Source organism: Bidens hawaiensis, unplaced genomic scaffold, assembly GCF_021521415.1.
Source record: "Bidens hawaiensis isolate Kalapana, Puna unplaced genomic scaffold, B.hawaiensis_p1.1 tig00041348_1, whole genome shotgun sequence".
In the NCBI taxonomy this organism is placed as follows: domain Eukaryota; kingdom Viridiplantae; phylum Streptophyta; class Magnoliopsida; order Asterales; family Asteraceae; genus Bidens; species Bidens hawaiensis.
The window spans coordinates 84,631-156,719 of NW_027497327.1; the positions used below are offsets into that span (position 1 = coordinate 84,631).

At 37.6% G+C, this 72,089-nt stretch overlaps 1 long non-coding RNA gene across 1 annotated transcript; it reads right to left on the reverse strand.

Annotated features, from left to right (window-relative positions):
• Positions 1-51,004: 51,004 nt before the first annotated feature.
• LOC143592891 (uncharacterized) lies at positions 51,005-53,686 on the reverse strand. Its single transcript, XR_013146005.1, has 5 exons — positions 53,610-53,686; positions 53,485-53,527; positions 53,193-53,342; positions 51,479-51,621; positions 51,005-51,167 (listed from the first exon to the last, which is right to left on the reverse strand). It is a non-coding gene; the product is annotated as an uncharacterized LOC143592891 (long non-coding RNA).
• Between the last annotated feature and the right edge of the window lie 18,403 nt (positions 53,687-72,089).

A 72,089-nucleotide genomic window follows, 5' to 3' on the forward strand; every position in this document is an offset into this window, starting at 1 on the left:
TTCATGCTCTGTCTGCTCAGATGCCCTCTTTCTTCTCATGTAGGTCTTGGCAAACCTATTGAAAGTGGGTTTTAAATGCTTTTTGAAAGTGGGTTTTAAATCCCTCTTATATACCTTTTGAAAGTGGGTTTTAAATGCTTTTTGTCATTTTATGAATTATTAGCTGTCAAACAATAACATTATCCACTTGATATATTAAAAACAATATTTATCTTTTAAGTTAATAAAACCTTACTCTGAAAGTTTAATATATCCAAAGTCTACTCGTATACTTCCACTTACACAAAGCTTACCCGAATATAAACATCAAACCTTGCTTGGTCAAGCTAAGTATTTTTAAAGTCAAGACAGTTTGAAGAAAGCTTACCCGAAATATTAGATTTCTTGAGAAATTAATCACAAGGCAAATAATCAAGTATAAAATATCAAATAATCATTCTTACTAGGAATCAATGAAGATCCCCGTATAAATTTCTTGAATTCAAATTAAATGACTTAGTCTAGCATAAACCCTAATGGAATAAGGATCATAATCAATCAATCATACTAAAAACATATACGATCAAGCATATTAAAAACATATTCAATCAAGTATACTTGGAAGCATAGTGTGCCCGGGCAACCTTCACAGTGTTTTATCGTGCCCGAACAACCTTCTTATGCAAAGTATACCCGAATAACCTTCCTATAGTACACAGTGTGCCCGGAAAAGGATTTCTAGCAGACAGTGTACTCGGAAAGTCAAGTTTTGAAATTACTTAGTATATTGAGGGAACAAAAGTGTACCCCGAATATAAAGTGTGCCCGGAAAACAAAGTTTTCCCGAAAACACTTGTAATTTCAAAGAAATAATAAGCACAAATATCACAGAGCATGCTAGGATTGAAATTAAAAACACATAAACATTTAAGTGTGCTATAGTCTAAAATTTCAAAAAGCTTGCCCGAATAACCTATGTTAGCATTAGCTTACTAGGATACTCACATAATCAATCATCAGGTATGCCTGAGAACTAAACTAAACAGATTTTAGTTTACTCTAGAAACTATAACATGTCAGACTATACCCGAAAACGACAAACTTAAACAATTATATCTAAGTGTGCCCGGAAAGGTTATCAAACCTTTCCTAACAACATATTCACACAAATCACAAAGCTTACTCGGTGTACTTACTCAAGTTCACAAAGTTTACTTGGAATAACAATCAGCATATAAAATGCAAAGCTTGCCCTAAACAAGAATTTCTTGTTAAAAGCTAGCTATATCACATAATCATCTCAAGACTTCAAGCTTACTCGGGAAATGAGTACACCAGTGTACTCTACCCAGAAAGTGTAAACACTTCAAAGCATGCCCGAAAATCATAAACTTAGCCAAAAATGACTACGCTTGCCCGGAAAGGTCATAAAACATCAAACCTTACCCGAAAATACATATTCAACTGTTTTGTGCTCGTAAAGGTTATAAAGCATCAAACCTTACCCGAACTAACATATTCAGCCTATTAAAGGCAAAATGCAACACTTTTTGACTTAAACCACTTGTCAAATTACATTTTTCATTAAAGATCATAGTTTAAGAGCAAATGGTGCATTTAGAGATCAAATTTCAGTTGTATTTCACTTCAAAACAGTTTGTTCCATTTTCTGAAAAGATCTCAGGAATGGGATCATATTGACTAAATAGCTTTTTTAATACTTCATTCTCAGCATTATTATGACAACATAGATAGGTTAACAGTAGGTATAAACTTAGTATGAATTTCATATCTTTGGTGATATGATAAAAGTTCATTTAGAAGCATAATGCATTAATGGTCAACACTGTGCTATGATGCCTCATATCTCTTCTCAAAGCTTATTTGGCTTTCCCCAGATCACCCCAATTTGACTCCAACCTCCTGTATTTGGTCAAAAATTGTTTTTTTTTGTATGACAGAACTTATTGGATCTTTTTGTATTTTTGATATTCAAACATATATAGAGGTTGAACGTTGGACTTACTGTTAAATAACAGGACTTTCATTCAAGATGAGACAGATTTTGCCAACATCTTTTTAGTTCTTAGTTGTAACCCTCTTGTTTGATAAAATATTTGAAACACTTATCAACTTTTAGTTGATTTATTCATTCTTCCCCTTGTTTTTGATATTTTCTCAAATTTTCTAACACATGTTCTTTGTCATATTTAAAGATGTTTCATTTTTTGGTTGACCAAATAACAAAATGCTTGTGTATGACTGGGTAATCACTTTTCTGCCTATCGTTTGGAGAGATTTATCTTGAGACATGCAAAGACAACTATGTATCTCCACATAAAGATTAACATATTCATTATGTTTATATCACCTTAGATTTTACATCATCATGGGAAAACAACCATACATGTTAATGACTATACTATTGTCCTTTTAGCCTATTAATTCCATATGATTGGTTGAGTAGTCAATGTACTATCATTTCCCAAATTAAATACAGTTTAATATTCAATCACCCCAATTTCTCTTCATTGACAGGTAAATGGCTATCCTGTTTGACTAAAATTTGGTCAGCAGGACCAAACATACATGTGAATATATGTCCTTTCAAAGTCAGAGCTATTGACATAGATTTAAGTGAAGGAATAAGAAACAAGTCATAATTGCCCCAAGTGCTTTCAGCCTTTGGATTAATGGCTATCCTTTAAATCTACAAGTAGATGATAGGACCAAACATATACTCGTACATGTTCCTTAGACTTGTGCAAATGACATAATTTTCAGCAAAAACAACTACTTGAGACTTTTCTTTAAAAAAAATCCTTCTTTTAAGCTTCTTCAAAGCTTGAACTGAATAATCTTATCATATATCTACACCATTAATCAACTTGTTCATGTTTTGACCAAAATAGAGTATTTCTGCAAAATACATTATAAAATTCATTTTACCACTTAATTTTGACATAAAACACATTTTGACATAAACAGTTGTAACACATAATCAAATCTTAATCAAACTTGATATCATCAAGAAAGTAGACAGTACTAACATTCAAAGTCTAACCTATCTTAATAACATCAGAAGATCAGATAAATCACATATTCAAGCAATTAAGCACTGATATCAGATAAGCATACTAACAAGCAGTTCAACACAAAGGAACTTATCTTAACATCACATTCACACATCAACTGATAAACATGCACACATTTTAACCAAATCAATCATGTTAAACTTTGCACACAAAATCAGTTAAAGCACATAACAGTTAACATATCAAGCAACATAATCAAGCATATTCAATAAACACTCATTTTGTGGGACCTCTAACAAAATAATTAGTTAGCACATAGAGGTACACAACTAGGCACACATCCTTAATCAGATTTCATCAGAGTTGATCATTCCCAGGGCTTTCAGAAGAAAGTTGAACCTGGTTCTATCAAGTGGTTTGGTGAATAGGTCAGCCAAATTATCACTTGTATCAACTCTTTGCATTTCAATCAGACCTTTTTCACTGCAATCTCTAATGAAATGATGTCTGATTACAATGTGCTTAGTTTTAGAATGTTGAACTGGATTCTTAACAGTAAAATAAGCAGCAGTATTATCAATAAGAATAGGGGTGTTCAGAAAATTCAAACCATAGTCTAGCATCTGATTTTGAATCCATAGAACTTGTGCACAGCAGGCAGATGCAGCAACATATTCATCTTCTGCAGTAGAGATTGAGACAGTATTTTGTTTTTTGCATTGCCATGACACTAGCCTTTCACCCAAAAATTGACATCCTCCTAAGGTTGACTTTCTGCTTATGTTACAGCCATCATAATCACTGTCTGTATATACAATCAGATCAAAGGATTGGTTCTTTGGGTACCAAATTCCTAAGTCTGGTCTTCCCTTCAAATATCTGAATATTCTTTTAACAGCATTCATGTGGGAGACTTTTGGGCTTGATTGAAATCTTGCACATACACATACAGCAAACATGATATCTGGTCTTGTTGCAGTCAGATACATCAGAGATCCAATTTTGGCTCTATATTCATGTTCATCCACAAGCTCCCCCTTTTCATCTGCAATCATCTTTTCTTTGGTGTCCATTGGAGTAGAAGCAGTTTTGTACTCATGACAGTTGAACTTGTTCAAGATGTCTTGCACATATTTATTTTGGTGAATGAAGATCCCTTCAGCTTTCTGTTGAACTTGTAATCCAAGAAAGAAGTTCATTTCTCCCATAGAGCTCATGCTGTATTTGGACTTCATTACCCCTTCAAACTCCATGCACATTTGTTCATTTGTAGTTCCAAAGATGATGTCATCAACATACACTTGTAACAGAAGCAAATCTAATTCCTTTCTTTTTTAGAAAAGTGTCTTGTCAATGGCTCCTCTTTTAAAACCATTTTCAAGAAGATGATTTGATAGCTCATCATACCATGCTCTGGGAGCCTGATGCAATCCATAAAGGGCTTTATTTAGCTTATACACCCTGTTTGGATACATTGGATCTTCAAAACCTGGAGGTTGAGCTACATACACCTCTTCATCAATCTTTTCATTTAGAAATGCAGACTTAACATCAAGCTGGAACACTTTAATGTCCTTTGAGGCAGCATATGCAAGAAAGATCCTGATAGCTTCAAGTCTTGCAACAGGTGCAAAGACTTCCTCAAAGTCTATTCCTTCTTCTTGAAGACATCCCAGTGCTACAAGTCTAGCTTTATTCTTAATCACCAAACCCCTCTCATCCCTTTTTTTTCTAAAAACCCATTTGGTTCCTATTGCATATCTGTCTCTTGGCCTATCAACAAGATCCCACACTTGTAGATCTCTTAATTGTGCCAGTTCCTCTTGCATTGATTCCACCCAACTATTGACTTTAGTGCTTGAGCAATGTTCTTTGGCTCTATTTAGGATAGAAAGCAGGAGTAAAGACAGATGTTTGCAATTTCAGAATGACTTCTTGTAACTCTTTCATGAAAATCTCCAATGATGTTTTTAAAAGGATGATTCTTTTCCGCATAAGGAGTTTGTACAATCATATCTGTAGACAAATTTGTGTCAAGATTTGTTTCATTGAGATCTGGTTCCTCAATGATCAAATCAGTTTCTGCTTCATGAAATTCTGGTGCTTTATCATTATGTTGTCCTGAAGTAGATGCGCCATTGTTTTCTAAATTCAATCTTTGAAACAAGTCTTGAAACCTTGCAGTGGATGCAGCTGCTTCTTCACTTGTTTGGTTGCTTGTGTCTCCCTCATTTTGAACTTGATCATTCTGTACATCTTGATTGTCTTGATTGTTCTCAGTATGATCATGTTCAGGATTGTGATTGTTTTCCTGATTATTCTCTTGATCTTGTTCAACAATATCACTTGAGGAATTCTTCACAAAGGTATATTCCTTTATTTTATAGCAACCTTCTTCCATAATTCTTCCAAGTCCAATGTTTTCTTCTTTTTCTCTTCAGTTACACTGGTCTTGTTGAAAGAGTCATCAAAGTCTTCAGGATAGAGCTTGAAGGATCTTATCAACTTTTCATGATCAAACAGCCATGTTGCACCATCAACTGTATTGAATTGATTCTCATTAAAGATTAGGGATGGAAATGGGTCGGGTCTGGGACGTGTCTAGGTATTCCCAGACCCGAACCCGATTATAAAAACCCGTCCCAGACCCGCCGGGTTTTTATCGGGTAATTACCCATCGGGTATCGGGTAAACCCGCGGGTTTCGAGCATACCCGTCGGGCACACCCAAATTAAACCCATCGGGTTTCTATCGGGTTTTGACAATAATATATACACTAATTGATTACTAATATTAAACTTTTCAATATTACGATGACTTTAAGTATATATATGATGTTAGATATATGTACGTCAGTACGTGTCGCATTCGATATATATAAACATATGTATAAAAAATATATAAAAGCATATATAACAAAAGAAAATAAATATCTAAACATTCGATGACTTATCGGAACTAACAAAAGAAAACAAATATATTATTTTTAATATTATTATTTACTAAACATATATATATATAACAAATATATAAAAAATTATGTCGGGTATATCGGGTATATAATCGGGTAAATGGGTCAATGTTATCGGGTAATCGGGTCGGGTAATCGGGTATTTTATAAATCCCAAACCCGTCGCAAACCCGTGAAAAATTTCGAAACTAATCCAAAACCCGTCCAAAACCCTAATGGGACGGGTAATACCCGTCCCAATTATGTCGGGTTTAGGGTATTCCCATCGGGTCCGGGTTTAACTGCCATCCCTATTAAAGATGATGTCAGATGATTCAATAACACTCAAATGGTTTTTCACATATACTCTGTATCCAACAAAGAAACAATCTAGGGATTTTGTTTGAAACTTGTTCAAATAGTCCCTTGTGTTCAGAAGATAACATTTGCATCCAAAGGGCTTGAAAACTTAATATAAGGCTTTCTATTATGAAATATTTCATATGGAGTTTTGTTATGCCTTTTGTTGACAAGCACCCTGTTCTGAACATAGCAGGCTTTATTTATGGCTTCTGCCCAAAAAGTGACAGGTAAATTGGCATCAGCTAACATGGTTCTTGCAGCTTCAATCAAAGTTCTATTTCTTCTTTCTGCAACACCATTTTGTTCAGGAGTTCTAGGGGCTGAGAATTGTTGTAGTATTCCCTTTTCTGCACAAAATTCTTGCATAACTCCATTCTTGAACTCAGTACCATTGTCACTTCTCATCATTTTAACTTTCTTATTCAGCTTGTTCTCAATCATTATTACACAACCTTTAATCAACTCTGCAGTCTCATCCTTAGTACTTAGAAAATAAACCCAAGTATATCTTGAATAGTCATCAATGATTACAAGACAATATCTTTTCTTCCCTATACTTGGCACACTCACAGGACCAAAGAGATCCATGTGAAGTAATTCAAGTACTTGATCAATTGAGTTAATGAGTTTTGGCTTATGAGTAGATTTGTGTTGTTTTCCTTTTTGGTATGAATCACAATGATCTTCCAATTTGAACTCTCTTGTAGGTAAGCCTATGACATGCTCACCTTTGACAAGTCTATTCATGTTCTTTAGGTTCACATGACACAGTTTCCTATGCCACAATTTTGATTCATTTTCAGTGGCTTTGGAAACAAAGCATGCACCTCCTCTTGAAACAGCTTCTTTCATATTCAATTCATACAAGTTACCATTTCTTGGTGCCATCATCATAATCATTTCAGGTGGAATCACAAACTCAGGTTTTAAGATGAAACAGTGGGAATCATCAAAACTGACTTTGTATCTCTTATCACACATTTGTGATATACTCAGTAGATTGTACTGAAGACCTTCAACATGAAATACATTATCAAATGAAACTTTTCCATTTGTTAAGATTCCTTTTCCAACAATCTTTCCACCATTTTCATCACTACCAAAAGCTACAGGACCTTCAAACTTTTCTTCATAATTGACAAGAGAACTCTTGTCACAAGTCATGTGCCTAGAACAACCACTATCTATGTACCATATGTCATTAAGAGGAGTTGACTGTTCCTGCACATAAAAAAAAATTGATTAGTTGAGTGATGAAGTGCAAGCAAGATCAACTTGCAACTCATCAGATTCAGTTTCAGAGGTAGCTTGGGAAGTGAGTGTTGTTGGTTCAGGATCTTCATGAGTGAGTTCTATATTGTCTGAATTGTCTGTTTCATAACCACACTCTCTTGGGGTTTTAACAAATGAGGTTGAACCTAGACAGTCTACTGATGTAGTGTCACACTCCTTTACTACATAGTCTTTCTTTTCAAAGTAGTCTCTCACATGAGGAATTGTCTCAACTTTGGTTTCAACCTTAGGTTTCCAAAGGAATCCTTCAGTTTCAAATCCATGTTTCATCAGAAACTTTTCATCACCAGTGAGTTATGTTGGTTTCTTTCTAGGAAATGCATCTTTCTTTCTTGTCTTCTCACTGCTTGATGATGCTTGAGAACTATCAGATTTGACAGATTGAGTATCTTTTTTAGGGGTTATTCTCAAGGGTTGAGAGCTCCTTTTAACATGCTTCACAGGAGATTTACCCCTTTTAACAGGTTTATCCACATGTTTCTTGACTTTCATTGAATGCTTTTGGCTCTCATTCTTCAGAACTTCTTCTCCACAAACCTTTCCCATACCCAAGTATTTTTCATACTTCATTTTGTAGGCTACAAAGTCTTGTCCATACCTTGTTTCATCTGGGACATGAAAAGGCTTGAACTTAAGTCTTTCAATGCAAGAATCTGAGTGATGACCATATTCATCACATTTTTTGCACCAAACCTTTCCTTTATATTTTTCATGATCAACCCCTTTCTTGAATCTTTCACTTGGTCTTGGTGGATCAACTCCAATTGTCTTTTTAGTTTTTAAACTATCAAAATCAATTGAGAAGGGAAAAAATTCAGCTATCCTTATGTCACTTCTTTCCACTTTTCCCTTAACAAAGACAATTTTTCTTAAGTTCAAAGGTTCCTCCTCTATGCTTTCCCTTTGTCTTGATTTCCTCTTTTCATATTCCTCCATGTTTTCTACTTCTCCAATGTCAAAGTCTTCAATGCTTGAAAAAATAGGACAAACAGGGATAAAGTTTTCAACATTCACAATTTCTTTTATCTTATTTTTGTTGTTCTTCTTTATCCTTTCCAATACTTCTTTTCTTGGAGGCTTTACAGCATTGTAACTTACATTCTTCTTTTCACATATTTCAAATGACACATGTTCTCTCTTTGTTCTTTCATTATGTTTCTTCATTCTTGATGTAACAGGTGGATACTTTGGAAGTTTGTCAATGGATTCTGGCTTCTTGAATTTTCTTCCTCTTTCAGCAGCTTTAATTTCCTCTTCAGTAATTTGATCACTCAAATCAATCAAGTCATCTTGATTTAAATCAATTGACTCAGGGACATCTTCAGAGACTTGAACTCCAATTGACTTTTCTTCTTTCAACTCTTTCTTCACAACAAACTCTCCTTCATCATTCACCTCAACATTCTTGTACAAATCCACAAGTTCTTCTTTGTCTTGAAAGACATCTTTGAATTATTGTAGATATGCATTTCATTTCTCTTTATCAACTCTTGGCATAAAGTTGATGTTGAAAGGTAGTGGTACTGCTTTGTACTTGTCTTATTCTTTAACTTGGTTTAAAATTCCACAGATGTTTCCAGTGGAGACCAAGTTTTTCAAGAATTCATTGTCAGCTTGCAGTTTTGTGTTCAGCACCTTCTCTTCTATAATCATTTTCTTCAACCCATCAATTTCAGTGGTGAATCTTTTCTAAGCTCTGTAACTGTTTACATAGTCTTCTTCCAAACTTTTCATTCTTTCTTTACTCACCAATTCACTTGCGTCATATGCATTGATGATACTTTGTTTCTTAAAACACTCACTTTCCAGCTTGCCTACTTTCATTTTCAGTTCATTGATAACTTCAGTTAAATCAATATTATGAGCATAATGTACCTGAGATGATGATCCAGTTTTTTTCTTAATTATGACCATGAATGCCACATTTGCTTTCTTGATATCATCTGCAATATCTTCTTCATGATTGCTCCAATCAAAGTTACCTTCATGCTGAGTTGTTACAGCAACATTTCCTTGATTTCTGATCTGGTTTTGGTTGGCTGGAACAGTGTTGTTTGGAACATTTTGAAGGTTTTGATTGTTGTTTCTCTGAAAACCTTGATTTTGAGGCACTCCTTGATCTTGATTGTTCATTTGAGGTTGGAAGTTGTTGAAGTTAGGATTATAGTTGTTGTTGGGATTGTTGTTGAAGTTGTTGGTGTTGGGTCTCTGCTGATATTGAGGCTGCTGATTTCTTGGTTGATTTTGAAGTTGGTTCACTTGGAAATTTCTTGGCATGTTACATTCTCTTGCAAAGTGACCAGGTTGTTGACAATTATAGCAAATGGCCTTTGACTTGTCAAAACCAATTCTTTCATTTGGTCCTAATAGGAGTGACCTACCAGTCCTGTTGTAAAGCCCCTTGCTTCTAAGAGCCAACATAGCTGCTTGCCACTTCTAATCCATATCCTCCAAGTCATCAGCATCTATCTGCTCAAGATCATCTTGAACTACACTTGTGTGAATTAAATTCTTTGCAACAAATGAATTATATGACTCAGTGAACATTGAAAGCAATGCCTGTGTATAACTGCTTTGACCATTTCCACCACTAGTGTGAGGAACATTCTCACTTGCCATAGAGGCAGAATCAGTGTCATCAATCAGCTGCACATTAAATCTTTGCTGGTTTCCATGATTACTTGTGCTACCACCAACAAATGATTTTGGAGTATCAGAATTAGGTTCAACAGGTTCTTCAATGATAGGAATCTGTTGTTGGTTCTTGGTAGTCAAATTACCCATAGGTGCAATCAATGCATTTGAAACATTGAACAGGGTCTTTCCTCCTTAATCATTTCATTCTCTATCATTTCTATCTCTGCAACTTGAAGAAAGCACACTACATCATCCAATTTCAAGTCATTGAAGTTGTACTTCTGAAGGATAAACTTGCAAGCAGTGTACCATTCCTTTGGCATAGAGTTGAGCAGCTTGGTATTAAGGTCAAAGTCAGTCATGACATAGTCTGTGGTTCTGAGATCATTCACTATTGATAAGAACCTCTCCAGAATAGACTTCAGCCTTCCTCCTTCTTTATACTTGAATCTTTCTAGCAGCTACTTCAATCTCTACTTCTTGATTTTTTTGAGCTCAACATTTCCTTCAAACATTTCAAGTATTGCATCATACATTGCCTTGGCATTGGGATGATGTTCAACCTTGGTAAGTATTTCCCAAGATAGACCTAGCTTCAACATAGCTAAGGCCTTATCATCGACTTTTCTCATCCTTTCTCTGACAGCAGCAGTTGCTGCTGGATTTGCACCTTCTTCAACTTCCCCTTGTGGACAATTCTTGATGGAGTTCCACATATCAACATAATTATAGCAAACGGCTGCTTCAAACAAGGCCTTCCATTTAGTGAAATTTTTCTGTCCATACAGTCTAGGAATCTTGTAGAGACTTCTTGTTCCTCGTAACCAAACATTTTGAGTAATCAAAAGTAATTTCTTTGTAAAAAAAAAGAGTTCAAAAATAATCAGATCTGAAAACCGATTGTTCAGATCTGAGTTGTCTGATGCGATTAGAACAAGATTTATATATAAAGATTAAAACTTTAAATAGATTAAGGAAAAGAAAACACCAAGTGATTGTAGATCTGGAAGAAAAATGACGAACATAGTTGTTGACGTCACTTTTCAATGTAATAGTGGTCTGCTTACGTCATTCTTCTTCAAATCTTCAATCAGCAACGATCTTTCCAAAATAGCATCAACAAGCTCTGATACCACTTGTCAGGTCCCCGATTTCAGCTGGATCTTACTTAATCATGTCATAACTCACACAAATAGATGTTTCGACATGGGAGTTAATGACGGGTTGCTATATTTAGAAAGATTACCGTTTGTTAAAGGCGGAATCAATAACAAATATATGGTTGCTTAATCAATATTCAAAGGTAACCAACACAAACAAGATTCACTCAAAAGATTTCCATTTATATAATATCAATCATACAAAGTGGATAATCGATTTAGGGTTTCTTGAAGGAAGGTTTTTCCATACTAAGACAGCCGTCACACACACAATATTCTTTCTTAATTAATGTGTCTGTCTGCCTTGGGCGGCGTGCCCTAAAACATTCTATTTATAGGCCTGCCACCCTATGACAGCTGTCATTCCTTCTAGAAACCCCAAACTAAATACATATTCAAATTACATAATTAGAAATATTCTAAGTGTAAAACAAGTATTCCGGGTAGGCTTTGCATCAATCTTCATTCTCCGAGAAGGCTATGTACTCTGTCATCCTTCACAACTTGGTAAACATAGAAGTGTGCCCGGGATCAGTTTCCGGGTAGACTTTACTTGAAGAGTATTTTACCAAGTAAAATACTCACCGGGTAGACTTCAGTCTTCTTGTCTTTGCCAGACTTTCCCGACAAACCCTTACGAGCAACCTCGTTCTTCAATGGTCCATTTCAACTCTTTGCTATAAAATAACTTATTAGCAAGGTGTACTCGGAAGTAAGGTTCCTTGCTTGAGTTGAACCTTTCCCGATATTACTTAAAGATATTCATCTAAATCATCAAGCTTGTTTGGACCACTATTATTAATTAATACCTTGTCCGGTCTTCCAATCACTTGGCTTCATGGACTTGGTTATCCAAAAGCCTACTCGGGAGTGAGCTTTACTTGGCTATGAAGAACAGACTTGCTTGATAAAGTGAACCTTGCCCGGATTTACATAAACTAGTGAACCTTGCCCGGCAATGCACTAATTTGCAAACCCTGCTCGGATATCCACTAAAGAAAACTTCTTGAAGATAATCTTGCCCGATAGACAAAATATCGTACCCGGCTAAGTAAAAGCTTGCTCGGAGGTCTAAGGTGTGCCCGGATCCATACTTAGCGAATTCTGAGGAGGTTGAGAAGATTCCAATCTTCCATATACTTCATTTTGGTCAAATCTTTGACTCAACACGAAATAATATTATGTATCTAATTTCTTCGAAGGTTTTTATGAAATTTGTATTTGAGTTTGGTTATTTATTGATTGTTGACATATTTTCATTCATGTTTTCTCTCAAGCACGAAACACACAAGTACATGCATCATTTATAATACATATAGTCGCTTTGTCGAATTGGTATACTTTTGTTACCTCAATCTTGCGGTCTATGATCGATTTCCCATGAACGTAATCGTTTAGTGGAAGTTGGGAATATGAACATGGTTGTGTACATATGTCACACCCGGCCCTGAGCGGCGGAAACAGCCGGGCGCGCGCGAGTGGGGATTGATAATTAAGCACAGGCCATTGCAAACATTCAAAGTAAGATTTTCATTGCGCATGAAATGTTTAATACAAATACATTACATTGTTTAAAAATTACATAAAAACATCCAAGTATAAAAACTGTTGAAGATTTCCACGCCATATCCCCTTGCGCGGCGGGAACAACCACGCGAATCGAAAGGGATAGAACTAAAATCTTCCAAAAAGCTAGTTTTAGATGTTCAGCGTGAGGTGCTCTAAGTGTGACTCCATGCGCTACCTAGTTATCTCCTGAAAGACACGTAAAAACATTTGAATCAGTATAAACTGAGTGAGTTCACAAGTTTTAGTAACTTGATAAATCGTATCGCGTCATAGTCTTGATAAAAATCATTCTATGACATAATTCTGATAGCATCATTGAAACACATGCTTAGTAAAACATAGTTCTGATAACATAATCTGATAAAATCGTTCCGCGGGTTACGCGCGAACATTTCTGGGAACTGTGCTCGTCTGTGTAAGTGGCGCTGCCACTACGAGCGAAACAAGTAATACCGTCCCGCGGGTTACGCGCGGACACATCTGAAAAACCGTGCTCGTCTGTGTAAGTGGCGCTGCCACTACGAGCGAATAATACCGTCCCGCGGGTTACGCGCAGACGTTGTGCCGGAAAACAAGGCGCTCGTCTGCGTAAGAGGAGCGACCTCTACGAGCGGGCTCAATCCCATAGTACTGCCCCGTGACACGCTAGGCACTCGTCTGTGTAAGAGGTGCGACCCCTACGAGTGGGTGGATCAAACCAGCAGTCCCTACCCTTAGAGTTCCAATGGCAAAGTGATCACTTACTTGAATTCTAGCGCACATACATAGTAAACCATAGATAACCGTTTGCATTGCTCGTAAATACACCATAATGAAACATTATTTAAACACATAATTGCTTGTATTGCTTGTAAGAGTATCATGATAAAACATAGTTTAAGTACGTGTCCCTCGCCCCGAAAACAGTTTAAAAATAGTGAAAACAGTGAAAATAGGGGCTGTGAGACTCACCTGTGGTTCTTGTTAAGGGATTAATCGAGATTCGGGTTTTCTTGGTGTTGGCCTCGGAATTGAAGGTCTAGAATACGATTAAATAACAAGAAGTATATATATTAAGATCAAGAAATAGGAGAATATAAGGGTTGGAAAGTAGATCTCAAGGTTATATTCTCGGCTTACCTAGTAACAGGATCGGAAATGAAAACAACGGATGCTTGGGAGATGATTAGTGCAAGTTTGCAGTTCTTAAGAGAGAAGTTTGAAGTGTGTTTTGGTGATAATTTAGGTTACATATTTATAGGCAAACTCAAGGGAACACAATCCCTTGCTTTAGGGGATTGTAATCTTTTCATATCTAGGTGTAATGATGATAAAGTATGGAAATTATTATTATTTATTTAAAAGTGGAGTAGTGGATAAAAGATTTTGATTTGATTTGGACAGGACATGCAGGTCTGTGGTTGGTGGGAGTAGGGTGGCTGACAGTTGACTTTTCATGTTACAGTGTGCTTTTTCAGGTACTTTTGTCAGTGTACAGTAAAAAGTAGAAATCTCTGAAACACGCTACTGTTTCCTTTTGGGCGGGAATAATCTCCTTACATCTGGAGAATAAACCAAGTGTTCTGCGCGTATAACTTTGTGCGCATAGCTTTCTGCGTGAAGGACATTTCTTTGCTGCGGGTAGGTGCGTAACCTTCTCGCAGTCAGGGACATTGAGTTTCATTTGTAGATTCTCCAGGTGGTCTTGGTATTTCAACATAGTGATCAGTTATGTTGAAGTCAATTCCATCTTGGAGCTTCAGACAAACTAGCTCTCAATGTTCCCGCCATGCGGGGAGGTTAGTTCCCTTTCCGCACGCGCATAAACGATTTGGGATGCACCCGCCTTAGCATCATGCGGGACGGTCAACCCATCATAAAGTTAAGTTACATGAAAACATAAAGCCAAAACACTCGCGCATGGCGCATATAACATGCCCACGCTGGTTCTTATCATGGCGCGCTCGCGCAGGGTGCACATAACAAATACCCGCGTTGATTCTAACATAGCGCGCTCGCGCAGGGCGCACATAACATGCCCGCGCTGACTAACATAGCGCGCTTAATATTTACAATCACCTAATTATTAGGCTGATTACTTAGTTTATAGGATTGGGAAATTACCGGGTGTCACATTCTCCCCCCGTTAAGAGAATTTCGTCCCGAAATTTAGGAGACGTCGCTGGCAGAAGCCATGTTCTGAAAGAGGTGTGGGTATTTCTGGCGCATTTGATCTTCTCTTTCCCAAGTAAATTCAGGCCCACGCCTTGAGTTCCATTGAACCTTTACTAACTTGATTCGACTTCTGCGCAACTTTTGTTCTTTCCAATCGGTTACGGCCATAGGCTCTTCTACGAAGTGCAGTTGTTTGTCGATGTGAATCTCTTCCAACGGTAAAATCAACGTTTCGTCAGATAAACACTTTTTGAGGTTGGACACATGAAACGTATCATGAACTCCACTGAGTTCGGCGGGTAAACGGAGTTTATAAGCAACCGGACCGATCCTTTCCAGGATCTCAAATGGCCCAATATAGCGCGGATTCAACTTTCCTCGCTTGCCGAAACGGGGGACTCCTTTCCATGGAGAGACTTTCAAAAGTACTCTATCCCCTACTTGAAACTCCAATGGTTTCCTTCGCACATCTGCGTAGCTCTTCTGTCTGTCGCGCGCTGTCTTACGGCGATCCCTTATCTGAAAAATCTTGTCTGTTGTTTCTTGGATCAATTCTGGACCAGTCATTTGCTTGTCACCCACTTCAGCCCAGCACAGTGGGGATCTACACTTGCGCCCATACAAAGCTTCAAACGGCGCAGCCTTGATGCTTGTGTGATAACTGTTGTTATAAGAAAATTCAACCAATGGGAGATGAGTATCCCAGCTACCACCGAAATCGATTGCGCACGCGCGCAGCATATCTTTCAATGTCTGGATTGTTCGCTCGCTTTGCCCATCCGTTTGGGGATGATATGCCGTACTCATGTCAAGACGAGTACCTAAAGCCCCTTGTAACGATCTCCAAAACCTTGATGTGAACCGACTATCTCTATCAGAAATGATGGACACTGGGACTCCATGTTTTGAAACTACTTCTCGAATATACAATCGGGCTAACTTTTCCATCTTATCGGTTTCCTTGATCGGCAGGAAGTGCGCTGACTTAGTTAGCCGATCTACAATAACCAAGATCGTGTCGTAACCCCTAGGTGTCCTTGGCAGTTTGGTGATGAAGTCCATAGAGATTTGTTCCCACTTCCACATGGGAATTTCTGGCTGCTGAAGCAACCCCGACGGTTTCTGGTATTCAGCCTTTACCTTCGAACACGTCAGGCACTTACTGACATACGTCGCGATGGCGCCTTTAAGATTGGGCCACCAATACAGCGCTTTAACATCTTGGTACATCTTGTCTGCGCCAGGATGTACGGAATACCGCGTCTTGTGAGCCTCGTTTAATACTTGCTCGCGCAATCCTCCCTTGAGAGGGACCCATATGCGGTTAGCGAAATATAGATTGCCGTTCTCTTTAAGTTCCAAACTCTTAATCATACCCCCAAGGGATTCGTTTTTTGCAAACTCTGGTTTCAAGGCTTCTTGCTGAGCGTCTCGGATGCGGGTAGAGAGATCTGCGCGAATGGTCAACCTTAGAGCCTTGACTCGTAGCGTTTTTATTCGCTCCTTCCTACTTAGCGCGTCTGCTACCACATTCGCCTTTCCAGGGTGATACTTTATTTCACAATCATAATCATTCAACAATTCAACCCATCTTCGTTGCCTCATGTTTAAATCCTTTTGATCAAATATATGTTGAAGGCTCTTGTGATCCGTAAAGATTATACACTTTGTACCATAGAGGTAATGGCGCCAAATCTTTAGCGCGAAGACAACCGCTCCAAGTTCCAGATCATGCGTTGTGTAGTTCTTTTCATTGGTCTTGAGTTGGCGCGAGGCATACGCTATGACTTTGTCTCGCTGCATAAGGACACATCCGAGTCCCTGATGTGAAGCGTCGCAGTAAACGACGATGTCATCCGTCCCCTCGGGCAGAGACAAAATTGGCGCACTACATAACTTCTGTTTCAACATTTGAAACGCTGCTTCCTGATTTTCGCCCCAAACAAACTTCTTGTCTTTCTGAGTTAGCGCGGTCAGAGGTAGAGCTATCTTGGAGAAGTTCTCAATGAAGCGTCGATAGTAGCCAGCTAGTCCTAGGAATTGCCTCACCTCAGTTGGGGTTTTTGGCGCTTCCCAGTTTTCGATGGCCTTAACTTTGGAAGGATCAACGTGTATTCCTTTCTCGTTTACAACGTGACCGAGAAAGTGAACTTCTCTAAGCCAAAACTCGCACTTGGAAAACTTCGCATACAACTTTTCTTTCCTCAACAATTCCAAAATCAATCTCAGGTGTTGCTCATGCTCGGCCTTGGTCCGAGAGTAAATCAGAATATCATCTATAAATACAACCACAAACTTATCCAAGTATGGTTTGCACACGCGGTTCATCAGATCCATGAATACAACCGGAGCATTAGTTAACCCGAAAGGCATCACTAAGAACTCATAATGGCCGTATCTAGTTCGGAAGGCTGTTTTCGGCACATCTTCCTCATGGACCCTAAGTTGGTGGTATCCTGACCGTAGATCTATCTTTGAATAATAACTGGATCCCTGCAACTGGTCAAATAAGTCGTCAATCCTCGGTAAGGGGTACCGATTCTTGACTGTCAGCTTGTTCAGTTCCCTGTAGTCAATACACATTCTGAACGAACCATCCTTCTTCTTAACAAACAGTACTGGAGCTCCCCAAGGTGAAAAGCTTGGGCGTATGAAACCCTTATCCAATAGTTCCTGTAACTGATTGGATAGCTCTTGCATCTCAGATGGAGCTAGTCGATAAGGCGCTCGAGCTACTGGCGCAGCTCCTGGGACTAAATCAATACGAAACTCGACTTGTCGCGGCGGCGGTAATCCGGGCAAATCTTCAGGAAAAACTTCTGGAAATTCGCGCACTACTGGTAAGTCTTCAATTCTTCGCTCATCTCCTTTCTCAACTACATGCGCCAGGAAGGCGTAGCACCCTTTCCTTAGGCACTTGCGCGCCTTTAGGCACGAAATCAGTTTTGTCGCAACTCCCCTTCTTTCCCCTTGAATTACCAAGGTCTCTCCGTTCAACAGTGGGATCCGAACCTGCTTCTCATGGCAAATAACTTCCGCGTGGTTCTCGACTAACCAATCCATACCTACCACAATGTCAAAACTTCCCAAGTCTATTGGCAACAAGTTAATATTGAACCCGTGACCTCCCATGACTATTACATAATGTTCAGTTCTTTCGTTCGCGCATAACTGCCTACCATTGGCTAGTTCTATAGTATAAGGTGTGTCTAGCCAACTGGTCGCTAAGCCTAAGGAGTCTTTAAACTCAGTGGATATAAAACTTAGGTCAGCTCCAGTATCAAATAAGACAGATGCAAAATGGCCGTTAAGCAAAAACGTACCAGTTACCACATTCGGCTCTTCTTTAGCTTCGCCCGCGCCGATCACAAAAGCTCTCCCGCGAGCTTGGTTTCCCTTTTGCGGGCAATCCCGACTAAAATGCCCTGGCTTCCCGCATGCGTAGCAGTTGTCACTGGCTCCAGCTTCCTTAGCACGGCAATTCACCGTCTTGTGCCCTGGCCTGTTACATTTGGCGCACATGACGCTCGCGCATTCACCCTCGTGGTGAAACTTGCATTTGTTGCACCATGGGTAAGGCCCACTGTATCCTTTCCTTGTTGGCTCCGCGGCTTGGATCGCATAAACCCTTGCGCTCTCCTGCTTCTTGAACGGTGGCTGCTTGGAGTCGGACCCTCGGTGGTGAGAGTTCCATTTCCTCTTGGAGTCAGACGTTCGCTGTTCGTTTCCGCGCGTAGTCAACATACCCGCACGGACCGTATCCCTTGTAAGGGTGATGGCCCGCGCTACCGCCTCATCAAAGGTTGGAGGCGCTGCGGCGTTGAGCGGAACCCTAACAACAGAAGGTAACCCAAAGATATACCTCTCGATCTTCTTTTCCTCCGTGTTTGCCATGTCTGGCACCAACTGGCAAAGCTCGTTGAACCGGTTGTTGTAGGCGTCGATATCCGTTCCTACCATGGTGTGGTTCCAGAATTCCTGTTGCAGGCTCTGAATTTCTGCGCGAGAGCAGAACTTTTTCATCATCATCTCTTTCAGCTCCTCCCAGGTCCTGTGGAGAGCAACTTCTCGCCCCAATGTCTTCACTTGAAGCTTCCACCAAGACGAAGCTGCTTCTTGGAACATGCAGGTCGCGTAAAGGACCTTCTGGTTCTCACTACATCCGCTAATGGAGAGAACTGTCTCCATCTTGTCAATCCAGTTGTAGAGCCCAATGGCCCCTTCGGTACCCTTGAATGGCCAAGGCTTACAGGCCATAAATGTCTTGTAGGAGCATCCTTTGTCCAAGGCTCCTGATTCGGGTTCTGGGGTCTCATTCTGACGACCCTGACTTGATTCGGCCTTGCTGGCCTCGTGTGTTGCGATCGCTTGCGCGATTATTTCCGCGAGTTCCTCGGGTGTCATGGTAATTCCCTTGGCTCTAGTTGGAGGCATTCTCGCTTTAAAAGTGAAAATATATCAACTTAGCGCATGTACTCTGAGCACATAATGTTTTTATCTTTATTTACTAGACTGTGTGACCCGTGTTCCTAAGTGTGTGTATAGTTTCTTTTGAAAATATTTTCTTTGAAAAATATTTCATGCGATTCCCCCAACGGTTATAGTCTAGGTTAAAACTTCTTTTCCTAGTTCGCTATAACCAGTGCTCTGATACCAATCTGTCACACCCGGCCCTGAGCGGCGGAAACAGCCGGGCGCGCGCGAGTGGGGATTGATAATTAAGCACGGGCCATTGCAAACATTCAAAGTAAGATTTTCATTGCGCATGAAATGTTTAATACAAATACATTACATTGTTTAAAAATTACATAAAAACATCCAAGTATAAAAATTGTTGAAGATTTCCACGCCATATCCCCTTGCGCGGCGGGAACAACCACGCGCATCGAAGGGATAGAACTAAAATCTTCCAAAAAGCTAGTTTTAGATGTTCAGCGTGAGGTGCTCTAAGTGTGACTCCATGCGCTACCTAGTTATCTCCTGAAAGACACGTAAAAACATTTGAATCAGTATAAACTGAGTGAGTTCACAAGTTTTAGTAACTTGATAAATCGTATCGCGTCATAGTCTTGATAAAAATCATTCTATGACATAATTCTGATAGCATCATTGAAACACATGCTTAGTAAAACATAGTTCTGATAACATAATCTGATAAAATCGTTCCGCGGGTTACGCGCGAACATTTCTGGGAACTGTGCTCGTCTGTGTAAGTGGTGCTGCCACTACGAGCGAAACAAGTAATACCGTCCCGCGGGTTACGCGCGGACACATCTGAAAAACCATGCTCGTCTGTGTAAGTGGCGCTGCCACTACGAGCGAATAATACCGTCCCGCGGGTTACGCGCAGACGTTGTGCCGGAAAACAAGGCGCTCGTCTGCGTAAGAGGAGCGACCTCTACGAGCGGGCTCAATCCCATAGTACTGCCCCGTGACACGCTAGGCACTCGTCTGTGTAAGAGGTGCGACCCCTACGAGTGGGTGGATCAAACCAGCAGTCCCTACCCTTAGAGTTCCAATGGTAAAGTGATCACTTACTCGAATTCTGGCGCACATACATAGTAAACCATAGATAACCGTTTGCATTGCTCGTAAATACACCATAATGAAACATTATTTAAACACATAATTGCTTGTATTGCTTGTAAGAGTATCATGATAAAACATAGTTTAAGTACGTGTCCCTCGCCCCGAAAACAGTTTAAAAATAGTGAAAACAGTGAAAATAGGGGCTGTGAGACTCACCTGTGGTTCTTGTTAAGGGATTAATCGAGATTCGGGTTTTCTTGGTGTTGGCCTCGGAATTGAAGGTCTAGAATACGATTAAATAACAAGAAGTATATATATTAAGATCAAGAAATAGAAGAATATAAGGGTTGGAAAGTAGATCTCAAGGTTATATTCTCGGCTTACCTAGTAACAGAATCGGAAATGAAAACAACGGATGCTTGGGAGATGATTAGTGCAAGTTTGCAGTTCTTAAGAGAGAAGTTTGAAGTGTGTTTTGGGTGATAATTTAGGTTACATATTTATAGGCAAACTCAAGGGAACACAATCCCTTGCTTTAGGGGATTGTAATCTTTTCATATCTAGGTGTAATGATGATAAAGTATGGAAATTATTATTATTTATTTAAAAGTGGAGTAGTGGATAAAAGATTTTGATTTGATTTGGACAGGACATGCAGGTCTGTGGTTGGTGGGAGTAGGGTGGCTGACAGTTGACTTTTCATGTTACAGTGTGCTTTTTCAGGTACTTTTGTCAGTGTACAGTAAAAAGTAGAAATCTCTGAAACACGCTACTGTTTCCTTTTAGGCGGGAATAATCTCCTTACATCTGGAGAATAAACCAAGTGTTCTGCGCGTATAACTTTGTGCGCATAGCTTTCTGCGTGAAGGACATTTCTTTGCTGCGGGTAGGTGCGTAACCTTCTCGCAGTCAGGGACATTGAGTTTCATTTGTAGATTCTCCAGGTGGTCTTGGTATTTCAACATAGTGATCAGTTATGTTGAAGTCAATTCCATCTTGGAGCTTCAGACAAACTAGCTCTCAATGTTCCCGCCATGCGGGGAGGTTAGTTCCCTTTCCGCACGCGCATAAACGATTTGGGATGCACCCGCCTTAGCATCATGCGGGACGGTCAACCCATCATAAAGTTAAGTTACATGAAAACATAAAGCCAAAACACTCGCGCATGGCGCATATAACATGCCCACGCTGGTTCTTATCATGGCGCGCTCGCGCAGGGTGCACATAACAAATACCCGCGCTGATTCTAACATAGCGCGCTCGCGCAGGGCGCACATAACATGCCCGCGCTGACTAACATAGCGCGCTTAATATTTACAATCACCTAATTATTAGGTTGATTACTTAGTTTATAGGATTGGGAAATTACCGGGTGTCACAACATATTTATCTAATAGCAACCGTATTTCTACCATTGGCTATCCATTACCGATTACCTCTAAACGGATTCGTTTATTTATAACCAGGACTATGATTATAGTTATCTAGTATAAGTCACATGTTCATTTTATATTTACTTTACATGAATTATTTTGGTTATTTGTTTGGTTGTTTTCCCGCTCAATGTTTTATCGAACCATCTTGTTATTATTGATCTTAATATTTCATCAATTTGAGTCCAATGTTTTACTTAGTTATTCTCAATCTCGAAGTTTCAACTGTTCACTTTGTTAATCATAATCTCAATGTTGCATTTATTCATGTTGACACTTTGTTTTATATGAAATTTTCACTTGTTTAGCGTGTCATTATTGAAAAAAAAAACTTAATCTATTTTGATATTTTGACAACAAAAGTGTCGTTTATTCTTGAAATCAACGTTGTATCGACTTATTTGGTTATATGTTGTTAGCCACCTAGCTATTCTCGATCCACAATAATCCATTTATTTATTGCGATGTTCATGGTTTTAATGTTTCATTCATTATGTTTATCATTTTGTGGTACTCTAGATATTCGCTTATTTCATTTTAACTTCAATTGTTTCGTTTTCGTTTTAAACCTCAATAACATCGGTTATATTTATCAACCTTAATAACATTATTTATTTCGTTTTAAACCCCAACAACATCGTTTATTTTGTTAAACTTCAATAGTTTAGTTTATTAATTTTTACCTAATATTTCCGCGTAAACGTTAACCCCAAGGGTTTGTTTATATATTATATATATTTTTTGTTAGTTTTGATCCTTATAGTTCATTGTTCTTGATTTTCAAGTATTCATATAAGAATTTATTTATTTATCTAAAAACCCTCACATTGGGACGGATTATGTATACCATCCGACGATAAAGGTAATTATGAGTCGACACGTAATTATCAAAGTCCTCGCATGGAAAACATAATAAGTTCGGTTGTGTGGAGTAACTCGAAACTTGGAATGATTTTGGGAAACGGGACAAATGCAGTATGATAAGTGCATGGTGGATACGCCGCTGGTAAATCCTATGTATAAGTGCTCTTGCCATACCTTCCATTTGTGGCATTTTTTTAGTCATTCAAAGATCAGTGTTATTAATTTATTTATTTAATGATTTTATTTTTTCATATATATATATAATTGGTTAAAACTTTTAACAACTCTAGGTAGTAATTTTTTTCTTTTTTATTTTAATTTAATTTCGGGAAAAAATTTCTAAAAGTTGTGAATCACGTGACATTCGTCATTTATGAATATGACAAAGAATAAATGTGAGCAAAATTTTTATATTCAACCAAAAGTTGATCTATGTTCACAAATTATGAGAGAAAATCCAAACATGAGGGTTATTTATAGAAACACTGGGGTGGAGGCATTAAAATAAGTCCTTTAACATCTCGAACCAAAGACCTGTAACTCCGAACTGCGTGGCATGTAAGTCCAACGTTCAACCTCAATATGTTTGATGTTTAGAAAAGAAAAAAAATCAATAAATTTAAATTTTCTGTCATGAAAAATATTTTTGACCAAATATCAATGGGTTGAACTCAATTTGGGGTGATCTGGGAAAAACCAAATAGGCTTTGATAAGAGATATGAGACATCATAGTGCAATAAGTGTTATCCATTTTTGTATTATGCAATCTAATTGAACTCTTAATCATATCACCAATATGTAATGATATTCATGCTAAGTCTAGACCTGCTATTAACCTTCCTGATATGTAATAATAATGCTGAGAGTGAAGTACTGAAATGTGACTTAATCAATATATTCCCATGTTGAGATCTTTTCAGAAAGAGAAAAAAGATTTGGAAGGAAATAACTTAAAATTGATCTCATAATGCACCATTTTCTCTTAAACTTTGAGATTTCATGAGAAAACTGATTTGAGAAAAGTGTAAGTCATAAAGTGTTGCATTTTACCTTGAATATGTATGAATATATTATTTCCAGCAAGCTTTGATGTTTTTGAACTTTCTATCAAGCTTAGATGTTTTGATTGGATATTTAACTCATTCGAACAAGCTTGATGCTTATATGTACTTAAAAAAATTATTCATGTATTATCGGGTAGACTTTGATGATTTTATGCTTTCAAGTAAACTTGGATGTTCAGAAAGTTGTTTTTATCAAGCACACTTGATGATTATGTGATACATGTATGAATATGCTTTGCATGTCTGTTTCAAGTAAACTTGAATGTTTTAGTTGAAATTTGTATTTGTCTAGCATACTTCATAGTTTAAAGTTATTTTCTGAAATTACAAGGGTTTTCAAGTAAACTTTGTAACCCGAGAAAACTTCATGTTTAGAGCACACTTGTCAATTGGTAAAACATTCCAAGTGTTCTCCCAACATAATTGTAAATTTCATAAAATCTCAAGCAAACTTTACTTTTCGGGTACATTTTATGTTTAGAGAACACTTGTATATCAAAGGATAACAAGTCCTCTCTAGCCCACTTTGCACTCTTGAAGTCTTTTCGGACATACTTTGTCTTGAAGTATATTTGAATAAATATTTGTTAACTTTTTCCTTTTATAAGTATAATCAAGTATGGTATGTTAAATTCAAATATTCGCACAAGGTTGACAATTAGAAAAATCTCTAAGTTATTATTTTGGATTCTTTATTGATTCCGAAAAAGGTTGCCTATTTTGATGAATTATACTTTATTATTTGCCTTGTGATTTATTTCTTGAGCAATCTTGTATATTCGAGTAAGCTTCCGTCATTTTATTCACTTAGCTTATTTTTAATTATTTTAGAATATCTGAGCAAACTCTCTGGACGAGCAAGGTTTGAGTAATGCATTTTAACGAGCAAGGTTTTTAAAAGGAAAAGATATTTTTACAGAGATATCTTTTGGCAGTATTCTCACACTAAAGGACAAAATTCTTTTAAAACTCATTTTCAAAATGCAAAGACCACGCTATTTAAGGGGGACTTAGAAAAAAATTTCACATTTCACCTTTTCCCTCTTCTCTCTTGCATTATTGCCCGATTGCTTGTGGCCAGAATCTCAATTGTTCTTCTTTAATCCTTACCAAAATTTACCAGCCCACTTAATCCGACTTGGTAAGCTTCAATTGATAGTTTTCCGACACTCGTAGTACCGATTTAGGGATTTAATTTCATCATCTCTAACATCTCTGTTTTCTGTGTAGGTTAAAAATTTATCAAAGAATAGGTTCCTAAAGAAAATTCTTTTATTTCTTCTTCAAATTATGACCTATTACATGTCAATTTTGTGAACTTTATGACTAATATTCACTTTGAATTTTTTTTTTCTTGTGTGTGTGTGTTTGTACAGTTATGGAGTACCCTTTCGAAACGAAACACAATATTTGTGCACTACTCCAAGTCACAGACGATAACAAACCGGTTTGAACACATGATACAGTGGATGCAACGGTCAAGTCTCCATTTTTATGACGGAAATCCCAGTCATCTACGGAAATCACCAACTTAATTCCTGGAAATCTGCTGAACTTATTGATGACGAACTTGGTAGGCGGATTGAGGCTACTGTTGCAAGGCAGGATATAATTATTACTGAGCAACTTATCAAGGGCAGCTTGCAAATGAACGATGTTGTTGAAGCCCCTATTTACTTCTCAACCAACCGTCTGTGAGAATATTCCAGGAAACCATGGGATATCATGGGATGTACATGAGGGTCAGTTCAAAAAGTACATGTTTCCTAATCTGTATCGATTTTTTATTCATCATATTGTACAGGGTTTTAAACCCATGAGGGGTTCTTGGACCCTGATGAGAAGGAGCATCACAAATGCCACCGTGGCTGTTATCTACAACCAACAATTCAATTTTTCAAGATTAATATTTGAAGGTTTGGTTACCAATCTGAGAAAGGATGAGAAGGACAGAATTCTGGTCTGTCCACAATTTTTGCAGATCATCTTCAACAGGGTGATCCCTGAGCTACCAACCTTGGGAACAACTCACGCACTACAAGATCCTAAAGTTTATAGGAGGATTACAAGGTAGGTAGCTACTACCCAAACACAAACCCAAAGCTCAACTCAAACCCAACCTTAAACAAAAAACCAAACCCAATATCAGCCTATACATGAACCATACATTCCTCAACATGTCCCAGCCCACCTAATAAATCAACCCAACACACCATATCAATCCCAAACCCAATCACAGACACCTAACCAACCACACATTCCAACTTTCCACATCATGCATACCCACACACCTACCATTAGAACGCTAAACCCATTACCCTCAACAAGTACAAACATTCTTGAAAGCCCACCCCATGACCCCGTCCTGACCCATTCCCAATTTCACCTACCAACCCTCCTTCCCCTGATGCCCATTTCAACTTGTTGAGCAGACATATGGATGTTTTGATTGAAAATGTTAATTTAAAGAGGGTGAATGAGGAGCAGAAGAAGAGAAACGCAGAACTAGAATCATTGATTCTGGAAATCTTAGCTATTCTTAGCTAACGGATTCACTACTTGGACACTGAGGTTGAGAAGACCTCAGCTGTACCAAAACAGGGGAAGAATCCACCTGTGTTCAACATGATGGATATTGATACACTGAAAAACTTATGTGCTGTGTATGGGAGTGATGAAGAGGATGAGGATGAGGAGATGTGATGTAAATGTCATGCTCTAATCAAAAACAAGTATTTATAAGACTTAAATACCTATATCTAGTACGGGTAAGTAAGGTCGTTTCCACAGGGAATCAGTGGAAAGTGCAAGTAAAGTTCATGATTAATAATTAATTAACTAAGGTGGACAGACGATGTCAAGCGGTTTATAAAAGATGTTTTAATAAAAACACACGGTTACTTGGAAAAGTTTGTAAACAATTATGAGAAAATGATTCACTTCAGGTTCAGGTAATGTGATGACCGACTAATCACATATTCATAAGATTAATCGTACAGTAATTACTAAACCTAACAATTGGGTTGTGAGGACAAACGATACCCTAACCGAATTGTTGACACAACTGAACTCCGTTTTACCCAATTACCAGTTTAAAATATGAAAATCAGTTATAAGCAATGACTAACGATTATTGGTTCATTGACATAAGAGCTAACCCTACATGTGATGAACACAACCAGAAAAGTGATGCAAAGTTTGACAATCAAAACCATAAATTGTTTAAACAATCAATTCGTAATGTAAAACAAGAATAGAAACAATCAATCAAGTTCATACTCATTCAAAACATAGAATCTGATCAAAGTTAGTATGCACAAAACCCTAGCCTAAAGTGAATACAATGGTTTTAGCCTGACATCGGCATCACGAAGGATTCGCTTATATGATAAGAGGACGAAAGCATGCGATGAACGAACGAACCGGAGGCTTCGGGATGGTGAAAAATCATCCTAGGGATTGTACTTTGTTGAAGGAATGAAAAATATCTCAAATGGGGGCTAAAAACTCAATATAATAGAGTTAGGTTTTAATTTCCCATCTGGAGAACTTTAGCGCGGCGCTAATGTCCAAGGGTGAGACCTTAGCACCGCACTAAGGTCTACTTTCCTGATGTGAGACTTTAGAGTATCTCTAAGCTCCCTTAGCGCCAGGCTAAGGGTTTCTGACACATCCACTGTATTTTTCTGCTTTTATTTTGCATTGGAAAGCTTGCCAGTCATCATGAGTCTTCTACATCTTCATTCAAAGCCCGTAATTCATCCTGATAAGCATCCTTAACGTCAAGTATCCTGAAACACATAAACACGCTTGAAGTACCATAGTTCACATAATATTTAAACTAAAATTAAACAAATAATATAACAATATACACAACTTTTGCCTGACCATCAAGGTGAGAGATGATGATATGGGATATGAAGCTGATGAATTCGATGGGGGTGAGCAAGATTATGATGTAAATGATGTGGTGGTAGAGAAGGATGTGAGAGATGAGATTGAGAAAGAGGTTGAAAAAGAAGTTAATGAAGCTGAAAAAGAAGATAATGTTGTGTTGACTGAGGCGATTGTAACTGAAGCAGTAATGACTGATGCAATTATTACTAAGGCTGTGATGACAGAACCCTAAACAGATGTAATTATTGAAGATAAGAGTGGGACTGAGGAACTTGTAAACTCAGGAGAAACTGTTGTGGTATATGGTGAGAATGATGATGATGTAACTTCTGAGCTCAAGAAGATGGATGAAGAGCTAGAAGATTTATTTGCTGAAATTGACAACTTTCCCGATGAACCAACTATGGTGAGGGAATTTGGTCCATCCAAACCATTGACTATGGAGGAGGAGAGGAAGAGGATGAAAGGGAAATCTATTGCAGAATTTGAAGAATAACTTCATCCTTTGGAATCAAATAAAGTGAAATCAAGGGATAAATTGTTGATGATATAAGGAGACATGATGAGATTGTAAGAGAATGAATTCAACGGGAAGTGATTTCAAGATTCTTGACAGATAAAGAATTTGAAGATCAAAGAATTTTCTTAGAAGAGGTTGAATTAAAGAAAATTCTGGATGAAGAAAAGGGGGAGTTAGATCAAGAGGTTATTGAAGGATTGCTAAGAATTCAACGAACTGAAGAAGCCGATAATTCTTTAGCTATAATCTTGTACCAGTTCAAGAAAACCTCAGAAACTGATAAAACAAAATTACCTGACCAAGCCACTGACATTATACCTGAAAATGATGAGAGGCAAGTGGTTCCTGATGAATATGATACTAAAACTATGATTCAAATATTGGGTGAAAAATGGCAACAATAGGTTATTTATGATCTTGATAAGAGTCCAGAGAGTTGGGATCGTGGAGACGAGAATAAATTTGCAAAGAAATATCACAGGAAGAGGAAGAGGGATGATAAGTTGGAAAATTAGATGAACCCATCCCAAAGAAAGAGGAAATTCCAATTATGGCTATATCTATTTAAACAGTTAAGCCTGCTGATGTTGAAGATGAGCCCAAAGGGGATGAACCAAAAATTGATGCAATTGTTGATTTATCAGAGGCTGAGGATGATGATGATGATGATGATATGGCTGACTCTCCACATGTGAATATGACTGATGACAACATGGAGAATATTCAAAACATGTTGAATGAATCTAAAAAGGAATATCATAAAATCATAAGTCTCATGAAACTTGGTTATAAGTTTGAAACACTGGCTCCTATGACTGATGAGGAGTTGCAGGAATTAATTGATGGAGAAGTGAAGGATTTGAAGAAAAAGATGGAAAAGAGAAACAAGGATACACGAAAATTCCTTGCATATCTAAGACTTCATGGATTCTCTGAAAATCAACTGAGCTATGTGAAATTTGAAGAATTGGAAAATGCCTACAATACAACAATTGAAATTGTCAAGAAAGAGGAATTTGAAAGGTTGAAGAAGAAGTATTTGAACAATAGGACAATATTGAAAAACTCTAAAACAAGTACAGTGGAAAGTGCAGATACTTGATTGATCATGGAATGGAAATAGAAGATGTGGAGAAGATGAGTAAGAAGGAAGTTGAAAAAGAGTTCAAAAGGATATCTATGAAAACTCAGTCTGAATCCAGCTCTTGCAAAAGAAAACCCAAATTGATGAAATTAGCAGAGAAAGTGAAGAGAGCTGGGGAGGAGGAGAAAGTGAAATTGTTTGAAAGATTAATGGAAGCAATGGGTAAAGGAAAAGAAACCAAAAATTTGAGCAGAAAAGAAAGACTTTTTATGTATGAATCTGAAAAGACTAAGTTTGATCAAGAAAAATCCAAATCATCTAAGGCTCCACCATTGATGACTGTAAAGGAATAGCCTGTAGAGCCTGTTAAGCCTGCTGAGCCATGGGTGGATGAAAATAAAATCAAAACTTTAAGAGGTTTGATGTTAAGTAAAGGCATGGCTAAAGGGGTATTTGACAACTTGGGTAAAAGTCAATTAAAAGACCTATTCTATTTTGAGAAAGTTGAGTGAGAAAAGTTGGAAACTGAAGAAAGAAGGCTACTGGAGTTTCAGTGTCGACCAATGGGTGAACTCATTCAAGCACAAAGATCTGTCCATGCTGGTACAACTGATGAAGAAGTAATGGGCATGATCACTATAATGGCCAAGGAAGGAGAAAACTATTTATAGCTGGTCATGTTGCCCAAGGAGAAGATTATTAAAAATGTTTGAGAAGTCTGGGCATGTGAGGGTTCCAATTCCTAAAAAGAAGTATACTTCTAGTCCCTCCACTGTAAGTGTCCCAATCCCAACCACTAGAGCCTCTCATAAATGTGAACAAAGGCCACCAACTGATGTGGACCTACCAAAGAGGCTATACTTTGATGCAAAAACTGATTCGTTGAAAGTAATAATGAATAGTGGTGAACTGACGCACATAGTATTCAAAGATGATTTCTTGGACTTTAAAAAGGAACAATTGGAAGAATTGGCAACTCTGCCCTTGTATGACTACCATAACAGGCAGACTTTTGCATGGAGACAACAAAATTAATTATCCAAACATTTGAGAGATCAATCAAGGAAGGGGTTCCCTATGCTGAACAAGAAGAGGAAGTTGGAACTGTCCGAATTGAAAAGAAGAAGATGCAAAGAAGGTTGATGGACTTCATGCTTACTGAAGCTTCTTACAAGCAGAAGACAAAGTACACCAATCCTCTTGCCAACCTGAAGGAATGCTTAAGTATGAGGCGGAAGATGACCAGGCCAAATCATGAAGTCCAAAAGAATGGAAGGATCACTAACATTGTATTTGAACAACATGATCAATCCTTCATTCTTAGAAACACAGATGGACTAGCCCAGGGAATCATACAGCATGATACCGATCTTGAGTTTCTTCATGTGGAGGATCTGGAGGATATAATCAGATGGACTCTTCCCTCTCAGCATCCCCACCACAGGGAGATCTCAATATTTCAACAAAAAGCCACAATAGTCACAATGGACAGAAGAAAGGAAGCTTCAAGTTCCAGAAGATGAAGATACAACTTATAGAGTAGGCTTGATTTGTAGTGTCCTTGAGACAGAATTATAAGTTGTAAACTTATACATTTTGATATTTAATTTCATCTTTTGAAAATTGATGTGTATTTTTGATAAATGTATGTAACCTAAGAGGTGTTTTGGTACAGCTGAGGATGTTCCAATCTAGGGGGGAGATTGTTGGGATGAGAAAAGACTTAGGAAGATTGGAATCTTCTCAACTTCTCTGAAAATGGCTAAGTATGGAAACCGAGCAAACTCAGGCCTCCCATCAAGCTTATACTAAGTCTAGCAAGGTATTTTGCTGTCCCAGCAAAGTTATCTTCTGGAATTCCTCTTAAGTGATAGAACGAGCAAGGTTCACTTTGTCTAGCAAGGTTGTTCTTCAAGTCAAGCAAGGTTTGTTTCATAACAAACTCTTGACTAAGCCAAGCTAAAACCAACTCTTTTGGAAGATCTAGCAAGGTTTATTCATAATAAACAGTGGTCCCGGCAAGCTTGAAGGAAGTTGATAAAGGATTTACTTAAGGACTTCTTACGAGCAAGGTTCAACTCAGAGAAGGCTACAGTGTTACCAGCACACTTTGGTTTGTTCAAATAAGTAAAGTTAACAAAAGGTTGAAGGGATCTCTGAAGAACAAGTTTGCTCGTAGGACCTTATTGAGCAAAGTTTGATATGGTCAAGAGCATTGAAGTCTGCTAAATGAATATATTCTAAGGAAAATATTCTAAGTAAATATTACCCGGAGAACTGTTCCCTAGCATACTTAATGGTTACCAGCTCTGCTCGCTAAAGACAAAAGCTACAAAGCTTGCTCGAAGACCTATTTACACTTAGAATCATTTGTAATACGTTTAGAATATTTTTCAATCATTAGGGTTTCTAGAAGGAATGATAGTTGTCAGGGCAGGCCTATGAAAAGAATAATTTAGGTCACGCATATGACCTCTCTCTACACACCTGAATAACAGACTGAGCGAATATTGTGATTCGACGACTATCTCCCTCCTGTACGAAAAGCTGCCAACAATCCAAACATTCCACCTAGAAATCCTAATTGATTTTCATTGTATCCTTCACAATATATATGGAAATCTTTTGAGTTACTTTGTGTATTTGTTACTTTTTTGTTTGTTTAGCAACACTAAGAATATTATTGATTCTGCCATTAATATTCTTTTGTTCTTTTCACAAAATAGTAAGTCGTAACCTTCTTGTCAAGACTAATGTGTGGGTTACGATAGTGAGAGATTGAGCTATTGAGTGAGCTATATACAAGACCGACACACAAGTTCAAATTTAATGGTCATCGATTAAAACCATACATCGATGGACCATTCGAAGATGTCTCGGAGGTGGTAATCCTCCACCAAAACCAATAAACATACTGAAAGTATGGTCTGGCCAAGACCCTCATTAAACCAGGCCTTGTAAATAAGTTCCTCAATTTTACTTATACACACACACACACACACACACACACACACATATATATATATATATATATATATATATATAAGAAATCTCAATCACGGGGGCGTTCCCATAGAAGCACGGTCCCATGCCACAAAGTACGGGCTGGAATCTTCGCTGCAAAAATCTCAGTCAGACTAGTTTGTAACAGAATTGTTAGACCTAAAGCACGGAGCCGTGTTCCTAGAAGCATGGGGTCGTACCTGACAATTGCTTGGCTATAAATTGCACCTCTTGCCAATGCATTTCTTGCACCAAACCAAACACAAACACTTTCACCTGAGAATTCAAAATGCCTACTGAGATGAATAAAGAAATTCCCGTTCCTCATCAGCCGGGAAACAAAACCCGACACATTTCCAAAACCGAGCTACTCATGAAACTTCAAGAGCTCATTAAGGAACTCACCGAAATGAATCTCCTTGAAGAGATGCGCCTCATCCAACTCAGCGAGTCGGTGGAAATCATGAAAATGGAACTACGAGAAAATTCACCCGGATCATTCGATGGAGGAGAGCCTTTCGGTGGAATTTAGAGACAATCATCTTTATGTTTTCTTAGATAATCAAGTGCAATAGGCATAAAATTTAGGAGTTCGGGCTTAACCAGATTAAAATTCATGTTTTAGGAAAATCGGGCTTATCCCAAATTTGTGTTTAGGATCCTTTTAATCAATGAAAAGTAATTTTAGGACAATCAAACTGTTCAATTAACATCTTAAACATCATTCCAAAAATTCGTGTTCTCGCGTTTGGCTGAAAAATCAAAGAAAATATTTCAGTGACAAAAAGCACAGGTTGTGCTTAACCAAGCACGGGGCCGTGGTTACCTTAGAATCTTCAGCGTGATACGTGTTGACTCCGTACAATTCTGGGAATCAAAAACATTTATTCCCCTAGCAGCATGGGGTTGTGCTTAACCAAACGTGGGGCCATGTTCGATGTTCCAGTCTCTATATAATGCATTGAAATCTCACTATTCCATTCATACCAAACTAAATATTACTGAAATCGAAAACAAAAAAAAATGGAGTCGAAACCAGTAAGGAAATGCAAAAATGGTGATTCTTCGTCAAACCTTGAGGAAGAAATCATTAGGCTCCAAAGCGTAGTGAGAGACCAACTTAAAAGCAACATCCAAACTGAAGCTCGCTTAATGAGTTGACAAATAAGGTTGAAATTCTAAGGTTCGAGAATTTTCACGTTGTTGATAGCCACAACAAAGACTTGGATTTTAAGCTCAACTACCTTAACCAATAGATCTCAAAGCTCGACAAAAAGCTTTCTGAGCTCTTGGAAGCCAAAAGAGCCCCACCACACATTCAAGACTTGTTCGGGAATGGTGGTCGTTAGTAGTTCAAGCCTTGTCTTGTCTTGTTAGGATTTGTTCTCGTTTAAGCTAATTTCATGTTTCACGGTTCATGTTGTTTTAATTTTCCTTGTAATGTTTAAAAGTTAATGAATTCTTAGGACTTTGCGTTCTGTTTTAACATTAATCTTCAAAGAAAATTAGTTAAAAATCAGACCAGCTTGTTAAATAAACAATAAACAAAAAGACTTTACTGTAACATGTAGCACGGGGCCGTGCTTCAAGAAGCACGGTGCCGTGCTTCAAGAAGCACGGGGCCGTGCCCCACTCTACAGTGCAGTTACGAGATTTTAATAAATATCATATTCCTCATAACTTAACCCTAAAACACTCCGCCTACTTCCGAAACTGGCGCCCCTTAACCTATTACTCAAATCTTTGCTTCAAATCTTCGATTTCCAACAAGAGGTATGTTAATTTGGTGATTCTATTGTACAATTTCATCTAATTAGGTTGTAAATGAACCCCAAATCTTACCAATTGGGTAAATCGGGTCAAAACCCGGTAAATAGATGGTTAAATTGTTTAAATCTATGTTTTTGATTTAATAGAGAGATTTTCACTTAGGTTTGAGGGAGTTTGTAAGAAGATAATCATTCTGGTTCGGGTCTTGGATAATCCATATAACAAAGTCAAACCCGAAACATATTTCTTAAGAACCGGGTTCCATCGGAAGTTCAAATCTTTACATTTGCAGAATTAGGATTAAAAACACGGGCTGTGTTTTGAAAAACACGCCCTGTGGTCAACCATAGGTCAACAAAAAGTCAAAACCAGTAAGAATGGTCAAAATTTCCAAACCAACAGCAGCATGGGGTCGTGCCACTAGAGGCACGGTACCGTGCTTGGCCCTCTGTTCCACGTTTTCGGAAAACTTTGAGAAAATTCAACAAATCTGGTTCTAAATTGCAGGTGGCTGAATACGGGGATGATGAGAATGCTTTCTTAATCTTTCACGAGGATACAGAAAGAGATGAACGCACTGGACAAAGAATGGGCTACCTTAACAATCGGCTTTCAGAATCGAACTTCTATGCTTGCAAAGAAAATTTAAAGCAAGTAAACTAATGGGGGAGATACAAGGGGCTTGTCGAAGGGCCGTGGACGCGTGTTTTAAATCAAAAAGGGAAAGTAGTGACTGAATTTACCAAAGAATTTTTCGCCTCATTCTCAACAAGACAAAGGATTTGTATATTTGGGACGGAGAAGCTGTTGAGTTCAAGTGTGGGGGAGAATGGTAAAAAAACGTCGGTCGCCCAGCTCGGGATCGATATGGGTATTTATACAAGCGATGAAACCGACATGCCCATTTGGTACGAGTCCATGACCACTTTTCCAGATGAAGATGCCGATGAGTCAGAAGAAGCAGGTGACACCAGATTGGAAGCATGGGAACAATTGAGTTTCGGGGGAAAAAGCTATTGTGAAAGCAGCACCAAAATCACCGTCTTACGCAACCCACTGATGAGATACATTCACCTATTACTGAGCCACACAGTCACTACACGTGGTCAGAGCAAGGGGGTCGTGAACTTGAGGGATTTGTGGGCCCTTTATTTCATCAAGAACGAGGTACCTTTCAAGGGGGTCGTGAACTTGAGGGATTTGTGTTCTGTCAACTGTTTAGAACCAATGCAAAATTAAAAAGCCCAAATACCCTGATATTTGGTGATGCGTGGTCTTATAAGCTTTACAAAGATTATGGTGCAGATAGAGAAGGAACGCGAAGCCAGAACCCAATCGCACTTGCTCTTAACTTATGTATCAGTATGCAGATGGTCCAGCAAATAGGCAGAAACCTAGACCAGTGGAGGTTTCATGATTCCCTTAACCAGATATGGGATCCTGAGGACCCCGCTGAGATGACCATTCAGGACATACGTGAGAGGAGGGCAGGATCTCCACCACGTCAGACCCGCCGCCACACTTACTCCCAGCAGGGCGGCCCATCATCATTAAGGGACAGGCCCAGCTCATCATACCACAACCATACTCCTTTGAGGGCCTATACAGACTCATTGACCAATTCCAGACTCACACTAACGCCTCCTTTGACAGGTTATCAGGACAGATTGCTGATTCTAACGCACAGCGAGCTGCGGAATATGCAGAGACGAGGTGGGAGATTAACCGTTTGAGCGACCATATGGACAGGAAGTGGGGACCCTTTGACCCGAATTTCACAGGTAACTGACGAGCAGCAACGATGGTAGGTCTGGCATGGATATGGGTATGGGCGGTAGTATCATCCGACATTATCATTATGCTTTTTTAAGATAATTTCTGTTTTGTTGTTGGAACTTATTTAGCCCGTGTTGGTTGGGTATGGATGATTTCATACCCAAATTTCAGTAGTATTATGCTTTGGTTGTTTGTGGTTGTTTGCTATGTTATTATTTAGGTACACTACAGGAAAACTGACGAAAAACAGGGGACGCTCTATCGAAATTTCGTTAAGCCCGTAGGGAAATTCCTTTCCATTTTACCCACCATATACCATATGAATCTTATTATGAATCTTTTCACATTGAGGACAATGCGAGATTCAAGTGTGGGGAGGGGAATTACATGACCAATTGCTGCTCAACTAATTATAAGATTCTCTAATAACAAAATTTTTTAGCAAACAAAGACTATTTCTATAACAAACCCAAAAGACCTAAGAATTTTTTTTTTTTTTTTTTTTTTTTTTTTTGCAAATAACCAACTAAAAATCTACTATAAACTAAAAGTCAAAGGCTAAAAACAAAATTGTAATACTGAGAAGAAATTTATGCAAAATATGGTGTTTATACCCAATTCCTCCATTACTGTGAGATAAACCTCATGCCATATAAAAATTTTTTCGAAAGCTTTGAGTGAGTCATATGTTTCGTGTGATTTAGAACTTGTCACAAATGTCCATTTCAAGACCGCACGAAGCGTTGTATAAGGAAGAAGGTAATATTATCACAATTACCTCAAACCATTCTCCAAATAACAAAACCCAAAAACATTACCACTTTATCCCTCTCACCGGTAAAATACAATACTAGTCTTTTACCGGCAGACCCTAAAGAACTCGGAATGCATTCTTTCGATTTCAATTTCCTTTTGTTGCATACATTTCGCAAAACCTAGGTTGCCTCCAGAACATAGGGAGATAATCTTTCTCTTTAGCAATGAGATGATGAAAACGTGGCGCCAAGACGAATAAAGGCCACCATTTTGTGGATTTTCCAAAAGCGCAATGAAAAGAAGAGCAAAAGATATGAACGATGCTTAGGATGCGGAAACTGGTCCCACCAAGGAAGATGTAGAAAAAGTCAAACACAGTCTCAACATGAATATACAGGACTAATGAGGGTGGGGTCTATTAGGATCAAAGCCGAACGATAGAGGATGGTCTAAGTGTAAATTATAGAGTAAAAAGAAAAAAGGTAGTGATTTTGTGTGAATTTGAGAAAACAAAGTTTGCCTATAATTATTTTGTAATATTTGTTGAATTGATTGTGAGTATGGGAGAAAGAAAACTATAATAATAGTATAGAAAAGTATTATTTGATTAAACATGATAGAAAAATGTAGTGTTTTTTAGTTTAATTATAGAGATATGGATGAATGATAGGTCGAGAATGCTCTAAGAGCATTCCTAGTCCATTCTCCATCTCTATCTCTATAATTACATTAAAAACATTATCTTTTCTCTCTCATTTTCTATTAAAAATATACTTTTATCATTACCTTTTCTTTCTCCTTCACTCACAACGACTTCAAAAATCATTAAAAATATAAAGATAAACAGTGTGTTTCTCTAAATTTAACTATGAATAGTAACATTTTCTCTCTCCTGCTCTCACAACCACTTTTAACTATCTCTCAAATATTGAGAACACCCTCACAAAATTTGAAGAATGAATTGAGAATACTTTAATAAAGGATATGACTTATTGGTATTCTCTGGACAATTTAATATATTAGATTTCATTTTTGATAGGATGAACCTTTTTAGGCATTTAGGCATTTACAGTAGTCTGTTATAATGCTATGTGTAGTGGAGGGGCTACACATAAAGAGGCGAATTGCGACACATTGCGTCTAGTCAGCAAAGGGTGAGTTTTTGTTTTTAGGGTGTAATGATGTTGTACCCCTCACTTCCACATCAACATTTTTTATTATTTTCTTTTTATAATTAAATTAAACAAATACAAAAACCATTAAGTTATTAAAATCTATTAAATTAATTAAATAAAAGAAAATTAAATTATAATCAAATAAAAAACACACCAAAAAATAAAATAATAAATAAATATAAAAATACTAATTTATTCGTCATCTTCGGCTTCGTCCTCCTCCTCGTCTTCGTCCTCGTCTACATCTTCTCCTTCTTCCTCCTCCTCGTCTTCGTCCTCGCCCACCTCCTCGTCTTCAACTTCGTCCTCGTCTTTGACTTCAACAAGATGATTATCCCAAACGTGTTGAACAAAATCCGCCTTAAGTTGGTTATGTATCTCACTTGATATGAGCTTGTGAATGTTTTGCGTTCGTTGTTCTTCGGTTGGTTCAGGGAATTATTCTGGAACGATCCCGGGTATATAGTGTTGGCATATTACTCTGCCCTTATTTTCTAAAATCATATTATGCAATATGATTCACGTATACATGGCATCGCTCATTTTTTCCATCAATCATACACGATATGGGTTTTTTCACATAATTCCAACGTCATTTTAGAACCTCGAAACATCTCTCAATATCTTTTCGCGCGGACTCTTGCTTTTTCTTAAAGTATTCTCTTTTTTGTTAGATCAGGTCTTGAAACTTTTTGATTATGATCGAGTACTCCGAATATATCCCATCTCCCAAATAGTATCCGTGACGATATTAGGTACCATTGGCATAAAACGGTAAGACCGGTATGTTACGGCTGTTGTAATACTCTAGCACAACGACGCGTTGAGAACGTTTATGTCATTGGTGGACCCGACGAAGCCGAAGTAGGCCAACCAAATCCAAAGGTCGTTGAATTGGTTTGGTATTTATATTTAAGTTTGTATATGAAATGATGAAAATGGTTGAATTGGTTTGATATTATATTAAGTTTTTTATTTTCTTTTCATTATTTTGACCGTTCAACAATGGTCCAATATTTAAATTATTATTATTTTATTTCATTCACGGGCGACGAAAACATATCGCCCCCTATCGCCCTGTTTTTCGCCTGGGGGCAGTGTGCCAAGTGAATATCGCCCCTACATGTCGCCCAGTACACCTAGCCTAAATATGTTATAAATATGTAAGTGAGTTTTGTAAATTATATAAGATGATTTTGAGTGATTAAGGAAAAAGAAAATGTTAAATAGAAAAGTTAAATTTGGGTTTTAACTGTTCCCATCGTATAATTTTTTAATATATTTTAAAAATGGTTTGTTACGTTAATTGTTATTATTATTAAGTATTTTTCTATTTTGTTTATGTGAGGGGTTAGTGGCTATTTTTGTTAGTTAGGGGGTGCCCTTAGTAACTTGTTTTGCTATTTATTTTGCTACGTATTATAAATGATATCGTATCAGAAGTTTTAAAATATTATTTCTTCTCTAACAAGTCTCTTCAGTCGTTCCTAACCCTATCAAGGGTATCTGAGCCGTTTCGATCTCCAGTCGGAACTACTCCCTTTGTCATGACGAACACACGCAACCAAGATGTTGACAACACTCTCAAGAAGAGAGCCAACCCACGCTATCAGTACTAATGAAACAACAAGAACAATCAGCCAAACTACAAGAAGAGATCTTCATGGCGGTGCATGATAGATCAGTCCACGTTAGCAGGGTTGGGTTTAGCTCGAGTTCATCGTTCTCTCTCGGCGATGCAGACTCAAAGGGTACCCAGCCAATGCGAATCGGGAAGGTTAAATTTCCCAAGTTCTCGGGTGAAGATGTAGAAGGTTAGCTTTACTGTTGTGAACACTTTTTCGCGATTGATGCGACTCCCATGGAGATGAAACTCAGGTGCGCTATTGTTCATTTAAAAGGGGACGTGATCCAATGGGACAGGGCGTTCATGCGTACACGTAACGCTACCGTGTCTAATGTCTCGTGGGGAGACTATGTGCAAGCTATTCAGCCCGTTTTTCTAATCCAATGTTTGAGGATCCCTTGGAGGAGATAGCTTCCCACAACCAGACAGGTTCGCTACACAATCTCAACACGGCTTTTGATTCATTATTGAATAAGGTAACGCTTAGTGAAACCCAAGATGTTAGTCTCAATCTTAAGGCCCTTAAACCAGGAATTAGGGGGGGTCTGTAAAGATGTTCAAGCCTCAGACACTACATGAGGCGTATGGGTTGGCGAGTATGCAAAATATCAACAACACGAGCTTGATGAAACGACTTAAGGATGTAGAAGAGGTTCGCAGGATGAAGAAGATAAAATAACACCACCGGTTAATGCCTCAAAACTTCCCTTGTTACCAAGTCCAACAACCATGCCACTGACATCTAAACCCGGTACTCTTAGCTCGAGGCGTTTAACGGATGATGAACTCGAGTTAAAAAGGGCTAAACAGGAATGTTTCTGGTGTACAGAAATGTTTTTTTCGGGACACAAGTGTTAGAAAAAACAGTTTTATATACTCGAGGTGGAGGATGAAAAACAAGCAACGGAAGAGGATGCAGACAATGTTACGTGAATCACTTTTTGAGGGCAAAAAGTGGATTAAGGGGGGAGTATTGTTACGTTTATTATTATTATTATTATTATTAAGTCTTTTTCTATTTTGTTTATGTAAGGGATTAGTGGCTATTTTTGTTAGTTGGGGGGTGCCCTTAGTAACTTGTTTTGCTATTTATTTTGCTACGTATTATGAATGATATCATATCAGAAGTTTAAAATATTTTTTCTTCTCGAACAAGTCTCTTCAGCCGTTCCTAACCCTATCATGGTTGTGGATAGATTAGAGAGAGAAAATAATAATAAATGTATAAAGAAATATTATTTAATTAGAAAATAAAGACTGTTGATTTTTTTAATATAATTATATAGATATGTATAGAGAATCGGTTGGAAATGATCTTGACATAATAAAAAAAATATATTATATAAAAATTGCAGGTTATTGTATTTGAACTTTTAAACCTCTTATGTACAGTATAGAGTATTTGTCACGTAATTAAAGAAGATAAATTAGCCTAATATAAAGTCATAAAGGCGGTGTGGTTTGTTCGATGAACAGTCAAATTTTCAAAAGATTAGTTTTTGTTGACACCCCATCATTGTCCACATTGATTAATCTGATCATGTGAATTGTGTCGTCTTTAGGTATGGCAACATTACAATTTACAACAACCAAGTGTTCCCTCTTTATTTGGTTTCTTTCAGACACCATCAACATCGTTCTATAATAGTTTTAATAATATAAAGTTATATAATAGTTTTAAAGTTGACAAAAAAAATTCATTTTTTATTTAAAAAACACATTTTTACATAATGTTTTTAGAGTTTTTTACATAAACACATGTAAAAGCCAATTAAAAATAAAATAAAATATTAATTTTCAGTTAAAAAAATATTTTTTTTTAAATTTACTTTTTCGTATTAGAATGTCTTCTACATATATTTATAAATAAAAAGTCAGAAAAAGTTTATGCTAAAACTAATTTTTTACATGTTAAATCGAGTTTTATATTAGTTTTTTAAATGTAAAGTTAAGAGTTTTCTTAGTTTTTTTAAGTTCCCTCTTAAACATGCCCATATATATATATATATATATATATATAGAGCAAGGTTAAAATAAGAAATAAAACTATCCTAAGAAATGTAAAAAGTGTCTTTTACCCTTAACAAAATAAAAACACCGAACTAACAAAATAAAACACACCGAACAAAAAACACACTAACATTATCCACCATCAGATGATCACATCCAACGCCCGATATTACTTCTCACACTTCTTACAAATAACTCACTTCTTATTCTAACCCCACCCTATATATATATATATATATATATATATATATATATATATATATATATATATATATATCATAGCTTTAGAGCTGTGTAACACACGAGATAATCTAAATAATTAAGTTACAAATAAAGATATACATAATGTATATAGAAAAATGTATTACACATATTCTTGTATCATTATGCATAAACTGATTTTATTTATATCATAAAATGATTTTTTCCAAAAAAAGAACTTGATAAAAAAATAATAATGCATTTGCAAAATCATACCCAACAACACTCTATCTATTGAAAATATATTCTAAATATTATATATGTATAATTGAAAGAAATTTGGTTATGAACTAATTTCGGAGAATACTTCTCATATAATAATAGTTCTGAGCTACACCATGAAAAATATTTTGATAAGTTTGAGGGGCTTCTCGACTTTGCCAATTGACAAAAAAAATAACATGTTAACCCGTTCGATTTTGTGAATGTTTTACTTCACTTGAGCATAATTTTGTTTGATATGTTTCACATAGAATATTCTGATCACTATTCAAGGAAAAGTCAATGCTGACACAAATGTCTCCAATTTGATAAAAGTTATAAGCATGGATAGGCCTAGAGGTGGCATATCGTAAGTGTTTGTCATTTTTCTTAAATTTTAATAGTTATGGAAAAAATACTCAATGTGCAAAATCCTGAATCTTTTGACTATTTCAAAAAATGTCCTTAAAAATAAATTCGAAACTCAATCAAATTTAAAATTCTAACTTTAATTTGTTTTACATTTTCAAGTCAAAACTTTGAACTCGTAAGACAATAAATTTGTTTGCATTATCAAATTTTTAACAAGATTTAGATTATCCTTTTTACCCATAACAAATTTGAGCCAAATGTAGTTAATTTGTACCAAACGATTTATTTGCAAACTTTTAACCCGTAACAATCAAATTTAAGTTTCACAAAAAACCCGAAACAATCCTTAATAAAAACCTAAAAAACTAAATATGATAAACTTTATTATATTTGAATGTTATTGGTATGTACTATCCTTACAATTTAACACATATATGTATAGTTTACTAAATTAACCGAACAAACTAAGTATATAGAATTAAATCATATATTTCTAAGTTATAAATTTATATGACAACGTACAAACAAACCAATAGATAAATAGATCTATTTTAAAATAATGGATCAACTTTTAAGCATATATTTATAATTTAATGATTAAAAAAATTATTCATAAATTGAAAGCATATTATAGTTTTTTTTTATGTACAATCTTCAAAAATATATATAGGATAATATGTTAATGATAACAATTAAAATTATATTCTTTTTAATATTTAAGAAACACATTTCGTTCTTGATTTTTGGATTTCACCAAGTATGTTGTGAAATATATTCTAACAATGTATAGTAGTATAATATGTTAATATTTATTTTTATAAAAGTGTATAGATATAATATAAATAAAGTTAAAAGAAAAGTGAATAAATTAATCATGTAATTAATATAATATAAATTAAGCGTAAAAGGAAAGTGAATAATATTGATATATGTCATATACTAGTTTTAGAGGGAAAAAATTGTGAGAATTAACCACAAACTGACACGTGTCTAAAATTATTTTCTTTATTAGAATATATATATATATATATATATATATATATAGTGTAAGGATTCTAAGAGAATCCTTTGGAAATTTAGAACTTTGAGAAACATTTTGAGCCACCAAAAAAACCTTTAAAAAAATCATAAAACGAAAATAATCAAAAATTTTAAAAAAGTAAAAAAACCAAAATTCTTGTATTACATTCCAGTTTCATATTAAACAAAAAACTCCGTATTATACAATGTGTATAATTTAATTTAATCTCAAGTTACGTGATGTACACATATGTATATTATCATTTACCTTGAGTTATACATATGTGTATAAAAAACGTGTATAAGTTTAAAAAATAAGTATTATACATATGTGTATAATTTTGTTAAACCGATATTTTTTTTCAATTTTTTTTATAAAACTGGGATGAAAAATAAATTTTTTTGGTTTTTTTCTTTTTTTATTTTCGAGTTTTTTTTTGTTTTATAATTTCTTTTTATTTTTTTGTTAAGAAGAGTGTTTTTTATGGTCTAAAATGGTTCTCAAATTTCTTAATTCTAAAATAGTTCTCACATCATCCTAAATATATATATATATATATATAAGAGAAAGAAAATAGAGATTTTGAATTTTAAGAGTTTTACCATATTAATTGCAAGAGCATAATACATCAAATTCAAAACCCGTTAGATTGAAATCATAGCCCCAATTTGAATCCAACGGTCTATATCCATCACTTTCTTTCTCCTCAAAGACCAACCCTACCCTCTCTATCTCTCTCTCTTTCTCACTAAGTTGCCTCCCCTTAATCATCTTTTTTGTTTTCTTCAAATTACACCTTTAATTCCAAGCCGTACTATTGAAGATGAATCTGCCATTTCCAACCCACCTGGAGGAAGACGAAGAAGATGAGGTCAGGTTTTCTGTTTGTTCTTATATAATCGGTCACATGTTTTTCATTTTTCCGTCATTCATCGATTATCAAGAAGATTCAGCCCATATTTTTATGATCCCCTTCTTTGGTTATTTTCTACAGTAGCTCTCATAGGAGAATTGTAAGTTTTTTTTGTTAAATCTATTTGATTGTTTGTTACAAGAAAGTGTTTTTAGTTTTTTGATTGTTTGTGACTTTGTTTCTGCAAAAAAAAAATTAGGGTTTGCTTGATTATGTTTATGTTGCATGGATTTTGTGCAAATAAAATTGTTTTTATTTATTATCAGGACTGTAATTCAAAATCACATTTACTGTTATTGTAAGTTTCACATACATATTAGAGTTTTGTGACAAGACCCGAGACCCGGTGCGGAAGCGTGAATAATCAGTATTAACAGTGGAGCTCGGATCCGGGTTAGGATCGAATCGCACTCGTATTCACTCTTGAATGATAATTATGGACGGATGTGGAAAGTTCGTTTCGATTAACAATCAATAATAGGATGAACAATTGTAATCAAAACACAAAATATAGATGTAGAAGTATGATTTCATTAACCGAATGATTCTCATCAAGAACACTCATACATACATTCATACATACATAGTCATAAAGAAACAGCCACTCGGGAGAGCTCTTCCCCGGGGGCAAACTCAATACAAAGTATCTCACAACGCACGCATGACCTAAACAAATGACCTAAATCATCTATTTATACTAGTCTTGTGCCTTGGTCTTCACTCCACCGCCACTTGGATAAGACCAAAGGAATAAAATATGATATAATATTTCACCCGTCAAATGCTTCAATTACTCGTTATTATATCTTGTTGTCTTTCTTTAATTTCTTATTATAAAAGAGTAACGATTCGATGCGTCGGTCTAAAATATAATACCCAACAATCTCCCCCTTAGACCGTTGCCATCGAATCACTATCACGATCACCTCATAACCCGATACCTTTCATAGAAATTCTCCCCCTCACAATAAGCGTCTCCCATTTTTCGTTTCAAATCATCTTCTCTTTATCTCATTCGGATATAGTTGTATAGGCATAAGATCGAGGATTCAAACTTCAGTGATCAACTGCGAGTTAATTCGAAACCATAAAAGGAAATAAACTCAAAATTTTCTTTAAAGTGAGTCTTTCACTTGATTAGACCAAAATTTGCAATGAAATTCCATGTACATTTTCTCCCCCAATTTCGTTGAAATGTCATAAACGAATGTGTCTTTAAATCAAGTGCGGGTGAACATCTTTAATTCAAAACTATCTTGACCATTCCTATCAAGAATTGTTGATAAATATCAAAATAAATGCATTAAAAGATACCTTTTGTGGTTGAAAGATGACATTTTACATGGTCAACTCTTGAAATGATCCGGATAAGTCAACCATCTTGTTCTTGTAAGCACCTTGTTGAAGTTGTGAAATTTTTGTGATTTTTGCCAAATTTTTGCTCAAAAATCTTCAAAAATGACCAAAATACCCCTCGTTAACCCGACACAGTCAACGGCTGAGTTGACCAGAAAAGTCACTTCCAATCGGTCACTCATACTTGGGCAAACATTTTTCATTAAGAATATGGTCAAAAAGTCAACGGTTAAGTGAGTATACATTTCTTTCTTCATCTTAGGCCCGTTTGACTTTGAAGGTCAACTGCATCAATATCCAAGAATTTCTTCCAAAAACTTAAAATATTTCACAAACACAAACTTTCTGTTCACGAGCACACAGTGTGCTTGAGAGTAAAATGATACAGTGATTTCATGAAGGTTTTCTTTACGAGCACAAAGCATGTTCGTGAGCATAAAGTGTGCTCGAACCTCCATACTTAGAAGATTTTCCATCAAAACTCATAATATGCTCATGCACACAAGATATGCTAGAGATAATTTGTGCTCGAGATGAATATTGATATGCTCAATAAAACACAATGTGCTCGAGGCTTAAAACATCACATGCTCGAACAAACACTTACGTAATCAAAACAAAACTTAAGTGCTTGTGGTCAAAGTTATGTGCTCGAAGCCTTAAGACCTTATCTTTTTGTGCTTGGGCTTGAATCACTTACCATTTCAAGCATATAATCCTCGTATCTTCGGTATTAGAACATGTACTAGCTATAAAAAGACTGAAATACCCTTGAAAATAATCAGCCCGTTAACAGCACCTCTTAACAACATTTTCAGCAACATTTAACAGCGAGTTCAGCACGTTTTACTGGGAATATCAGCACGTTAACAACATGTTAACAGCTCCTTACCAGCATGTGTTAATCAGCAAACAATCAACTCGTTCACAGCACATTTTAACAGTACTAAAATAGCAAATTTCAGTGCATTTTTGGCACGTTTCAGCTACAAAATCATCACGTTCAGCTTGTATATCAGGAAAAACAATAACTTTCAGTTCGTTACAGCAACTTTCAGCACATTTCAACAACAAAACAGTGTATTTCAACTCGATTAAACACGTTTCAGCAATTTTCAACACTTAAAGAGTGCGTTTCAGCACTTAAACAGTGCGTTTCAGCATGTTTTGACAACAGTTCCGCAGAAACAACAGCAAAACTCAGCATCAAAATCAACAATATCAACAATAAAAACAACATAATCATTTCGTTAACAGCCATTTTAATCAACAAATTACAGCATGTTAATAACGCGTTTTAACAGCAATTTCAGCATGTTTTAACAACATTAATCAGCAACAAAACAAACTGCCCCATTTCAAAAACTGTGCAGCAGCAGAATCCGTTAAATGTTCGTGTATGTTCCAGCAGCAAACAACTTGTATAACATCTGTTCAAGATCATATTGTATCAGCTTCAACAAATGATCATTAAGCATTATAGACCAGTATTTCTGCAAAAAAATTTTGTAACAACAGCAGACTACCGAAGTGCCTCTACATCATCATTATAATTACTATTATGCCCCTGGATCGTGTACTGTACAATCTGTAAAACCTGAATGCCACGATCTCTAATTGCACTGGAATGTTTGTGAATAAATCATTACTTGCTCGTAAAAAAAATAACACCAGCTTGAATTAATGACATCTGCTCGGGTGCACACGACTACTCGAATCTTGAATCTTAAAATCAAACAAACTGACTTGAATCTGTAAGCTCGAACACTTAAACGATTTTCCCCCAAATCTTAAACTTACGAACCCTAAATTGCTAGATCTGAAATTAAGCCCTTGTTACACGAAATTGAGCATTGTAATCCCATCAAATCATCATGAAACCAACATTCTATCACCAATCTAACCTCAATTTCATCAAAATTTCATATTCAAATCATCAAACAAAAACGAGTTTGAACAAAAACCAACCGAAATCAATAGATCTGGACGAAACCGAATACATAAACATGAAATTGATGTTGAATCTCTGAACTAATCATCGACCCAAACATTAATCCACATCTATAATCCTTCAATCATCAAAGTTTATCCAAATCCATGCAAAAACCCACAAAAATTTCAACGAACTTCAAGTTTAACGTCCATGGTGGATTCAAGAGCGAATTGAATCTAGTTCAGCGGTTAGTCTGAACGATTCGGTAACCTTGCTCTGATACCAATTGACAAGACCCGAGCCGCGGTGCGAAAGCGTGAATAATCAGTATTAACAGTGGAGCTCGGATCCGGGTTAAGATCGAATTGCATTCGTATTCACTCTTGAATGATAATTATGGACGGATGTGGAGAGTTCGTTTTGATTAACAATCAATAATAGGATGAACAATTGTAATCAAAACACAAAAGATAGATGTAGAAGTATGAATTCATTAACCGAAGGATTCTCATCAAGAACACTCATACATACATTCATACATACATAGTCATAAAGAAACAACCACTCGGGGAGAGCTCTTCCCCGGGGGCAAACTCTCAATACAAAGTATCTCACAACGCACACATGACCTAAACAAATGACCTAAATCATCTATTTATACTAGTCGTGTGCCTTGGTCTTCACTCCACCGCCACTTGGATAAGACCAAATGAATAAAATATAATATAATATTTCACCCGTCAAATGCTTCAATTGCTCGTTATAATATCGTTGTCCTTCTTTAATTTCTTATTATAAACGAGTAACGATTCGATGAGTCAATCTAAAATATAATACGTAACATTTTGTTTCTTGGCTTTTAGGGTTGTGTGAATTCTCAAATTTGATATGGCAGAATTGTGACTAATTTAAATCTAAGTGGAAACAACAAAAAGAAAATTAACAATGTTGTTAATATCAGTACTATTTATCCTTGGATCTAATGATGCTTTAAAGCTTTTATTTTTTAAAGACTTAATTTGTATGCATATGATTATACACTTGTATATCTGGTTTAGGGGTTAGTTGTAATATGCACTTTTGTTTTAACATGTCCAAACTGGTTATAGAGATGGTATATTCTATTGTATCACTAATGGGTCGGTCAATTAAGAAAAACAACTTAAAAGGAAACGAATCAAATGAGTTGGACAATTACATCTGCTACTATATATAATAAAGATAAAGCTATATGTAGTGGAGGGACTACAAATTGGGACGAATTGCAACACATGACGCTCAGTTAACAATGGTAGATTTTTGTTTTTTGGTGTAATGGTGTTATAGTCTCTCACTGCCATGTCACCATTTTTTATTATTTTCTTTTTATAATTAAACTAAACAAATAAAAACCCATTAAATTAATTAATTAAATAAAAATACATTAAAATTAAAAAAAATACATAACTAAAAAAAAACTAATATCCCTAATATTCGTGGTGTTTTTCAACTCGTCGTCGTTGCAATAATGCGGCATCTTCGTGTAACATGTCCTCTTTAAGGGATTCGTAATCTTGTTTCATTTGTCGTAGTTCAAACGTCTGAGCTAGCTTTTCGTGGTATTTGTTGGATGCTTTCATGTCGTTTCCCATTTCCACGACATGTGTTTCGAAACGACCGAACACCTCGTTTAGATGTTCGACTTCTTCACTGCCGTTTTGAATCGTGACGACGACGAACCCTCCCCTTTATTGTATTATTTTTTCTTGCTCTTCCGCGGGGTCGAGCCAACTCATGTACTTCGTCGTCGTCTAAATTAACTGTGTCCTTTTCGTTAACAAGGTTGAAGTTACGGTCGTCGGAGGGTGTGTTTGGTGTGCTCGGATTTGTCGAATATGATGACCTCGACTTTTTTGAAGGCCGAGATGATGCGTCGGCTCGTCGAACGGCCAGAACGGTGGGAACTCCATTCCATTTCGCGCATACCATTAGTTTTTCCCAACATTTTAAATGCTTGAACGCTTTCCCGATCCGCCCTTTGGTTTGCCCTTGAGCTCGAAAGTCGCTTAACGATTTAGATTGGATGTCGGAGTTGTTTTGCCCGCTACGCCAACCGGTCCAGCGCAAGCGGTTGTATATCCTGACAAATTTTTGGCAATCGGAATTGAGGGTCTTTGATGTATAGAAAAATACTAGTTGGCACCGGCGCGATGCGGCGGGATCCGAATTCAACTTGTAATGACAATCAGACCAAAAAAGTAGCAAAACGCAACTTCAATACATACCACTTATCACCATATAACACTTTTTTAAATCTGTCACACAAGACTAAATATCTCTCTTTCATGGCGATCTTATACATCTATGCCGGGAGATGAAATTACATACATATTGACATCCAATAAAATATGTTGGATTTTGTTAAAAGCTTTCTTGGCTCTTATGACTCTTTAGACCCGAAAAACGACTTGCCAAAATTTCCATTGAAGAATAACTCTTAGAAGCACTTGTCTTTTGCAATTGTCTCTTGGCTCTAATGAAACGCTGATCTCTTTAACTCCAACCTGTAAAATCTTGTATTTAGCTTAAGGTGACATAAAAGTTGTACTAAATATTTATTAAATTTATGAACATAAAATGAACATACAAAGCTCTCTGAACGGAAGAGGCTCCAGAATAGAATATAAAGACGGCAGGCTTGGATGTACACTAATAAGTTGTTTTAACGAAAAAGCCCAAAATGAACAAAACAAACCCATTAATAACCTTACTCGTGAACCAACAAATAACCTTGTAATTAATATGCAACCTATTTGTTCAAAGTTTATTTAACACATGCAGTTTGACTAATAAAAGTCAAACAATTGACTATTACCAAATTATTCTTGTACATCTCTTGCAACAAGATATCCTTGTCCAAGGTCTAAATAATGTTCCCTTTAAAACTTTTCATTGTATACTCATAAATATCAACTCCCAACTTAAGATTTAGCTATTCAAATGATTAGTGCATCCGTGTATCATACTCATGGCTTACACCAATACTAAAATGAACATTATTACTAAATAAACATTAATAACTATGCTCTATTACTTTCACCAGCTATGATTTAACCACTACTTGAAATCTAAGATATAAGAAACTAACCAAGAACTACTAATAAAGTAATTTTAAATTGTGTGAAACCCCCTACACTACAACACACATTGCAGACTGTTGATTCAACGTTGCACATCGCTAGCTAAAAACTAAATCAATCCTAAATATCAACAGTGGATACAACAAAGCAATCAATGACCAGAAACAAATCTTACATCTTCATACACGAATATGATTACAATGCATTTACCTATAACAATAGTGTCTTCGAAACCAAACAAACGGAAGCTCAAAAACAACTTACAAAAATAGATACGGAATTAAAACAAAATCACACAACCTTATGGTCTTCATCATCAAAAGCATCAGCCCTATGGTCCTCCTGTATAATAACATATACACCACATTCATCAAATCAAAATCAAATACAGAAAATATGAATTAATGATTATGACTTTGTTATTATATATGGGTGTTCATCGAATTAAATTTCAAAAGCATGTGCCAACTGAATTAACCAAGCCCAATACAAAAGCATGAGTTTGGTTTTGTTTTCTCAAAAACCAACTTTCCAATTCAGTTTCGCTTTTGCATGTATTCATTTCGGAAAAACTGAACTGACTCACGCACACCACACCATTATTCAATAGTAATAATATCCATATTCTTATAACAAAACTCAAATATACTAACCTTAATATTTGCCAACGTAACCTTCAACTGATCAAAACTATTACATGAAACTCTCTTCTTTTTAAATAGATGACATCAAGCCAATTACCAAATCTCCATATTAAGAAATGAATTTACTATCCAGGCTTTGGCTACTCACGTCCCTGTGACAAAAAACACTACCTTAAGTGTTCTTATTTAAAAGTTGAAACTATCAATAGATTATGTGATTATTATCTTTACAAATATTTCAGCTCCTATATATAACATTTCTGATAAACATTTTTGTAAGCTAACACAAATACCAACCATCTTTAATAATATAGTAGATGGTATAACCAGCGAAAGTGTAACTTCAGCAATGCCTAAAAGTGTGTTAACGGTCCAGCTTTGACGTTTCTTAGGACAAACCGTTAACCAAACCGTCCATAATAGTTTTTGATATTCCCAAACAGAAACCGAACCGTTCAAAATTAAAACCAAACCAACCAAATCGAACCGTTACTAACTGTTAGGTTTGGTTCCGGTTTGGTTTCATGGTTTAAATTAATTGAGCCTACATAAAATCTATATAAATAATAATAGGAAAATATTATTCAATATACATAGAAATATTCAAAATAACCAAGTAACTAACTAACCATATAATGCAAAAGAGTTTTTCTCAAAAGCACTATCCATATAATACCACTGAATGACCGACAACTTTGTCCAAAATAACCAAACTTATTACTGGGCTGCACAATGCATAAGTAACACACAAAGTTAAAATTATTTTATTAGATCTAATGATACGGAAGATAAAATATTGTAAAGTAAATATACAAAAGCTAAAAATATATATTGTAAAATTTAACGGTCTGGTTCGGTTTAATACGAACGGTTTTTGGTATAAACCAAAAAGCAAACCATTCACTACGACTTATTGTTTTTGAAACCAACCAAGAGTTAAAGAAAATAAACCGACCGTGAAACCAAAATAATAGAAAAACGAACCGAAAATGTTTTAACCATTTGGAGTCTAAACAGCCTCGTACAAACCAAATTTATATAAAAGTTGTTCTAAATTGATGCATGTAGATGTAATTGGTCTAAAAAGTTTTTACATTAATTAGTTGGTGAACGCCTTCAGTAGTTCGTTAAACCTACTGTAAAAAACTTGTCCAAATAATGTGTTTTTTTATTAAACCATCACTATAAAAATTGAAAGGTTCAACAGTTTCAGTTTAACCTTCTGCGACTGAAACCATTAGTAGTCAGTGTCAGTTTGAATTTCAAGCCAATATCTTAATAAAAATGACCCATTTTGACATAAACCATTTTGAATTTCAAGCTTGTAACTAATTAAATGTATTACATAAGATTAGAAACTATATTAGTTGAATATTTTTTTAAATACAAAACAATTTAGGACATTATAGGCATTTGAGTATACCCACCCATTTAATTTTAGCTCTCTTTTTCATTTTATCCGTATGACCTGTTATCAAACTATAGGATACAACAGTTAGAGTATGATGGGCCTACGCATATAACCAAATGTGCATTTCAAAACCAGTATCAGTACCAAGTTTTTTAATTAATCCGGTATCGGTGCTGGTATTTACCCAAAATTTTTGCCTATGGTACCGGTACCGGTATTCACCAAATTTTTTACTATAGTACCGTTACCGAACCAAGCATTTTCGATACCGGGATGTCGTGACCAAGTTTTTGGGAAATTTGGGATCTGTACCAGTAAGTGCCGGTATGTTACCGAGCTCATCATTACTTCATATGCATAAAGGTTATCATAACCTTACTCTATCCCAACTAGCCGGTGCAAATATGTCAGCGTCATGACTCCAATCGAAAGCAAAAACATTAACAAATTGGAATCTGAAAACTAAGAAAAAATCCAACAAGTTTAAAGATCATAAGAGATTAAAATGTGGCTATAGTATCAATCATAAGTTATTTAATAAGATTTACAAATTAATAATGAAAAAGACATCATACATTAATTAAAAAAGAAATAAAAAATATACCTCACTGTGCAACTGTAACATCTTTCAGCAACTCGCAATCTCCCTGGAACAAAACGAAATCAATTAGGGATATGTTATTCAATCGAACAACAAGAGTAAATCGCTACCAATATTTTTAATCTAACCGTTGAGATTTGACAACCAGAAAATGATGCAATAAACGAAATCAATGATTTGACAACCAACAATAAGATCCCTGAAACAAATCAACATAAAAAAGTATAAAGATTCGTTCAATTTTTTAAATCTGGATACGTAATCGACGAGAACCGTCAATGGAAAACCGAGTTAACCGGAAAAACTTACAGGTTACCAGGAAAACAGCTTGTAGGCGTCGATTTGTTACTATAAACCACCTTCGCTTCCTCTGTTTAATAGAACCATTGCTGATTAACACCGCTACAGTTGAACACCACGTGAGCCGCTGCTAAGATGCTTCGTCTTCACCGTCGTAGAGTTAGGGTTTGGAGAGAACATGGTGGATGAGCAGTTTGATGTGAGAGAGGCGACAATTACCCTTACCCGATCAGTTTGATGCTTCGTCTTCACCATCATAACCCAACGGTCACTAAAGTTTGACAAAATAATGAACAACATCACCATCAGTCCCTAGATCGGAGCGAAAAACGAATATCAACCGGTTAAAGAAAGAAATTATACTTACCAAGAATATTAGGTAGCTGGAATCCTCATAGCCTGATTGAACTCACCTAAACTGTTATTACAGGCGTGCGTGAAACAAAGTCTGGAAGCAAGGCGAAAGCTAAAGACTATGGAAGATGAAGAGGTTGTGCTAGGGGAGCAAACATGTGTCAAATAAAGATAAATGATTAAAGAGTTGGTGGGGAATTAGGCTTTTAAGGGTTGTACCCGCTGTATAAAGAGTTATAGAACTCTTAAAATTAAGAGTTTTTGTTAAATTTCCGTTTTGCTCTTCCTATATGTATAGATGGATCTTTTTAGCATCAAATAATCTCTAAAAACTGCAACTTCTATCGTATAATATAGTTAAAATAACTACTTATCATGTTAAAATGTATTTTTAGATGAATCCAAGCCTCAAACAAAGAAACGAATGAAAAGCTAAAGAAAAAACAAAGAGAACCCAAGAAAATAGCAAAACACACCCCCATGCTTCTGAGAACATGGGGTTGTGCTTCTAATAACATGGGGCTGTACTTCAGGAAACACGGGGATGTGCTTCTGGAAACACGGGGTCGTGTTTCTGGAAACACGGGGTCGTGCTCACCTCTCATAAACGACAAAAATTTACAAGAAAAGACAAAATAGTAGACAGCTGGACACGGGGCCATGCTTCAGAGGACACGAGGCCCTGGTCACCTTTCATAAACGACAAAAGAATTATCACGTGTCACAAAAAAATCACGGGGCCGTGGTGAGTCATCATGTAGGATCTGACAACATTTAATGCAACTGGACACCTGGACACGGGATCGTGCTTCATGGAGCACAGGGTCATGCTAGCTCACTCCAGACTGCCTACAAATAGAGGCTCATGTTGTACTCATTTGATGTGCCTTGAAGAGAGTTCTATACGGTTTTCACTTATAAAATCACCCACTAACACTCATATTGAAGATCTTGTAGTGAGTTTGAAGGCTTGGAGATCATCATCATCAAACATCATCATCATCATCATCATTAAGGGAGATTCATCCACATTTGGTTAGATTATAATAGTTTGATCATGTGTTTGTTATCTTCATCTCTTTTGATGTCATTAACCATGCTTATTATAAACTAAACTCCATTCACCATCTAAATTGTATGAAGAAGCTTTGTTTTACTTGATGATTATATTGAACATGTGATTTATTTTAGTAAAGTACATGGTTATTTTGCAATTATCCTTTGATGAACAATATTTTATCATTTTAATTCAATAAATCAAAGTTGATGATTAACAATCATTCATAAATTACTCATGTTCTTGGAGACTATAAATGGTAAAAAGATTACTTTGATAACTTATTTAAGATAAAACATGGATCCTTATATTGTACTTAGAAATGATGAGATATAACTGTAACACCCCGTAACCGCAGCGGAAACGTAAACGGGATGCAACAGACGCATCTGATATCAACAGCATTACTTATAAAGAAAACACCACTACATTAATTTACATCTCAATACATTGTTCCGAGTTTCGTTATCATCTAGGCGTTAACACATAAGTTTTACCGATAGTACATTAGCATATTTAATACAAAATAAAGATCCTTAAGCTTCCACAAAATAGCACACATCATCAAGCACGTATCACTCATTCCAATTTGGGTGTACCTAGAAAGCATGTAAAGAAAACGGGTCAACTACGAATAGTTGGTGAGTTTCACTAATTCGAGTAAACCATGATATATCAATATCAAAATATAATATTATCTGGGGACACTGTTAACCCAGTACTGTACTCGCTCCGGGGACAATGTTAACCCAGAGACACATCCAATAACCTCTGGGGACACTGTTAACCCAGAAACACATTTAATAACCTCTGGGGACACTGTTAACCCAGAACACTGTTTCGGGCCTTACAATGTTAGCAACTCAGACAATTACCATCTTAATACATTACCGTACGATTCCCGTACAATCAAATATTATATAAATACATTCATTTCCATGCGATCAGCATGTACTTAAACATTTAAATAATAACATGCTTTCCGCCCCGGGAAAATATTTGAAACAGTTCAGTAAAAAGGGGCTCGTGAAACTCACCTTTTCGTGAGCAAATATGTAACACTGTGCACGGCTACCGGTCCGGATCTGTAATACGATCCCTAAGTCGTTACTATACAATTTCTATTAATATAACTTAAATTCGTGTTAACCGGTACGTCTGGGGACACTGTTAACCCAGTACCGTACACGATCCAGGGACAATGTTATCCCCGAAACACTTCTCAGGACTTAGATTGTGATATCACTTAGAGTTCTTTAGTCAAAACTACCATTAGTTTGTTTTCCCGTTTTGCGTGCCTAGCACGGTTATCCGTTTTTATGTTTTCAAAAATGAGTTTGGTCACACACGACCCGAAAATAGTTGTTACTGATATTTTAATTAAAGTGGTGAAATTTGAGCTCGGTTTAGACACCCCGTTTGGTCGCGGGGCCCGTTTCCGTCTTTAATACACCGGAAACTGCTAAATCGGGTAAAATTACCCAAATCATCCGAATTATTTTCGGATGATTTATTTTTACTTGATTAACTTAGTTTCATGAAAATAGTCCAGTTTCATGAAAATACTGATATTTTAGCTTAGGCGAACTTTGCCGGTTTACGCGTTTTAAGCTTTAAAAGTTTGTTTTTATGTTCTTTTTAGCACAAATAAATATCCGTTCATCCTCGGATCTTGAGATTTTGCACAAAACACTTTTTGACAGTAAGGAATTTTATAAAATTATTTCCAGAATTAATTTTTATATTTAAAATTTATTTATCTATTTTTAAACGTCATTTAAACACCAAATATGTCGAAAATACCAAACGACCTTAGAAAAATCCCAAATTTTTCTGGGATGACCCCTGCCATCGACATAGTTCCCTGTAATTTTTCCAGAACCAAAATCTCATTTTTCATGCCATTTTCACCAAAACCGAGCTAGAAAACCCTAGAACTCGTTTTACCGAAAAGCCTACTTAGACTTCTCCAACGGATCTGAAATTTTGTGTGTGACTTTTATATGTTATAAAAAGCTTATCTGGAATTTTCCAGAATTTTTCATGATGTTTAACTATTTTTCATCATTTTTAGCCAAAACCGAGCATTAAATTCACCAAATATTCATCCTTTGTCCAAAAATTACCAAATTTTCACAGATCTCTTATTTTCAGGTGTAGATCATCTCTGTGAAATTTCACGACCCAACTCTAAGTCTATCACAATCTGTCCAAATCATACAAATCATACGAAAAACCGAACTACCTTGTGTTTCTAGCTTTAGATCGCAAAGATCTTGCTTTCTAGCCTTTGCTAGCAACTAGATATAACACTTACAAGCACAATAACACCACACCAAGCAAGTTACACCCACAATCAAGCCATTTCTTTCATGGTTTCGGTTAAGACACCAAAACAAAGATTTTAACCGTAAAAATTCGTTTTTGACTCTTTTAACTCCTTTCTTGGACCAAGATCCCTTGTATAACTTGTATACATCACTTGATCATGCAAGAATCGGTTTCATCTCGGGTTCTCACCCATTTTTCATTTGAAACCTCATTTTCTTGTAAATGACTCGAGAAAAGAAGATGAACACGACTATAATACGATCTTTACCTCGGTTTCTCTTGTTGAAAAGCTCGGTTTTTGGTTCTAGATCTTGAGAGAGTAAAGGGATTGTTGGAGGGTGTTGTGAAAAAAGAAAAATGAAATGAAATGAAGCCAAGTGGTCCGATCGGACCATATTGGAGGGTGGGGTGGGACCCACATCTTCATTTTAAGCCACATATTCAGATTCTCGTAATCTGGATAATGTTTTGGATAATCTGGTTCAGTTCGTTTTTCGGTTAAACGTTTAATTCGGCTTAAAACGAGGCTAAAACGGTCGTTTTTCGGCTTAAAAATGAAATTTATATAGAACCGATTTAAAAATTTAAACCATAACATTTATTAACTTAAAACATCATAGTATTAATAATTGTGCATCTTTTTCGGCTTGATCGATCGTCTCTTGCTTGGTTTGGTATTAAAGGTTTCGTTTAACGTACCGACGTATCATTAAATCGAAATCCTTTTTCTGTGCTTTAATTCACTTATCCCGAAGCTTTAATACTTCGCAAACATCACTAAATATTATATATTTCGTCTATAATGCAATCCCCGATCGTTCGGGCTTCAATAACCGTTAATCGGTTAATCGTATTTCCAATACGATTAACTGTATATTCGAGTATAATTCGTACTATGAATCATACATACTTGTATAAACGCATCATAATTCACTTAATCATTATTAAATAACACATAAATAGTATATACCGGTTAGGGTATACCTGGTTTTGCCGGAATCGTTACATTCTCCCCCCGTAAAAGAAATTTCGTCCTCGAAATTTTTACGCGACGACTATTTCTTTTTGAGGAAATAGATGGGGGTATTTCTTCCGGAATTCGTCCGTTCGCTCCCAGCTATATTCTGGGCCTCGTTGCGAATTCCATCTAACTTTGACCAACGAAATCTTGTTGTGTCTAAGTTGCTTGATTTTTCCGTCTACTATTTCTACGGGTTCCTCTACGAAATTGAGCTTATCACTTATTTGGACACCCTCTAAGGGTAACACCGATATCTCATCCGACAGACACCTTTTCAAGTTCGACACGTGAAACACATTGTGAACTGCACTCAGTTCATCAGGCAGTTCTAATCGGTATGCTACAGGACCGATTTTTGCAGTAATGTCGAATGGTCCAATGTATCTAGGGGCTAACTTCCCCGCCTTTCCAAATCTGACTACTCCTTTCCAAGGTGATACTTTCAAATACACTTTATCACCTTTCTCAAATGATAACGGTTTTCTACGGGTATCGGCATAACTCTTCTGCCGATCTCGTGCGGCCTTCAGATTGTTCTTAATTTCAAGGATTTTGCTGGTCGTTTCCTGGACCAGATCTGATCTAATAACCTGTGTGTCGCCCACTTCAGTCCAGCAGAGTGGTGATCGGCACTTCCGTCCATACAATGCTTCGTAAGGTGCCGCCTTTATACTGCTATGGTAACTGTTATTATAGGAAAATTCAACGAGTGGGAGATGTTGATCCCAATTTCCCTTAAAATCCAGTACGCATGCACGAAGCAAATCCTCCAGTGTTTGGATGGTCCTCTCAGACTGACCGTCGGTCTGAGGGTGGTAAGCTGTGCTTAGATCAATACGCGTTCCCAGCGCTTCTTGTACAGCTTGCCAAAGATTGGAGGTGAAATGGCTATCTCGATCGGAGATGATTGAGATGGGTATCCCATGACGAGACACAATTTCATTTATATAAATCTGCGCAAGTCTCTCGGTGTTATAATTATTTCTAATCGGAATAAAATGTGCCGACTTGGTTAATCGATCCACGATTACCCAAATTGCATCGTGTCCACGGGACGTCTTAGGGAGATGTGTCACAAAATCCATCGTGATTTGCTCCCATTTCCATTCGGGAATTTCCGGTTGTTGTAACATCCCCGAGGGTTTCTGGTGCTCCGCCTTAACCCTCGCACACGTCGTACACTTGCCGACGTATGTGGCTATGTCCTTTTTCATGCCCAGCCACCAGTAGAACTCCTTCACATCCTTGTACATCTTATCCGATCCCGGATGTATGGAATATTTCGATTTATGCGCTTCGTCCATGATTAATTCACGAACGTCATGGAGGGTCGGGATCCAAATCCGATTTTTGAAATAGAGAATTTCGTCCACGCGCTGTTCGAAATTCTTCTCGTTACCGTAAAGTCCCTCTTTTTCCAATTGTTCCTCTTTCAACGCCTCGCGTTGAGCTACTCAAACCAGGTCCGAAAGGTTCGACTGGACTATCATCCCCGGCGCTCGCACTCGCAATGGCTTAACCCGATCCTTCCTACTCAAGGCATCGGCTACGACGTTAGCCTTGCCGGGGTGATAACGGATGTCACAGTCATAGTCGCTTAATAACTCCACCCATCTTCGTTGCCTCATATTCAGTTCTTTCTGATCGAATATGTGTTGCAAACTTTTATGATCAGTGAAGATGGTGCACTTTGTATCGTAGAGATAATGTCTCCAGATTTTAAGTGCGAAGATAACTGCTCCCAGTTCTAAGTCATGAGTAGTGTAGTTTTTCTCATGTATTTTTAACTGTCGAGAAGCATAGGCTATAACCTTATTATTTTGCATCAACACGCATCCTAACCCTCTCCGGGATGCGTCACAATACACGACAAAACCATCGTCTCCGTCGGGGAGACTTAAGATTGGCGCTTGGCACAATCTTTGTTTTAGCGTTTGAAACGCCGTCTCCTGTTCTTCTTCCCATTCATACTTTCGATCCTTTTGAGTCAGGAGGGTTAAAGGTTGGGCGATGCTGGAAAAGTTCTCTATAAATCGACGATAATATCCAGCTAAGCCTAAGAATTGGCGGATTTCCTTTGGCGATTTAGGCGCTTGCCAATTCTTAACTGCTTCAACCTTACTTGGATCAACGTGTATTCCTTGATGGTTTATAACGTGACCAAGGAATTGCACTTCTTGTAACCAGAAGTTACACTTAGAGAATTTTGCATACAACTTCTCCTGATTTAGAAGCTCTAAAATTAATCTTAAGTGTTGCTCGTGCTCTTCTTTACTCTTCGAGTATATCAAAATATCGTCAATAAACACGATGACGAATTTATCGAGGTAGGGTTTACAGACTCGATTCATGAGATCCATGAACACTGCTGGCGCATTTGTTAGCCCAAAAGGCATAACTAAGAACTCGTAATGGCCGTAACGAGTCCGGAATGCGGTCTTTGGGATATCCTCCTCCTGAATTCTAACCTGATGGTATCCCGATCTAAGATCTATTTTTGAGAAGTAGCTCGCACCTTGTAGTTGGTCGAACAGGTCATCAATTCGAGGAAGAGGGTACCTATTTTTGATTGTTAACTTGTTCAATTCCCTTTAATCAATGCACATTCTAAGGCTCCCGTCCTTCTTTTTCACGAATAGTACAGGTGCACCCCACGGGGAATAACTGGGACGTATAAATCCTTTATCCAACAATTCTTGCAACTGATTGGATAGTTCTTGCATCTCAGATGGTGCAAGCCGGTAGGGCGCCTTAGCAACAGGGCCAGCTTGAGGTAATAAATCGATTCTGAATTCGACCTGGCGGGTTGGCGGTAATCCAGGAAGTTCTTCTGGGAAAACTTGTGGAAATTCGCGTACCACTGGAATATCATCCACCCGTTTCTCCTCAGAATCAGTGGCCGTCAAGCTTGCTAGATACGCCACGCATCCCTGGCGTATATATTTTAACACCTTGAGGTGGGATATAAATGGTATCATGGTGCCTGACTTTTCTCCTTGCACTAATACCTCTTCGTCATCCGACACCCGGATCTTGACGATTTTCTTTTCACAGTTTATTTCTACTTTGTTACGTGCTAACCAATCCATTCCCACTATCATGTCAAAACTACCCAATTCTACCTGTAACAAGTCAATCGGAAGGGATTGATCGTTCAGAATAAAAGGGCAATTCCGAACTATTCGATTAACTATCATGGTTTTACCGTTAGCGACTTCTACGGTATAAGGTTCTATGGTTTCACCAATAGGAAGGTTTGCTATCGATAGGAACTTAACGGAGACAAAACTTCTATCGGCGCCCGTATCAAATAATACAGAAGCGTAATGATCAGAGACGAGGAAGGTACCTGTCACTACGCTGGGGTCTTGGCGTGCCTCGTTCACCCCCATCACGAATGCTCGGCCTCTTGCCGGGTTGGACGACGATGCCTGACCCGCGGTTTGCCGCCCATTTCCTCCCTGGTTCAGTTTTGGACAGTTTCTCTTGAAGTGATCTGTGCTGCCGCATTCAAAGCAAGCACGGCTGGTGGTCATCACTTGATTTCCTTGTGGGTTTTGTTGTCGGGCTGGTTGGGTCCTAACTGGTTGCGCACGGATAGGTTGAGGTTGTCGGTTCAGATTGTTCAGGTTTGTCCTACATCTCGGTGCGTAGTGCCCTTCCCTGCCACACCGATGGCACACTACCACCCTGCACTCGCCACCATGTTGGTAACCGCATTTCCCACACCTGGGAAACGTCCTTGTCTGCGGTTCCTGCCTTCCGCCCGAACTAGTCATGGCGTAGTTCTGGGCAGTGGGCCTAGCACGTTTATTTTGCTGCTTTTCCTGGATCCTATGATCATGTGTACCCCGCTTTCCCCCAGCGGATTCTCCTGTCACCTTCAGTGACCCGCTCCTTACGAAATCATACGTGACGATACCAGCTTGCGTCACCGCACCCTCATACGTCTGGTGTCCCCCAGAATTGACTATACTCCTTACAACTGGAGTTAGCCCCCAAATATAGCGCTCAACCCTCTTCGACTCTGGGGTGACCAACCACGGTACCAATCGTGACAACTCATTAAACCGGTTCGTATAACCCAAGTGGTCTGCCCCCTGCATCTCCAGGTTCCACAATTCGTTTTCTAATTTCTGCAATTCATTTTTCGGGCAGAAATGTCCCAGTACAAGAGCCTTGAGCTCTGTCCAGGTCATGCGGTTTGTCGCCACCTGACCGCGAGTCTGCATTATCGTGTTCCACCATGTCAAGGCATGGTCCGTGAATGTGCAGGTAGCATACTTAACAACACAATCCTCGGGGCAGTTGCTGATATTCACAACGGATTCTATTTTCTCGATCCACTTAACCAACCCATTTGGTCCTTCAGACCCGCTAAACTCTAGGGGTTTGCACAACATAAAGTCTTTGATCGAACATCCCCTGGATGCAGGAATCGGTTCAGTACGGTTCGTCTCTACAGTAGGTATAGGGCCATTACTGTCTGTAACGACCACCCTAGGCGGTGCGTCATTTCCCGGAATCGGGTTATCATTCTGTGGAGGATTAGCATTTTGTTCCCTGTCATTATTGGTGGCCGTTTGATTGCTCGGAGGGGTTGGATTGGTCGAATTGTTAATACTGGCGGCGATGCGCGATACTATATGTAACACCCCGTAACCGCAGCGGAAACGTAAACGGGATGCAACAGACACCTCTGATATCAACCACATTGTTTATAAAGAAAACCGAATGCATTACTATACTTCAAAATTACATTATCTCATCTTTCATTACCGTCTAGGTGATACACACATCATACAATACGATTCATAATTCTATCTGTTATAATGTATTCTAACATCCCGCACACAAATCTTACACACATCAAGCACTTAGCACGTAAGCAATCACTTCATCTAAATTGTACCTGAAAAGCATGTGAGAAAACGGGTCAACTACGAATAGTTGGTGAGTTTCACAATTTTAGTAAACCATGATAAATCCATATCTTAATATAATATTATCTAGGGACACTGTTAACCCAGTACTGTACTCACTCCGGGGACACTGTTAACCCAGAAACACATCCAATAACCTCCGGGGACACTGTTAACCCAGAGACACATCAAATAACCTCTAGGGACACTGTTAACCCAGAAACACATTTAACAACCTCTGGGGACACTGTTAACCCAGAAACACATTTAATACCCTCTGGGGACACTGTTAACCCAGAAACCCATTTGATAACCTCTAGGGACACTGTTAACCCAGAACACTGTTTCGGGCCTTACACTGTTAGCAACTTAGACAATTACCATCTTAGTACATTACCGTACGATTCCCGTACAATAAACATTATATAAATACATTCATTTCCATGCGATCAGCATGTACTTAAACATTTTGATAGAAACATGCTTTCCGCCCCGGGAAAATATTTAAAACAGTTCAGTAAAAATGTAACACCCCGTAACCGCAGCGGAAACGTACACGGGATGCAACAGACACATCTGATATCAACAGCATTGCTTATAAAGAAAATACCACTACATTAATTTATAACATATTACATTGTTGCGAGTTTCGTTACTATCTAGGTGTTACACACAGGTTTTACCGATAAGACATTAATATATGTTCATTACAAAATATAGAGCAGCAAGCTTCCAACAGGTAGCACAGATAATTAAGCACATTTCAATCATTCCATCTTGGGCATACCTAGAAAACATGTAAAGAAAACGGGTCAACTACGAATAGTTGGTGAGTTTCACTAAATTAATTAAACACTGACAGTTCATTTTATTAACCATTTATTAGCAATGTAATTATGCTGGGAACTATGTTACCCCAGAGCATTTCTACTAATCTTCTGGGAACTATGTTACCCCAGAACAATAATAACCTCTGGGAACTATGTTACCCCAGAACAATAATAACCCCTGGGAACTATGTTACCCCAGAACAATAATAACCTCTGGGAACTATGTTACCCCAGAACAATAATAACCTCTGGGAACTACGTTACCCCAGAACAATAATAACCCCTGGGAACTATGTTACCCCAGAACAATAATAACCTCTGGGAACTACGTTACCCCAGAACAATAATAACCCCTGGGAACAATGTTACCCCAGAACAATAATAACCTCTGGGAACTACGTTACCCCAGAACAATAATAACCCCTGGGAACTATGTTACCCCAGAACAATAATAACCCCTGGGAACTATGTTACCCCAGAACAATTCCACACGATAAACAATTTATATATTCTATGCATCAAACCATATATATATATAAATATACAAGTGTTTCCATACGATCGGTATGTACTTAAATATTTTAACAAAGACATGTTTTCCGCCCCGGGAAAATATTTAAAACAGTTCAGAAAAAGGGGCTCGTGAAAACTCACATTTCTGTGAGTCGAGACGTGATACAATGAACTGCTATAAGCCTGGATCTGTAATATAATATCTAATCGTTACTATATAATTCCCATAAATTAAATCCGTGTTAATCGGTACATCTGGGGACATTGTTAACCCAGTATTGTACTCGATCCGGGGACAATGTTAACCCCGTGACACTTCTAAGGACTCAGATTGTGACTTTGCTTAGAGTCTGACGGTCAAAATTATCATTTTTATGATTTCCTTGATTTGCGTGCCTAGCACGGTTATCCGTTTTTAGTTTCAAAAATGGGTTTGGTCACACCCGACCCAAAAATGGTGTTTGACTGTTAATTTAGTTAAAGTGATGAAATTAGAGCTCGGTTTGGACACCCCGTTTGGCCGCGGGGCCCGTTTCCGTCATTTAGGTGCCGGAAACAGTAAAATCGGGTAAAATTACCCAAATCATCCGAATTATTTTCGAATGATTTATTTTTACTTAATTTACTTAGTTTTATGAAAATGGTCAATTTTTAGGTTTTTATATACCAGTCAGCTCGCTTATGCGAGTTTTGCCGGTTTACACGTTTTAAGCTTTAGAAATTTGTTTTTATGTTCTTTTTAGCACAAATAATTACCCGTTTAGTCTCGGGTCTTGAGATTTTGGACAAAACTTATTTTGACAGTAAGAGACTTTATAAAAATTTTCCAGATTTATTTTCTTATATTTACATTTATTTATCTATTTTTAAACCTTATTAAAACACTAAATATGTCAAAAATACCAAAAGACTTTAGAAAAATCCCAAATTTTTCCGGGATGATCCCTGCCATCCTCATGACTCCCTGGAATTTTTCCAGAACCCAAAACTCATATTTCAAGCCATTTTCACAAAAACCGAGCTAGAAAGCCCTAGAACTCGTTTTACCGAAGAGCCCCCTTAGACTTTTTCAACTGAGCTCAAATTTTGTGTGTGACCTTTATATGTTATAAAAAGCTTATCCTAAATTTTTCAGAATTTTTCATCAAGTTTAGCTATTTTTCACCATTTTTGGCCAAAACCGAGCATTAAATTCACCAAATATTCATCTTTTATCCAAAAATTACCAAAAATTCACAGATCTCATATTTTCATGTGTAGATCATCTCTGTGAAATTTCGTGACCCGACTCTAAGTACACTACAATCTGTCCAAACTCACTAAATCACACGAAAACCGAACTATCTTGTGTTTTCTGGCGTTAGATTGCAAGGATCTTGGTTTCTAGCCTTTGCTAGCCACTAGATACAACACTTACAAGCACAATAACACTATACCAAGCAAGTTACACCAACAATCAAACCATTTCTTTCATAGTGTCGGTTTTGATATAAAAACAAAGGTTTTAACCGTAAAAATCCGTTCTCGACTCTTTTTACTCATTTCTTGGACCAAGATCCCTTGTATAACATGTATACATCTCTTGATCATGCAAGAGTCGGTTTCATCTCGGGTTTTCACCCGTCTTTCACATGGAAAACTTATTTTACAAGATTTCAACCGTAAAATTTCGTTCTAAACTCTTTTAACTCATCACTTGGATCAAGATCCTTTGTATAACTTGTATACATCACTTGATCATGCAAGAATCGGTTTCAACTCGGGTTTTCACCCATTTTTACATTTGAAACCTCATTTTCTCAAGATCATGAAGTTGGAAACAAGATTTAAGCAATAAAACGTGTGTTATACCTTGTGTTCTTGGTTTGGATCAAGGGTTTTTGGGTTGGATGTTTGAAGACTTGAAGATTTGAGAGAGTTTGATGTGTAAAAAAAAAGAAAATGAATTGATAATGGGTGTAAAGGGGCCGATCGGTCCAAGTAATGGGTGGGGGTGGGTCCCACAAATCCATTCTAAGCCACATATTCGGATTACGCAATCCGGATAATGTTGTGGATAATCTGGTTCAGTTCGTTTCTCGTTTAAACTCGTAATCCGGCTTAAAACGAGCCTAAAATGGTTGTTTTTCGGGTTAAAAATAAAATTTACATAAAATTGATTTAAAAACTTTAAAAACTTAAATCATGACGTTAAATGACTTAAAACATCGTATTGTCGGTCTTTGTGCATCTTTTTCGGTTTGATCGATCGTCTCTTGCTTGGTTTGATGTTAAAGGTTTCGTTTATCGTATCGACGTACTAATAAATCGAAATCCTTGTTCTGTGCTATAATTCACTTATCCCGAAGCATTAATACTTCGAAAACATCACTAAACATTATATGCTTCGTCTATAATGTAATTCCCGATTCGTTCGGGTTTCAATAATCGTTCATTGGTTAACTGTAATTCCAATACGATTCACTATATAATCGAGTATGATTCGTACTATGAATCATATATACTCGTATAAACGTACTATAACTCATATAATCAATATTAAATGACACGTAAATAGTATATACCGGCTAGGGTATACCTGGATTTGCCGGAATCGTTACATTCTCCCCCCGTTATAAAAATTTCGTCCTCGAAATTTTACACGTCAACTACTTCCTTTTGAGGAAATAGGTGGGGGTATTTCTTCCGAAATTCATCCTTTCGTTCCCATGTAAATTCTGGGCCTCGTAGCGAATTCCATCTAACTTTGACCAACGAGATCTTATTGTGTCTAAGTTGCTTGATCTTACCGTCCACTATTTCAATGGGCTCCTCTACGAAGTTGAGCTTATCATTTATTTGAACACCCTCTAAGGGTAACACCGATGTCTCATCCGCCAGACATCTTTTCAAATTTGACACATGAAACACGTTATGAACTGCACTTAGTTCCTCAGGCAGTTCTAATCGGTAAGCTACCGGACCGATTTTTGCAGTGATGTCGAATGGTCCAATGTATCTGGGGGCTAACTTCCCCGCCTTGCCAAATCTGACCACTCCTTTCCAAGGGGATACTTTCAAATATACTTTTTCACCCTTCTCAAATGACAACGGTTTTCGACGGGTATCGGCATAACTCTTCTGCCGGTCCCGCGCGGCTTTTAGGTTGTTCTTAATTTCAAGAATCTTGCTGGTCGTCTCCTGGACCAGATCCGATCTAATGACCTGCGGGTCACCCACTTCAGACCAGCAAAGTGGTGATCGGCACTTCCGCCCATACAATGCTTCATAAGGTGCTGCCTTTATACTGCTGTGATAACTGTTATTATAGGAAAATTCAACGAGTGGGAGATGTTGATCCCAATTTCCCTTAAAGTCCAGTACGCAAGCACGAAGCAAATCCTCCAAAGTTTGAATGGTCCTCTCAGACTGACCATCGGTCTGAGGGTGGTAAGCTGTGCTTAGGTCAATACGTGTTCCCAATGCTTCTTGGACAGCTTGCCAAAGTTTGGAGGTGAAATGGCTATCCCTATCGGAGATGATCGAGATGGGGATGCCATGACGAGACACTATTTCATTTATATAAATCTGCGCAAGTCTCTCAGTGTTAAAAGTATTCCTAATCGGAATAAAATGTGCCGATTTGGTTAATCGATCCACGATTACCCAAATCGCATCATGACCTCGGGGTGTCTTGGGGAGATGTGTCACAAAATCCATTGTGATCTGCTCCCACTTCCATTCGGGAATTTCCGGCTGTTGTAGCATTCCCGAGGGTTTCTGGTGCTCCGCCTTAACTCTCGCACACGTCGTACACTTGCCGACGTATGTGGCTATATTCTTTTTCATACCTGGCCACCAGTAAAATTCTTTCACATCCTTGTACATTTTATCTGATCCCGGATGTATGGAATATTTCGATTTATGCGCTTCATCCATGATCAAATCACGAAGGTCATGGAGGGTCGGGATCCAAATCCGATTTTTGAAATAGAGAATTTCGTCCACACGCTGTTCGAAATTCTTCTCATTCCCGTAAAGTCCTTCTTTATCCAATTGGTCCTCTTTCAACGCCTCGCGTTGAGCGACTCGAATCAAATCTGAAAGGTTTGACCGGACTATCATCCCCAACGCCCGCACTCGCAATGGTTTAACCCGATCCTTCCTACTCAAGGCATCGGCTACGACGTTAGCCTTGCCGGGGTGATATCGAATGTCACAATCATAGTCACTCAGCAACTCGACCCATCTTCGTTGCCTCATATTCAGTTCTTTCTGATCGAATATGTGTTGCAAACTTTTATGATCAGTGAAGATGGTGCACTTTGTACCGTAGAGATAGTGTCTCCAGATTTTAAGTGCAAAGATGACTGCTCCCAGTTCCAAGTCATGAGTAGTGTAGTTTTTCTCATGAACTTTTAACTGTCGAGACGCATAGGCTATGACCTTTTTATTTTGCATCAACACGCATCCTAACCCTTTACGGGATGCGTCACAATATACAACAAATCCATCGTCTCCGTCGGGGAGACTTAAGATTGGCGCTTGGCACAATCTTTGTTTTAGCGTTTGAAACGCCGCTTCCTGCTCTTCACCCCAATCATACCTTCGATCCTTTTGGGTCAGCAGGGTTAAAGGTTGGGCAATGCTGGAAAAATTCTCAATAAATCGACGATAGTACCCAGCTAAGCCTAAGAATTGGCGGATTTCCTTTGGAGATTTAAGTGCTTGCCAATTCTTAATTGCTTCAATCTTACTTGGATCGACGTGTATTCCTTGATGATTTATAATGTGACCAAGGAATTGCACTTCTTGTAACCAGAAGTTACATTTGGAGAATTTTGCATACAACTTCTCCTGATCCAAAAGTTCCAAAATTAACCTCAAATGTCATTCGTGTTCTTCTTTACTCTTCGAGTATATCAAAATATCGTCAATAAACACAATGACGAATTTGTCAAGATAGGGTTTACAGACTCGGTTCATGAGATCCATGAACACCGCTGGCGCATTTGTTAGTCCAAAAGGCATAACTAAAATTTCGTAGTGGCCGTAGCGAGTCCGAAACGCGGTTTTTGGGATATCCTCCTCCTGAATTTTAACTTGGTGGTATCCCGATCTAAGATCAATCTTTGAGAAATAGCTCGCACCTTGTAGTTGGTCGAACAAATCATCGATTCGGGGAAGAGGATACCTATTTTTTATGGTTAATTTGTTCAATTCCCTGTAGTCAATGCACATTCGAAGGCTTCCGTCCTTCTTTTTCACAAATAGTACAGGTGCACCCCACGGGGAATAGCTGGGACGAATAAATCCCTTATCCAACAATTCCTGCAACTGGTTGGATAATTCTTGCATCTCGGACGGTGCAAGTCTGTAAGGGGCCTTAGCAACAGGGCCAGCTTGTGGTAACAGATCGATTCTGAATTCGACCTGTCGGGTTGGCGGTAATCCAGGAAGTTCCTCTGGAAAAACTTGTGGAAATTCGCGTACCACGGGAATATCGTCCACTCGTTTTTCCTCAGAATCAGCGGCCGTCAAGCTCGCTAGATACGCCACACATCCCTGACGTATATATTTTAACACCTTGAGGTGGGATATAAATGGTATCATGGTGCCGGATTTTTCTCCCTGCACTAATACCTCCTCGTCATCCGACACCCGGATCTTGACGGTTTTCTTTTCACAGTTAATTTCTACCCTGTTACGTGCCAACCAATCCATTCCCACTATCACGTCAAAACTACCCAATTCTACCGGTAACAAGTCGATCAGGAAGGATTGTTCGTTCAGAATAAAAGGGCAATTCCGAACTATCCGATTAACTATCATGGTTTTACCGTTAGCGACTTCTACGGTGTAAGGTTCTATGGTTTCACCAATAGGAAGGTTTGCTATCGAAAGGAATCTAACGGAGACAAAACTTCTATCGGCGCCTGTATCAAATAATACAAAAGCGTAATGATCAGAGACGAGGAAGGTACCTGTCACTACGCTGGGGTCCTGGCGCGCCTCGTTCGCTCCCATCACAAATGCTCGGCCTCGCGCCGGATTGGACGACGATGGCTGACCCGCGAGTTGTCTCCCGTTTCCTCCCTGGTTCAGTTTCGGGCAGTTCCTTTTGAGGTGATCCGTGCTGCCGCATTCGTAGCAAGCACGGCTAGTGGTCACCATCTGGTTTCCTTGCGGGTTCTGCTGTCGGGCTGGTTGAGTTCTAAATGGTTGCGCACGAATAGGTTGCGGTTGACGGTTCAGGTTGTTCAGATTTGTCTTACAATTTGGTGCGTAGTGTCCAATCCTGCCACACCGATGGCACACCACCTCTTTGCACACGCCACCATGGTGGTAACCACATTTCCCGCACTTAGGAAACGTTCCTTTCTGCGGTTCTTGCCTTCCGCCCGAACTAGTCATGGCATAGCTCTGGGCAGCGGGCCTAGCTCGTTTGCTTTGCTGCTTTTCCTGGATTCTATGATCATGTGTACCCCGTTTTCCCCCAGCGGATTCTCCTGTCACCTTTAGTGATCCGCTCCGCAAGAAATCATACGTGACAATGCCAGCCTGTGTCACTGCACTTTCATACGTCCGGTGTCCCCCCGCGTTGACTATACTCCTCACTACTGGAGTAAGTCCCCAAATATAACGTTCCACCCTCTTCGTCTCCGGGGTGACCAACCACGGTACTAAACGTGACAGTTCATTAAACCGATTGGTATAACCCAAGTGGTCCGCCCCCTTCATCTCCAGATTCCACAACTCATTTTCCAGTTTCTGCAATTCATTCTTTGGGCAGAAATGTTCCAACACAAGAGCCTTAAGCTCCGTCCAGGTCATGTGGTTTGTCACCACCTGACCTCGAGTCTGTACTATGGTGTTCCACCATGTCAAGGCATGGTCGGTGAATGTACAGGTGGCGTACTTAACGACACAATCCTCGGGACAGTTGCTGATATTCACCACTGATTCTATTTTCTCTATCCATTTAACTAACCCATTCGGTCCTTCAGACCCGCTAAACTCTAATGGCTTGCACAACATAAAATCCTTGATCGAACATCCCCTGGATGCACGAATTGGTTCAGTACGGTTTGTCTCTACCGTAGGTATAGGGCCATTGCTGTCAGTAACGACCACCCTAGGCGGTGCGTCATTACTCGGAATAGTGTTATCATTCCTTGGAGGATTAGCATTTTGTTCCCCGTCATTATTTATGGGCGTTTGATTGCTCGGAGGGGTTGGATTGGTCGAGTTATTAATACTGGCGGCGATGCGCGATACTATATCCGGTATCGCCGCCTCCA